The sequence below is a fragment of the Hemiscyllium ocellatum genome, chromosome 32, assembly GCF_020745735.1.
Source record: "Hemiscyllium ocellatum isolate sHemOce1 chromosome 32, sHemOce1.pat.X.cur, whole genome shotgun sequence".
Lineage (NCBI taxonomy): Eukaryota > Metazoa > Chordata > Chondrichthyes > Orectolobiformes > Hemiscylliidae > Hemiscyllium > Hemiscyllium ocellatum.
In genome coordinates this window covers 34,044,596-34,116,684 of record NC_083432.1, presented here as the reverse complement: position 1 = coordinate 34,116,684, position 72,089 = coordinate 34,044,596, and the positions used below count along the sequence as shown (strand labels likewise).

Sequence of the window (72,089 nt, the reverse complement as noted above, 5' to 3'; positions counted from 1 at the left end):
CCCTCCCCGATTTCCTTACAAAGCCACCTGACAGCAGTTTGACCTCAGACAATGTTCTCGCACCCCAGTTGGCCATCCTATAATGTGAATATGGTAATGAAAGTCTGATGCCTGGTTAAGAACACATTCCAGAAATTAGCTAGCGCCAAGCCGAACAACTTAGCTCAAATTTTATTGGCCTGACTAGTACCTGTCAATAAGCAGGCAAAACTTTTTCTAATTCTATCTTTGCCTGGGACTAGGGAAAATAGTACGACTGTACATCATTTTCCTGCTTTGGGTAAGAACCAATTTTTCTTCACATATTATTCACAATTTTAGTTATCCCAGTAAAATTGATTTTTTTTGTGAAGACCTTTAAATGTTTGTAGATATAAAAGTGAGAGAAAATAATAAAGCAGAAGCACTATTTGTGTTTTTGTTATATAATGAGGAATATTAAGTTTACATCCTGACTAACCCACGTATGTACCAATTAGACGTACCAACTCTATTTGCTTGTTCTGATAAAACAACTCTTCCCAGTTATCCTCTTCTTCTTACTTTCCAAGTAAAAACTAGTTTGATATTGATAGTTGCTTGGTAATGCAAAACTTAAGTATCACTGAAAAGGTTGTTGCAATGGAGAAAGCATCAGTCAATTGTCCAACAAATCTTTGTTTAATTCAAAAATGACAATGCCTGGACATGTTCCTTACTCCTGCAGGAGACAGATATCCATGTATCAAAATATGTAGTCTCTAGTAAGTGTAAATGAGCCCGACATTTCAAGCCCATCAGGTAATCACTTGGTTGTTAGTGTAATACCTAACACACTTTTGCTTGAACAGCAAATGTTGTCCAATTGCAAAATTGCAGCTTATTTTAGACACTATATACTAAATCTTGTAAGCACAGATTGGTTGAGTATTGTCAAACAATCAGCACCTGTTTTCTCATGTGATATAAATTGTTATTCCCCTTGGAGATTTAATATTCTTGCATCTGTCCTGGTAATGCATGATGAAAACTTTTCACACATTGTCTCTTTCTTTAGAAGTACTTAGATTTGAAATGGTTTGGCTTTTTCAATATGAAGATGCAGAAGGCTACCGGTACTGCATAGTCCCACAATATTTGGAGATGTTGGACTGTAACCTGGTGTTGTGTGATTTTTGACTTAGTCCCACAATAGTTATGTTTGATGGTTGATTGTGATGTATATACGAATGTGTATAGATGTGGACACTGAGTGCTGACAAGGAGAAAGTGAGGACTGCAGATGCTGGAGATCAGAGCTGAAAATGTGTTACTGGGAAAGCGCAGCAAGTCAGGCAGCATCCAAGGAACAAGAGATTCGACGTTTCGGGCATAAGCCCTTCCTGAAGAAGGACTTATGCCCGAAACATCGAATTTCCTGTTCCTTGGATGCTGCCTGACCTGCTGTGCTTTCCCAGCAACACATTTTCAGCACTGTGTGCAGACGACCTTCTTCTGTTCTATTTGATTCCATGGCCTGAATCTTCCTGCGTGTGTCAGGTTACAAGAATTGAGAAATCTCTGAGCTTCCTGTGTTTGCTTCAGGAGGAACATGCCTTAATGATGTCACGTTCATTCTGGAGGAGAGGAGGGTGGTATGTATGTTTGAGATGGAGTTGGACCTGCTGTCCCTGATACTATTGAAAACGCCCACCGTGATTGTCTGGGACTTTGTCCCAGTTGTTTCATTGATCCCTCTACCCCGCACCCTTTGCATTTCCTCATATTTCACCAATACCAATTTATGGCAACCCTTGCACCCACTCAACTTATATATGGTCCCTCATAGTACCATACCAACTTAATGTCAATGCATGTCATCTCTGGAACAGGTGGGACATGAACCCAGGCCTGCTGCTCAGGGGAAGGGATATTACCTAGTGCACTGAAGGAACAAACTTGTATCCATAGCCCCATTTCAGAGACAATTGCTCCTTTAATAGAAAAAAAAGCATAAAAAGCTGGAGAAACTCAATGGGTCTGACATCATTTATGGAAAGAAAGCAGAATCAATGTTTTGAGTCCAGTTCTCAGAACTGATTGTAGCCAGCAGAAGGTGGTATTTATACTGAGGACATGGGGTGGGGGTGGGGAACATTGAATAACTCTTTTAGCCACCAGTGAAACTGCGAACGTACGAGACCTTACCAGGATAATGACAGTTGTTGTAATCACTCAATTATTAATAATGATGTAATGTTGCCCTACAAGGAATATTATCGAACAGCTACTGTAACTACTAGAACATATACTTCTCATTGGCAAAATCAACCTTTTAAACTTTTAAATAGCTATGGATAATTTCATAGCTTAAGCTGTTTTACCACATATTGAAACAGCCTAGCTTTGACAAAAAATTAAATAGGTCAGGATTTAAATGACCTCACAGCTTGACACGTCTACCACCAACTCCCCCCCTTCATGAGCTTTTACGGCTACTATAAAAATTTACAGTCAGCACTAAATTTGAAAGGGCCAGCTGAGTTAGGGATTCTTGTATATGTGGATAATACCCCTCCCTTACTGGAGAAAATGAAATCTGTTAGAAATGGAGATGGAACATATGGATTCGAGTCTCACCACCATTTTGGATGATCTATGGATGATTTCTATAAAAATACAGGCTGTGTGTATATTGAATTCTCATCCTCTCCACGGTGACTAGTTAACCCATGTTTCTTATGCTGTGGAATATATAAATTATTTGAGATTAGCTTGGTGGGCTGAAGGGCATGTTTTTATGCTGTACTATGTATTGTATAAGCACCTTCTGCTTTGTCCAATGTTGTATCTCATCTGTTGCTGAGGACTTTATTATTGATAAGACGCTCTGTCTGTTTCTGTCTCTCTCATTGTCTCCTCATTTCTGAACAGAAACCAGGCAGTGTCCATCCAGTCACTGCAGACGCATGGAAACATAGAGAATTTTCTAGTCCTCCCATTGTTCACCATGTGGTGGACACATGCTCTCAAAAATAGATTCAAATAAAAGTTGCACAACATTTGGCATTTAGTGAAGAAGTATGAATTAACCACAGGAAACAAGGGGACGATCTCTCAGCAGTAGCTGTGCATGATCGTAACTGGCTGGACAGAGTAATGGGGAACCTCAATCAACTGCTCAACATATCCAGATTCTCTATATCCTTAGTTTGAGCTGTGAAGAGGCAGTTGTTTGAATACTTCTTGGACTAACACAATTAGAAGTGAACCTTTTACTTCTTCATATTATTGCCTTTGTCCAAACAATGTTGGCACATGATATCAAGTCTAGGCACATTTAGAATACTGTCACAGATTGTAAAATGGAAAAACTGATCCATTTGACAGTACTGTAATCCCCCGCCATAATAAGTAAGACCTGGTTTATCTCAAGAGAAAGAAAGAAGGGGTGTAGTTGACTCAATACGTCGTGGCTATTGCCAACCTTTCCCACATTGTTTAGTTTCCACTATCTGTTCCAAGATATGTTCCCGGGGGATTCCCAGATATCCAGCTGTTTGAACTTGGATGATGGCTTGAGCCTGGTATAAGGCCTCCCTTCACAGGCAAATTGAAACAATATGGACTTGTGTGTGACTGAGCTGCAGCAAGAGGAAACAAAGGATTACAGACACTCACAAAAAGGCACCTGCGTAGAGCACTGCAATGGATACTGCTGTGTAAACTTCTGCTCCACTATAACTCACATATACAACTTGTAAGCCGATAGTCTACCACTCACTTTTTATGCTCGGTTAGCTCCTTATAGGTAACATTAGGAAAATGCTATTGTTTTCAGAAATTTCAATTTTTGATTTCTGTTAGAATAGCACAAAGCCACCAGTTATAAATCAGTAATAATTTTGGAATCTTCTAATCCTTTATAAACGTTCCATTAACTCTTACCTTTAAAATGGAAGTGTTTGAACAGTTTTATTAACTTTCTCCTGTTCACATGCTTCTTCTTTGGCAGAAAGCAGGATGTAAAATACATGTAAATTGTGTTTAATTATAGAAATGGAGCAGATTAATTAGGGTTTTGTGTGAGTATATATTTTGTGTTCTTGTAGTGAAGAGCCAGGAGCCCTGGGTTATGTCCCACCTTCTCGAGAGGAGTGTCATAAAATCCCTGAGCAGATTGATTTGAAAATGTCTGTGTGTACATATGTAGGGCTATTGTGGTGCAGTCATAGTACCCCGGAAGGCTTGGATACAAGCCCCATTTTCCCCAGGCATGTGTGTTGTGATGTGTCTGAATGGGTTAATGAAAAGTATCTGAGTATGTGTATGGGGCTCTTGACAGTATATATGTAGTTATTTTAAACAACTTGATTAGAAGTGTTACGACACACATAGTAGGTAGGTCTTCAACAGGGATCTCCTGGCTCAGAGGTAGGGACACTACCATTCCATACAAGCTCCTGTGGGGTGGCAGTGTAGTGATTAAGTCAATGGATGAGCCAATTAACCACCAGCTCCAGAGAACATGGGTTCAAGTCCTACTCCAGCAGCATGTGAAACTTAACATGAAAAATCCAGATTCAAGTTTAACCTGCCCTGAAGGTTGTCATAAAATCTATAAATAAACAAAGGAAAGGGGTTTTTATGGTGCATTGGTAGAGTCCTTGTTTCTGAGTTCAAGTCCTACTTGCCACAGGTGTGTCATAGCTTAACAAAACAGATTGCTTTATACAATAGTGAACATCTTCTGACACAGTGGTAATGTCTCTACCTCTGAACCGGAAAGCTCAGGTTCAAGTCCTGCATCAAGATATTAGAGTCAAAGGTATGTGAGATAGCACGTTGAAACAGTTTGGATTCACGTTGAAACAGTTTGGATTCTAAAACATTTTAGTGCTACACACACACACACACACTGGAACAAGACTGAGCAAATCAGCATGTCTCATATATAAGGATGACACACAAATCTGTGAAGTTTTCCATTTTTCAGGGGGCTCTTGTGGTACAGTGCTGCTGGGCTAGACAGTTCAGGTTCAAAGTCCTTCTGCCCCAGATAACTGTCATAGAATGTTTGAATACTTTTTTTATACTGTCCCTACCTCTGGGTCAGAAGGTCTGAGTTCAAGTCTCACCCAAACAAGTTTATTTAAAACAATGTAGAGAGACAATTACTCAAACTGTGGTGTGGCTGGGATGGTTAACAAAGTGTATGAAATGTGTAGATTTGTAAAAAGGGACAACGAATGCAAAAAAAAAGTAAGTCATGTTCAATCTTTAAATCATGGTTAGGCCTCAGCTGGGGTTTGTTTCCAATTCTAGACACCACATTTTAAGATGGACTTCAAGTTCACCTAGAGAATACTTTTCATTGCAAGGAGAGATTGAGGATTGTTCAAGCAGCAAAGGTAAATCATAGAATTCCTACAGTACGGAAGCAGGGCGTTCAGTCCATCAAGTCCCACATCAATCCTCTGAACAGCATCCCACCGCCTTACCACATTCCTGCAATTCCCATGGCTAATCTATGAAGCCTGCATATCCCTGGACACTACAGGCAATCTAGCATGGCTAATACCTAACTTGCACATCTCTGGATTGTGGGAGTAAACTTGCAAAGACATGGGGAGAATGTGCAAACTCCACACAGACAGTACCCAAGGTTGGAATTGAACCTGGGACACTGGTGGTGCTGGAGGCAACAGTGCTAGCTATTATGCAACCCATAGTAAAGGATGATCTAACAGCAAACCAATTTACAATGGATTTTGATCACATCAGCAGAAAGAAACTATGTCCTGTGATGAGTGGTTCGGTGACACAAATCCTAGCTTTAAAATAATTAACAAATTAACTAGAAAGAGGATGGAGAATGTTGCAGAATGTTGCTGAGATGTGGAAGACACTATCTGAAAAAATTGGTAGAATCATATTCTTTAGGATTCTTCAAAAGGCAGTTGTACATGTACTTGAAGAAGACTAATTTATAGACTGACGGGGAAAAACTGACTAAACTAAATAGAAGGTCTCTTTCAAAAAGTGAGCACATGAAATCTAAATGGCCCTTTCTGTGCTGTAAAATTTTAGAATTAATGAGACTCCAATTTCTTGTGCAAACAAGATCAATTTTTAAAGATCTCCTGTGAGGTGTAGTATTTTACTTAACAAAAAACATTTTTCCTGTACAACTTAGATGAGGGGAGTACTTTACATTAATCACTTCATCTTTAAGATCGATTATTGGGGCAAAGCATTAGGCTTTTTTTGAACAAAATTGCATTTTTTCTCAAGACGTGGGTAATTCAAACCTGGTCACATATTTATGCCCAACTCTAGTTGCCCCCAAAAAGGTGATAATCAGTCTTGTATTTGAATTGCTTCTGATGGTGTTCTTAAGATGGTGCTGGATAGGAGAACCCTTTCAGCCTGTGGCAGTTGCTAAGGGCCGTGAAACCTACCTGGAGCACTTACTCAGCACTTACCCAGATGCTCCAAGGACACCATCTCAATGCAACTTTACTGTCCATCACCTCCGTGAGGTGAAAACAACAAATACTGGAGATCACTGTGGGTCAGACAGCATCCACAGAGTTAAAAATCACACACCAGGTTATAGTCTAACGCTATAAATTAGTCCTCTTCAAGTACATACATGCCCAACTGCCTTTTGAAGAATCCTAAGGAATATGATTCTACTAATTTTATTTGGAAGCACTAGCTTTTGGAACGTCACTCCTACTTCAGGTGGTTGTGGAATAGGACCTGAAGGAGCAGCGCTCTAAATAAACCTGTTGGACAATCACCTGATGTTGTGTGATTTTTAACTCCGCGGAGAGTACTGCAGATGCTGGAGATTAGAGTCAAGATTAGAGTGGTGCTGGAAAAACACAGCAGGTCAGGCAGCATCTGAGGAGCAGGAAAATCGACGTTTCGGGCAAAAGTTCTTCATCAGGAAGGGCTGATGAAGGGCTTTTGCCCGAAACATCAATTTCTCTGCTCCTCGGATGCTGCCTGACTTGCTGTGTTTTTCCAACACCACTCTAATCTTGATTTTTAACTTCATCCACTCCAGTCCAACACTGGCTCCTCCACATCATAGCATCCACAAAGAGAGAGCCAGCTGATTTTTTATGAATCTAGATGATTCCTCATCAGAGCTTAAGTGAAAGTGTGGAGGGGCAGCTATAGTTTGGTGGGGGTAAGAGCGGAGGCAGCCGGGCACTGGGTATAGGGTGCTGGTGGTGAAAAGATGTTGATAATTCAGATTAGATGATTGGAATGTGGGAATGACTGGACAATGGTGAATCTCCAGCCAGACGTAAAAGGACAGACAGTCCCCTGGGATGGGGGAGAGGGGAGAAAGGACATGATAACAAGCTAAAAGAAAGGGAAGAAATGGTTCACAATTTAAAGGTGTTGAACTCAATATTATGTGCCTAGTCTGAAGGTGAGATGTTCCTCCAGCTTGCGCTGTGATTCACTGGAGCACTGCAACATAGTGAGGACAGATGTGTGGGCACGCGAGAAGACAATGTGTTCAAATGTTCATTTATAGGAAGGATGGGTTCTTGCTTGCACACAGACTGGAGATATTCTGCACAACAATCACCCAGTCTGCATTTGGTTTCTTCAATGTATTGTAGACTACATTGGGTGCAGCAAATACAATACACAAGATTGGAGGAGGTGCAGGTGAAAAGGTCTTTAGGCCCTTGGATTGTGAGTGGAGGGGAGGTGACGTGGCAGGTGTTGCACCTTCTGCAGATGCATGGGAAGGTGCCATGGGAAGGAGGGATGACTAGGGTCCATTCCACAATTACCAACACTTCAGCTCTGATGAAAAGTCATCACGACTTGAAACTTTAGCTTGATTTCTCTCCATGGATGCTGGCTCATTAGCTGTGATCTCCAGCATTTGTTGTTTCCAGTATAGATTCCAGCATCTGCCGTAATTTGTCCCTACCTCTTGTGGGGTACTTGGAGGCTAATTGGAAAATCTATGGTCACTGACATCTTTAACAGGCCCCGATGGTATTTTGTGCTCCCATCTCTGGCCCCACATCCTACTGAGTCAATGACCCACAGAGGCCAGAGGATCATAGGAAATTGGTCCTCAGGGGTTTCCTTCAGGATGAATCGCCAAGAGGCATCTTGCTGAACAGTATCAGTTTCTGATGACCTGATTCCTGTGTGGTGGTCTACAAATAAAGGATGGACTGCAGCATTGAAAGAATCACAAAGGTGCACCTCTTTGGTTCCACCTAACCACAGAACTTTATTTTTTAAATTGACTTACCTTTCCAGAGGCTATTTTCACAAACTTTATTAGTCCCAATTGTTGGGAAGGATCCTTAATCGATGTTAGGCCCCTCATTCATATATATATATTGGTGGTAGCAATTATGTCAGATGGAAACTTCAATTTGAGCCAGACATTTTCATTCATTATTCATGTTGCCCTGTCCCTTTCCCTTTTTACACCCATCTTGCACTGGTGAGGTGAGATTATTAGTTGCATGTTTCAAAGAAAATTAGACCGTTGAGCATGTCGGACCAAGGAAGAAACAGAAACCAATAAGACCCACTAGAGTATGGTAAACAATAATTAGAATTTTTAAAATTCATCCCTGGGATATGTGCATTGCTGGCCTGACCAGCATTTATTGCCCATCCATAGTTCCCTTGAGAAGGTGGTGGTGAGCTGCCTTATTGAATTGTTGCAGTCTATGTGCTGTAGGTTGACCCACAGTGCTACTGGGGAGGGAGTTCCAAGATTGTGACTCAGTGACACTAAAGGAACTGCTATATATTTCCAAGCCAGGATGATGAGTGGCTTGGAGGGGAACTTGAAGTTCCCATGTATTTGCTGTCCCTTGTTCTTCTGGATGGAAGCAATTGTGTGTTTGGAAGGTTGGAGAATTTCAACAGTGCAACTTGCAAATGGTACAAACAACTGCTATCGGGTGTTGCTGATGAAGCAAGTGAATGTTTGTGGCTGTGGTAACAATCTAGTGGGCTGCTTTGACCTGGATGGTGTCAAGCTTATTGAGTGTTGTTGGAGCTGCAACCATCCGGGCAACTGGGGAGTATCCCTTCACACTCCTGACTTGTGCCTTGGTAGACAGGATTTGGGAGTCAGGAGGTGAGTCACTCGCTGCAAGATTCTCAGTTTCTGACACTTTGTAACCACTGTATTTTCTTGACGAATCCCACTCAGTTTCTGGTCAGTGGTAACCCTGGGATGTTGATAGTGGGGAATTCAGTGATGGTGATGTCATTGAATGTCAAAACGTTTGGAACTGTTTGATTAATACCAAGTCTGACTATTCACATAGGTTATTGGTTGTCAATACTCTGCATTTTCCAAGTTATACATTATAACTGCACTTTGGACTTCAGCCTACCATAAGACAATCAGCTAATTTTTATATTACATCTTTAATGAAAGTCATTTGCAGTTGTATACATATGCATGCTGTATTTATAGTTTGGATGACCAATTTTCTTTTGTATTACATTTGTAATGAAGGAGACCAATTATTACATTTTAAGTTTATAGTTTACTCCTGTAGATTGGATGACTTTCAGAAACCATTTAGGCTTTCCTTGTATAATTTATAACTGTACTAATTGGGTGGCACACTTTACATTTCATTCCAACATCTCACAATTTGGAATATAGCCTTGGAAGTAGGGCACTTAGCCCATCCAGACTATTTTGTCATTTAATAAAATCATGGCTGATCTGCAGCTTAACTCAATATATCCAACTTTGTCCCCTATTCCTATTAAGTAACAAGATACCAATCTCAGGTTTAAGATTAACAATAGACATGGCATCAATTCCTCTTTATGTTTCCAAAATAGAACTACCTATTTTGTATATTCTAATTTTGTTCGTTTAAGGTTTGGCTTTAATTTTTTGATTGTATTTTCTGTTTCCAGATTCCACTGGAAACCATCTCTCTAATCCATCTTGAAAACTTAGAGTAAATCACCCCTCAGCCTCCTCAACTCCACTGAATGACTGTGTACATCTCCCACCCTTTGTTTTAACAGATTCACAATATGACTTGCAGTATTTTATTAGTTTACTATTTTCTGAATGTGTATGGCCCCCCAGTATTTAAAAAAAACCCTACTTGTTTCCACATTAAGCACAGCCTTCACTTTATAAGGCATCAAGGGGTAGAAACTGTTATTTGTGATTCTTGAAGAATTCAAAGTGAATCAAAAAGAGAGAAAAAAAACATGTTTACTTGAACATCTTTTCCAACATAAGAATTCCCAACTGGATGTAACAGCTATTCAGTTTGAAGAGTTAACTGTTTAGTTTGTAAAGTAATATTGGAGCCAAACATTCAACTGCACAGCCAGGAAACATAAAATTTAGCAAAATCTCTGACAGCAACCATAAAAATAAACCATGAAATGAACAGAATATCGAAAGGTAGGTTATTTAATGTTGTGCTTCATGAATGTATCCTATCGACTGTGATGGGATGGGTGGAAATGGATGATTTATCTGTCCCATAGGTGTCATAAATTTTGTCCAAAGCAGACCCGGCTTTTCAGTTCAGCCTACCCTCATGCACTTAGACTGCATTTTTCTCTTCCCTGACTCTTTAAGGCAGCATACTTTTCCATTGAAATTGGTGCCGAGGGAGGATGTGTAGAAGACACCACAATCCTTAGTGCACCTACCCCTGTGAGCTTCCCAAGTTTTGTAGAGAAGGAAAGAAACAGTTCATTCATAAAAGCTGCTATCCAGGGCTGGACAGCAGGTGGCTAAAAATAACAGTAGGATGCAGATGTCAGTGAAAAGCAAGTTTTATAGGGTATTAAAGTGTTTATTTAAGAGCATTGTCTAAATCCAACTGGTTTTCACTAGATAAATGGGCTAAGACAAACGCTGCACATTTCCACCTTTTTGTTGAATGTTTCTGATAGTCTGGATGCAATTGCTGTTTCTCCACACTTAACACATTGCGTGAGTGCTGCAGATGCACCACAAAACTCTAAGTCCCAGAGATGTTATGGATACTCTACTGAGTATTAATTCTGAAAATTATGTTGGTTTATTCCACACTCCTTGGTTCCTATGAATAAAATATTCTCACCTCACCTCTTTTGACAACATCCATCATTGCTCAGACAAGCAACCTACTGCCTGTCTGCTGAACTACCTCCTAAGGTTAAATGTGGTTTGGAGTGAACCTGCTTCCCTCCACAAGGGATGTCTTTAAATGCATGCTTCCTACTGTTGCTGCAACTCAGATCGGGAACTCACTCTCAGTTGCTCCATCTTCCACTCTCTGAGTAAATTATGGAAGTGCTCTCCTGATGCATCACAAAACATCATACTGAGATTAAAGGCATGGTGATCAGTGCACCTGACTCACAGTTCAAATCATTACGTGCTGCTACGTTCTCAAATTTAGCCTGACATAATTTTTTAAAAAATAAATGTAATTATATTTTAGCAACTGTTACATGTGTAAATAGTGAAAAAATATATTACAGCTAGGCTTGAACATCTGGTTAAAAATTACTCTTTGGATCATTCTCCACTTAATGCTGAAGCCATAAATTTACATAGCCTCACACAGCTACTCTGTTGTACATTTACCCATCAGCTCATGGTGTCTGCTGTCTGTACTGACATTCATATGTTCTAAGAGTTTCGGTTTTTTAGTGACTTCTGTGATCTAAACGTGTGCGATTAGCCACCTGCTGGTTTAATGAGAAGAGTATTGTAAATAAAATAAAATATAGTTTATTGTATCACTGCAAACATTTAGGTTATAGCAATAATTACTATATTACTTCAAATACTGTAGGGAGGCTGAGAGTTTCCTACGATCTTCCCTGACATCATCATACAAGGTGTTAATTACTGCACCAACCTAATACTAACTTTTCCAGACCCACATGCAGCATCTTCCAAGCTTTTGCTGATTATTATGATTGCCATACACTTGTTTATGTAATCACATTGACCATTATCCAACATCACCCAGGTTTTTGACTTTGCAAGTTCAAACAGTCAGGCAGTTTCATGATTTTCCCCAAAGGTGTGCTTTTCAGATTTGGAAGATCGACAGCTTGTTGGATAGGTAGTAGTTATTTTGGATTGTCTCCTGACAGTTTGAAATTTGAGATTCTGTTCTGGAAAAGAGGTCTTTTAGTCCCTTGTTTTGACAGAGGATATCATCCTTGCTAGAGCTGGCACATATTTCTTTGCAATATCTAGAATTATTTGATATTGCTTGTCTCTTCTTAAGGTATCTTCAATGGAGTTATGTGCACCACATCTTCAGGTTGTATCCATGGATTTTTGTTCTTAATTCACTTGTAGATCCGTACTGCAATAGGCAGTTTTTATCTCATCTTGATGATTAATTTGGTCTTTCTTGTTGGCCCTCAATTATTGAATTATTGGTGAAGTCAACTTGTTCGCTTACACAATTGTGTTTTCTGAAGATTCCTTCTGGCTTGATATATACTATATTTGGCACAGTTAGAGAGGATTCTTCTTTGAAAGATAGAATGATCAGATAGCCTACTTGAACTTGTTTCTTCCTCATCATCTCAGCATCTAATGTGTGCTTATGATTTGTTGCTTGTTGCGTTCTAGTTCAGTTGCAGTTTGTTCATTGGCCCAAGTGGACATACTGTTCTGTTGTTAAGTCTTTGTTTTACTTTCTTCTCGATGTTTCTTGAGAATCTGAATTCTCTTCAATGTTGATAGTAATAATAAACATTTTGACCAAACTAATAAAGTCACAGCTTTCTGTTTTATTGATAACATGAAATAAATTTCTTATTCCAATGTAATTAAACTTGAAAGATTCTTCTATTTATTTAAGCTTGGCCAGAAGCTTATGAAGTCCACCAAAATCTTCTGTTATTTAGAACTTTCAAGAATAGCTTCTTATCATACCTTCAACGTTAAGTGTGATTGCTCCAGATCATGTAGTTGAACTTCTGTCAGATGTAATGTGTTTAGTCAATGTTCGCTCACTATCAGACATGTATTCCTGCATTTAAACATGAAATTTGTCAGATGCTCATTGTTATAAATGTTAGCTTACCAAAATGCTGAGCAAGGTGAGGGCCCATGATGTTCGAGGTGAGCTGCTGGGATGGATTGAGGATTGGCTGTCTAACAGAAGGCAGAGAGTTGGGATAAAAGGTTCTTTTTTGGAATGGCAGCAGGTGACAAGTGGTGTCCCTCGGGGTTCAGTGTTGGGGCCACAGCTATTCGCATTATACATTAATGATTTAGATGAGGGGACTGGGGGCATTCTAGCGAAGTTTGCAGATGATATGAAGTTAGGTGGACAGGCAGGTAGTACTGGGGAGGTTACAGAAGGATCTAGACAGTTTGGGAGAGTGGTCCAGGAAATGGCTGATGGAATTTAACGTGAGCAAGTGCGAGGTCTTGCACTTTGGCAAAAAGAATAAAAGGATAGACTACTTTCTAAACGGTGAGAAAATTCGTAAAGCCAAAGTACAAAGGGATCTGGGAGTGCTAGTCGAAGATTCTCTAAAGGTAAACATGCAGGTTGAGTCCGTGATTAAGAAAGCGAATGCAATGTTGTCTCTTATCTCAAGAGGGTTGGAATATAAAAGCAGAGATGTGCTACTGAGACTTTATAAAGCTCTGGTTAGGCCCCATTTAGAGTACTGTGTCCAGTTTTGGTCCTCACACCTCAGGAAGGACATACTGGCACTGGAACGTGTCCAGCGGAGATTCACACAGATGATCCCTGAAATGGTAGGTCTAACATATGAGGAACGGCTGAGGATCCTGGGATTGTATTCATTGGAGTTTAGAAGATTAAGGGGAGACTTAATAGAGACGTACAAGATAATACATGGCTTGGAAAGGGTGGACGCTAGGAAATTGTTTCCATTAGGCGAGGAGACTAGGACCCGTGGACACAGCCTTAGAATTAGAGGGGGTCAATTCAGAACAGAAATGCGGAGACATTTCTTCAGCCAGAGAGTGGTGGGCCTGTGGAATTCATTGCCACGGAGTGCAGTGGAGGCCGGGACGCTAAATGTCTTCAAGGCAGAGATTGATAGATTCTTGTTGTCCCGAGGAATTAAGGGCTACGGGGAGAACGCTGGTAAGTGGAGTTGAAATGCCCATCAGCAATGATTGAATGGCGGAGTGGACTCGATGGGCCGAATGGCCTTACTTCCACTCCTATGTCTTATGGTCTTATGGTCTAATGTTTGGTTTGTGTCATCAAGTTCGAGTAAAGCAACAATTGTTTTGTCTTCTGAAAACTGTTCCATCTCATTATTTGTTATTTACCTCCTTGTGTGGGTAGTTCTTTGGTTTTTCAGTTTTCTGTGGCTGTATCCTGCTTCAGCATATTTTCTGAGATTGATCTATTGTTTTATTCAAAAAGCAATTGGTCTTCATGGTTGCATGCTGTTCATGCTTGTGAGGCTGTTTTGTTCCACAGCAATGACAAGGAATTTCTATGTCTGTCCTGTCTACTACCTGACCTTATCATGCATATCTTTTATGGCCTGATGCCTTAAGAACTGAACAGATTCCAAAGATCTCTTTTTTGCCAAATGTGATCCTCTGCCTGCAGGATAGATATGTGTTGCTTCTAGACTTCTGCTTAATTTACCAACTGATTGGCTTTCTCTAGAATTAGATGTCCTTTTGAACTGAATTTGACAAAACCTTATCAGGATTGCCAACAACAATTTTGTCTCTAATTAATTCTGACTCCAAGTCACCAGATTTGCATCTCTCCATTCGTCTGTGGAGATCATTAATTAAATCATTTAGAGATCCATCAATTATTCTATTCTTTTATTAAATCGTGTTTTCAAGAATTACATTAGTTCCCAGGTTGAAGTAATTGTCAAAGACTTTCAGTACCTCTTTGATTTATCATTTCTTTTGCCCCTCAGAGAATTATTACATTAACTGCTTCACTTTCTATTGTGTGGAATATTTATTTGTTCAGCTTCTGATCTAACATAGAAATTAAACTATTTTTAAGAGTTGTTTTGATTGGAATGTCTAATATTTCTATTCCATTTGGCCCATCTCTGTAATTATATCTTCCTGGCAATGCTATTTCTGAAACTATGGATTTTTAAACATGGTTAGGCATTTTATCTTCTTGAATGGTTTTTATTTTGCAAAAATAGCAGTCCTCCTGTCTTCTTGTTATGAAGAAGCCTCACCTTAACCCTAACCACTATTTACAACTGTCATGGAGGTTTTGCCACCATTCACAGATGGAACAGAGTCTCCCAAATAAATGTCCGTGTTAGACCAGGATTGTTCACTTCTTGAGCCTCAGTTTATAGTTTATTGCATAATTGCAGCAAATATATATAAGTTATAACAAATAATTACTTGACTATACAGAACTGAAACATTGATGAGGAGTGACCAGAAGTCAAAACTTTTCATCTTACAAGCATTATGACTAAGGTGCAAGAAACAGACTTGTAAAGAGGGGCACCAATTTATATGCCACGAGAAGAGAGAGCAAACTGTATGCATGGGTGATTGTATGCATAGAGATGTTTTAATAACACTTAACTGTCAGTCTTACAGTTTAGACCTGGCAGGGGTTTCTGATTGGTCAGAGCACTGCCACTTTGTACCAACGTCCAGCTACCTGGTCTGAGAATTTAAATTAACATATAACTGTTTTTGCTATTCCATACCAATAAAAGCCCAACCAATGAATACCCACTTCTCATAATGCATAAATTAATGTCCTTTATCTCAAGTTTCTTTTGTCTAAGTCTTACTGAATGAAAGACAAATAAACTTGATATTTTTCCTCCTTTTAGTAATATTTCAGCTACAGTAATAAGTAAATCTTGGTAAAAATGTCTATGACGAAGACTCAAATGACAGGTCTTACTCCTTGGACAGCCAAAGCTGTGCTTCCGCCTGCAAATCCATATTTTTTTTAAAAGGTCACTCCAAGGACATGGGTGCTGGTGCCTGGCTGTTTGCCTTTGAGAAGATAATGGCTGGAAGCTGCCTTCTTAAACCATTGCACTCCATGTGTTCTCGCGAGATGCACAATGCTCTTATTCCAGTATCATCATATTGGGCTATGCTTAATGTTCTCCTCATTATTAATCCTTTCAGACCCTTGCACAACATTTCCATGAAATCCTATTTTACTTTCTCACCAAATCCTCTTGCTTTCATTATAGTGCTGACTGCACTTACTCAAGTATTGACCCTTTAATACCACGTGCAACAGTGTCAATTCTGCAAGATCACCGCTTTGGAACTTGCAATTGCTAAAAAAAACACGTTATTGTGTTGATAATGGAAGGTGTGTCATTCTGCATGCAAATGTTTTATTATGTAATGCACAATATTACTTTGTTGCTATGATAGACCTTTGCCCTTCTAAGGCAACATGGTCTAATTGCTAATAGAGATATCCAAGAATTGTTTCAAGCTTAATTGTTCATAGGCACATTCAGAAGCCAGTTAGAGAGTGATTAGTTCCACACAGATCGGAAAACTGGGTAGAAGTATCTGTCTACCCCAAAAGGGACAAAGTAATTATTGGAGTCTATGTGTGAAGTGTGGTAGGGGTGCACCCTACAAACCACCCATCTTTGAACCAGGAAGCCTGCGTTCAAGTCCACCTGCTCCAGCAATGTGTAATAGCATCTCTGAATAGATTGATTAGAAAAAGTCTATAAAGTGTGATGGACACTTTTTTTTTATTTTCACATGCAAATACTTCTAATTTTTAAAGAAGAAAAGAATTAAATGTAGATTTTCACAATGTTTATACCTTTTGCAGAATGCTTTGTAGCCATCAACAGCATTTAGTTAATTGTGCCTTAATGTTTCGGATGGTCCATTTATGTAGCCATCTAGTTAGTATTTGTCTTTCTTTCTGAGCTCACCGATCGGGGCTGGAAGCCTTATTTCTAGTTTCCTTTTTTGAATTACTTCTCCTTTTCACATTTTCCAATTTTTCTGATCTCTTGACAATTCTGGTCAACTTACCAATTATCTAGAAAACAAATTCAGTTGTTTGTTTCCAAATGAATATTCCCCATGTGTTCTTAATACCAAACCTAAAACATTATTTAGGAAACTAGCACAATTTTTTATTTTAAAAATTGGAAGCTGCACCAAAGAATAAAAACCTTATTGTTCTTTTGCTCTTTCCCTTTAAGACCATCATCATATATGAAGTTTCCCTTCACACCCACTCCAGATGGGCAAGACTGCACAACATGATCCTGGCCGAAACAACAGGAAATTGCACAATGGGTCATTTCTATTTAATAATGAGGCTTTATTGCCTTCCAAAAGGCAGAATGATTTTGCACTCTCATGGTTGTTGTACTCCAATGTGGCCATTACCACTGGCCAGAAACTCACCTGTTACATGTGAATAATGAAATGTTTCTGACAGATCAGCTTCAGGACTTTCTCATTCTTTTGAGATTTCATTTTCAGCCACCTGTTAGGCTTAACCTTTCAATTAGAAAAAAATAAAGTCCCTGGATTTGAACTAGCATAACTATATGGACTGCATTTGATTTGTGTTAATTTTTAAGCGTTATTTTAAGTATTGACTTGTTCTTTATGGAAATGTAGATTTGATTACGTTGATTTTTAAAACGACACAGAGTTCATTGAATCCAAATCCAAGTTTAATATTTGAAATTATTTCTGACAGTGTGTGGCTCATGTTTAGCAGTATCTATTACTGTATTTACTGATGATGTGCAGAGATTACACCTGAATTCTATATTGAGCTGTATGAAACAAAAGAAAAGTATCTGATTAGTGCTTTATATACTGTTCCTAAATGCTAGGCCCCACTGGCACAAGAAAGAGGCATAAGAATCCAAGCAATGCCTTCAACTACCCAAAGTAAATTAAAAATATTTGTAACATTTAATGTTGCGTTAGAAATGGATCATAACGTTTTGATATTACAATGGCTTGATACCTGTTAAATTTAATCAGTTGCATCCACAAACTTAAGAATTATAAATGATTGTAGTGCAGAAATTTGACAACATTTCTCATTGGAGGATTTCATTGAAATTGGGTAGGGCCTGTGCAACAGTCAATGACTAAAGAAGAAAAGAATGGGAGATGGCCATTATAATAAGGCTGAATTTCTGAAAAGATAATTGCAAATTTTAAATGGACCAAATAAGGGCCAGCATGTATTATCACAGCTGTAAATAATTGGAGCATAATACTTTTAAATAGGGCCAGAAAAAAAATTTGAATGACATCACCCGGAAGAGTCTGTGTGGCAGTAATCACATCTGCATCTCTTTTCATGAAGCTACCTCCTTTTTTTGGTGCTGCCTATTGCTTTTAAACTGGTTGAATCAAGCTCAGTCCTCACAATGGAATAGCCTGTCAGAATAAACTGTGACATCAATCATATTGATACTCTGTCAATGTGAAACAAAGATTTTTGATTTTAAGCTTTGACTATCTTCATGATGCAAAAAGCGCCCTGTTGACTGAGACCGATTTGATTTATGTATCTGACAGTCAAAAATGTCATACAGTGTTGACAAGATACTGCCACTCCAGTGAATATATTCTGTAATTCTGACACCTTGCACCAATGTAATTGGATCACTACGACATTGAGCTCACTCAATTCCATGTAAATATTCACCTTCTCTGCATTGACATATTTGATGTCATCTCTTTTTCTGTTTATTCATTCATGAGATGAGGGCATCATTGGCTAGGCCAGCATTTACTGCCAATCCAAGAGAGCTGTTGAGAGTCAACTACACTCAATTGATTCTGAATTAAAAGTCAAAGCAGATGGAGCAACTAAACATGCGCAACAGGCTGACTCAGATTGAATCAATGTGTGTTACTATGTCCACATTGTTGGAGTTACTCTGAGTTGAACTTAAATTAATTTGGGTCAAACCATGTAAACATTTAAGTTATATTTATTCAGAAGTTCTCTATGCAAATCATTGGAATGTGCATGGATAGCTTGGGAATTGGTGTGGAGCAAGTTCATCTGGAAATAGCTGACCTGAACCTTTTTTGTGCAGCTTAGTGTTTGAGCTGCATTTATAGCTCATCCTTCTTTTCTTGCTGAACATTATCAAAACTGCATTATATCCTTTCTGGTTTAAAGTGTATATGCAAGTTGTGAATTTTACTTGTGGTTGTGGGCCTTTAAAATGGATGGCAGTCATCAGGGGCAATAAGTTGACAATGAGTGCAACCTCTAATTTTTATAATTTGTTATTGAACTAATCATCCAACACTGCCTCAATTGGCCACTCAGAAATTTTTGTATGAAAGGAGCCATTTCCATTCCTCACGGTACAAAATCAACTTATTAACAGTGAATAGAGATCTGCAAACCATTTGTGGCGAAACAAGTACCTTAATTGCAACAGCCCCCCTTTAAGTCACCAAGCCCATACCATTCTACCTTTCCTAGGCCATGCTTGTCATGTCATACCCTTCATATCAACCCCATCCCATAGCCCCATCCCCAACAGCACGGTGGCACGGTGGTTAGCACTGCTGCCTCACAGCGCCAGAGACCTGGGTTCAATTCCTGACTCAGGTGACTGACTGTGTGGAGTTTGCACATTCTCCCCGTGTCTGCGTGGGTTTCCTCCAGGTACTCCGGTTTCCTCCCACAGTCCAAAGATGTGCAGGTCAGGTGAATTGGCCATGCTAAATTGCCCATAGTGTTAGATAAGGGGTAAATGTAGGGGATGGGTGGGTTGAGCGTCAGTGTGGACTGGTTGGGCCGAAGGGCCTGTTTCCACACTGTAAGTAATCTAATCTAAACACTTCTGTCTGTGTCAACCCATTCCGCACTTTATCTCCTAACCTTTCCCCATGCATTCCCCCCTACCATTCTGTCTCCCCATTTTTCAAATCAACAAACTACAGACAAAAACAGTGTATTTTTATTATGTATTGCTCTGTAAGGTCAACTCTCTTTCCAGGATTTTGATTTGCTCAATGGTCATTTAGTTTTCAAGTTGCAGTATCTTTTATGATTGAAAATCAAGCTGTGAATGTTTGAATCAGTCTTGTTTCCATTCACATCAAACCAACAAGATGGGACATGAGAATCCATGGGAGCAATCTGCCAGCATAAGGGATGAGGTTTGCCAGTTGGATGTTTCCACTTCAGATCCTGCTGAAGAATCCATGCCAGAAAGAAATTGACTTGCTTCCATGTGAACACAGTTCAGTATGTCAGTATTCTTTTGTTTATTTGCTGAAAGATTCTGAAATCCATGAAATGTAATTCTGTCTTACTCAATATAATGTGAAAATGCTTCGATGATGTTTTTTGATTCTGATCCGAGACTCAGCTTTTGACTACATTTCAATAAAAGATTTTCACTCCCACACACAAAGCATAGACAAAATTTTGAACTCTCCTTGTACAGGCTCTTGACATTAGGGCAATTGACACTTTCAGGATGGAAATAGATAGCTTTTTGATGGAAGGGTATCAAGGGACATGGAGCAAAAGCAGGAAAATGGACTTGAGGTGAAGATCAGCCATGATCTAACTGAATGGTTGAGCAGGCCTGAGGGATTGTATGCCCTACCCCTTACTAATAAATTACGATGTAACTATTGGATTCAGGTTCCAACTCAATTCAGATTCTGAAAGTTCTATTGAAATCCAGTCAAAAGCTAAGAAGGACTCAGGGCAATGAATTGGAATATCTATGAAAATTTTCCACACAGTGATAAGATACAAATCTAATTCGTCATAACAGCAAAGTTTGCTTATAACAAATTGACCTTGAAAATATGCCCTTACCCGAAGCTGAATGGAACTTCTTTTGTTCAACAGTTTTCCGTCTTTAATCATTTTAAAGTTGGGATTAGACATCTATGAGGTAAAAACAATGACATTTCAAACATAAAGTTTGTACAGATGCAGACTTGCCCAATGATCCTTCTAATCACTTAATCAGAGTGGATAGCACAGGCCAGCCAGCTGTAATTACTGAACTAGGTTTCCTAATGATTCTTTTAACATTCCATCATCCCAAGCTTCCCCTCTAAGGAAGAAAAAGAAACAAGTTAGAAATTTAAAAGACAATTTAATTGGCATCTCCTTTTAAGTTTCAGTTTTACCACCAATTTTGCTTCAGTCCCATTCTTTGACGACTTCAGCTTGTTACTAAGAATGAATCTAACAAAAGTAGATGATGTTATGATGAAATCCAGAGATGTGAATAAATTTCTATCTTTTCACTCCTGAGGTTAGTCATAATAGAATCTGAATTTTTAAAAAGATGAAGTTTCTCAATTCAATATGTGTAAAGCTACATGAGGAAATAGGGCAGGCTGATTTCTTGAGTCAATAAAATTAAGAACTTAGTTTAATCCTTAGTCATTCAAGTAAATTTGTAAAAAGATAAAGGCCTATTCCAAATTCCACAATATACGCACTCATACGAGCATGCGAACTAAAACAAGAATGATGGAGGTAGAGTCGAAAAAATTGAGGTCCATATGAGAGAATAATTATGTTTCCCAGTTCCTTTGGCGATCTTGAATTTTTACTATGGTTGCAACCAATGATCTACTTTAAAAGTCTCTTTCAAACTACAATCCTCCCTTTTCCAGAGTGGTTGTTGTGATACTTCAAGTTCCTTTTATTGTTAAATTCTTTACCTCCATAATTTATTCTAACTTGTAAGGTTAAAGTTTGAAAAACAAAACCTTTTGGATACAGCTACTGGTGTTCCATCCTGTTAGCCTTCTTGATGCTACAGTAACCAGTGATAAGCTTCTAATCATAGCTTTTCACAAGGTGGAGGGGGCATGATTAAGTCATGTGAAAGTTGACTATTGGCACACATGGAGACAATTCATGTTTATTTTCCATTGTCAACGCAACCAAAGTACCATTGAAATAGACAGTGCTGTCTCCAGGATTATTTTCATTTAGTGTTTCAGCTGATTTTATTTGTTTCTACCAGTCCCTACAGATGAAGCAGCTGTTACTTATTGGCTGCAGCTTTGTTCAAATTGTTCAAAAAATTACATGTGTAAAGCTAGGTAGGCCAGCTATCCAGACATGTATACTATTAATTCATTTCAGAAGTTCTTAGAAACTCGGTCTCTCTTATGGGTCAGGCAACCTCAGCAGCCATTTTAAAATAGTGTCCTGGCTCATTTAAAGGAGTTTCCTTTCAAATGTAAATTCTAAGCTGACTGAGGAGAGCTTGCTCAAGTCTAGGGAGGCATCAAAACCTAATTCTGGTGGAAGCTGTTAGGTAGAGAGATACATCATCACTCTATTAATTAACTGCCTTAGTGCCAGTGAAATAACTCCACAGAGGCCAGTATCCCACCACCAAATCACCTTTGATTTACATATGGAGAGTCCTTGACACTGAGTCATCTCCCTTAGCACTAGCTCTCAGAGTGAACAGGATGTTTGATACCCCTGTTTTTATGTCAGCCATAACTCCCTGATTGGGCCAGATGTACAGCCCCAATCAGGGAGCTCATTTTCTATGAGGTCCACCTGGCTGAACTTGTTACAATCACTATATCCCTCCTCCTCTGGTTCCGAGGAAATAGGCTGGTTCTTTCTTTTTATTGCTCTTTCTGGGTTGTTTGAGTATTGGGCCAGGTTCTGCCAACCCTGTCTCTGATATGGGTGATGTGTAAAACACAATAGCTCATCTGTTGCGCCTAGAGCATCTCAGAAGAAAGTTACTCTCATCTTCAGGTGGAAAGGATAAGAGGCATGGTCGACGGTCCTGAACAAGCACCTACTTTATACATCACTGGACCTGATCTCGCATCGACCATGCCTCTTATCCATGCAACCCATGCCTGGGGTTCTGACACCAAATTTTTTCCCCTGAAGTAAACTGTGTCTCTTGTTTAGCGGATTCTTGTGTCTGGCATTGATGTTCCGAATGCCATTTCACCCCCACCATTCCAGGTCTGGGAAGAACAGGTTTAACCTGATGCTGAGTCTTCTCCCCATTGGCTACTCTGCTGGAGCTATCCCTGTTGTTGCATAAGAGTGGTCCTACAATCAAATAGGGACTGGGATAGGTCGGTATCTAATGAAGCTGTAGGCAGTTTCTTTAAGCCTGACTTCAAAGTTAGTTGTTTTGAGAAAGACCACTTGACCAAAATGCTAACTTTAATTTCTCTCTACAGATGCTGGTCGATTTGCTGAACTTTTCCAGCGATCTCTGTTTTTGTTTCAAAGTTTGGACTGCTCTTTCTGCCAGACATATTGGATGACAGATGGTATGGAGCTGTCCTTATCTGTCAAATACCATTCAACTTTAGGAAATATTTTAGGAAATTTCCTGTTGGTAAATGATAGCCCATTATCTGTGGCCACTGCTTCCGGGAGTTTGTGTATTGCAAAAGATGCGGGCAGTTTTTCTATCCTCGCCCCAGTGTTTGACTAACGAACTCTGTGCATGTCTAGCCACTTTGAGTGGGCATCCACAATGAGTAAGAACTTTGACCCCATGAAATGACCTGCATAGTTTACATGTAACTGAGTCCTGGGTTTATCTGGTCATTTCCATGAATGTGGGGGAGCTTCTTGGCAGTAATGTTTGTCTTTGTTGACACTCTGGACACTGTCCCACCAACGCAACTATATCTGCCTCCTATCCTGCCGACCAGACATAATTTCTCGCCAACATCCTCATTTTGGAAACTCCTGGATAACCTTGGTGGAGTGCAGCCAGTATCTGGGACCTTTGCTTGGGATTATCATTCTTACTCCACATAATAATATGTCACCCTCTACTGTGACCTAGTCTCTCCAAGTGCAGAAAGGTTTCAATTCTGGTTGTGATGGCCCTTTGATTTCCCCATCACCGCCAGCTCTTTCAGTTTTGCCAGGACAGGATTTTTCTGCGTCCAAAGTTTGATATTGTCAACTGTGGCTGGAAGTGTATCCAGAAAATTTAAAACTATCATGGATTCTTCCAGAGACCAGCAGGAGGCATCCGCATTTACTATTTGGTCACCCAGACAGTTTTTCAACTTGTAATTATATGCACTTAGTATGAGAGCCCATTGCTGAATTGGGCCTGAAACCATAGGTGACACTGCCTTGTCTTCTTTAAATAACTATCAGGAGTTTGTGGCCTGTTATTATTACAAATTTACATCTGTAAAGGTATCGGTGGAACTTTCCGATTCCACATGTGACTATCAAACCTTCCTTCTCCATCTGGGTATATTTACCCTCTGCGTTAGCCAAAATCCTGGATGCATACACTATTGGGCATTCCTCTCCATTAGGCCACCTATGAGCTAATACTACCCTGATACCATACAGGGAGGTATCTTATGTCAATAACAGATCTCGCTAGGGATCACAGTGTGCTAACACCTTAAGTGCCAGGTCTTGCACTTTGGAAAAAAGAATAAAAGGATAGACTACTTTCTAAACAGTGAGAAAATTCATAAAGCCAAAGTACAAAGGGATCTGGGAGTGCTAGTCGAGGATTCTCTAAAGGTAAACATGCAGGTTGAGTCCGTGATTAAGAAAGCAAATGCAATGTTGTCTCTTATCTCAAGAGGGTTGGAATATAAAAGCAGAGATGTGCTACTGAGACTTTATAAAGCTCTGGTTAGGCCCCATTTGGAGTACAGTGTCCAGTTTTGGTCCTCACACCTCAGGAAGGACATACTGGCACTGGAACGTGTCCAGCGGAGATTCACACGGGTGATCCCTTGAATGGGTGGTCTAACATACGAGGAACAGCTGAGGGTCCTGGGATTGTATTCATTGGAGTTTAGAAGATTAAGGGGAGACTTAATAGAAACTTACAAGATAATACATGGCTTGGAAAGGGTGGACGCAAGGAAATTGTTTCCGTTAGGCTAGGAGACTAGGACCCGTGAACACAGCCTTAAAATTAGAGTGGGTCAATTCAGAACAGAAATGCAGAGACATTTCTTCAGCCAGAGAGTGGTGGGCTTGTGGAATTCATTGCCGCAGAGTGCAGTGGAGGCCGGGACACTAAATGTCTTCAAGGCAGAGATTGATAGATTCTTGATGTCTCGAGGAATTAGGGCTACAGGGAGAATGCGGGTAAGTGGAGTTGAAATGCCCATCAGCCATGATTGAATGGTGGAGTGGACTCGATGGGACGAATGGCCTTACTTCCACTCCTATGTCTTTTGTTCTTATGGTCTTAAAGGATAATAACTGTATCGTCGCTTCCCTGAAGACTATGGCATGGCTCAGGGACCATTTCCAAAGCTGACTGTATTTGAAGAGTTGGTGCAAAAGTGGCAGGATGGAGGTCAGGTTATGTATGAACTTTCCATAATAATTCATGAGCCCAAGCAAAAACCTGAGCTCCGATACAAAAGTGAGAACCAGGGCACGTTTGATCGCCCTCACTTTATCTTCCAATAGTTGTTACACGGTTTTGTCTACTATATAGTCCAAGTAGGTCACTTGAGGTGCCTGGAACACACATTTTCCCCTTCTAACGTGTATACTTGCCTTGGAAAACATCTAAGAGCTACATCCAAATTCTTTAAGTGCTCCTTATTTGTCTTCCCTGTTATTAGCGCTTCATTGACATAAATGGTGAAATGTTCTCCATTGTCTGCTGAAAAATTGTACGGGCTGATGATACCCCAAATGGCAAACCCTTATGGGTATTAGTTGCAGCTCCTTATCTAATTGCAATTGCAGGTACGCGTAGCTCACGTCCAGCTTCGTAAAGAACAGCCCCCCGCCAGTTTCATGCATAAATCTTATGTGAGGGATTAGGTATTTATCCAGGTGTGAAAAATGGTTTACCTTTTGTTTAAAATCCACAGAAAAGGAAACCTCACTATTGGGCTTCACAATGGGTATGACTGGTGCTACCCATTCCACTGTCTGGACTGGTTTGATCATTTCTTCGCTATCCAGCCTCCTGATTTCTGCCTCTACTTTTGCCCGTAAGGTAAATGGCACTGGGTGGGCCTTGCAGAATCATGGAATTGCTTCCTGATCAACATGTAAGGTGGCCGTGGCTCCTTTGATAGTCCTTAGAACTTCCTAAAAAACTTCCAGGTATTTAAATAGGACCTCACTCAGGCAACTATTTACTAAATCAGAAATGTTGAGTCAATCTAGGTGAATCTTTCTCAACCAATTTTACCCTATCAAGCTTGGGCCCGAGCCTTTTACTACAATCAATGGTAACTGAACCAGTTGCTTCTCATAGGAGAGACCAGAACCGAAGTTATACCCTTAATCTGTAAAGTGTGCCTGGTATCGGTTCTCAGTCTAGCTGAGACCTTATGCAAACTTAAGAGTTGGACACTAGAACGAATCTTGTTAGACCTGCTTCTGTGGTTACTGACATGGCCATGCCAATATCCACCTCCATTAGACCCGGGTGACCATTTAACCAGACGTTTATTTTGATTGATTCTGCTTTGAATGTTGCTGAGCAATTTAACTGTTCCAACACAGATGTAGGTTGACTTTCCAGGGTGTGCACTCACCTGGATACTGGCCTATGAGTTATCTTACTCAATACATGTCCAGTGGGACTCTTCTGCTGTCTCGAGTCCAAATACCGGTAGCAAGTACAATGACTTGCCGGCCTGGATCTTGAAGAAAATTTTAACTGTTTGGTGTTTGCTGTGGGCTGACCTAGAGCCCCTCTGTTCAGGATATGTCCTGATTGAGGTTATGCAATTGCCTTCACTCAAAGTGATATTCCCAAGCTCAGTCGAACTGGCAAGAGTGTTCACTTCCATCAGAATGCACAGCAGCTCATATGCTCCACTTGTCATATTTTCCAATGACAAAGCCAGTTGTAGTGCCTGTTTGAAGGCACTTTTGCATGGTTACATTGTTAATCCCACATACCAAATGGTCTCTCAGCATCTCATTAAGGATTGAACCGAAGTCACATGCCTCTGCCAGTCACCTTAGTGAAGTCAAAAATTCTAAAATGGATTCCCTGGTCTTGAATTACCGAGTAAAACCGACAGTGTTTCAGAATTAAAGGAGGCTTGGGGTCTAAATCCATCATCTCTTGAAAGATTTTATTAAATGGTGCCTCAGGAAAGGTTAGGCTCCTACTAACTGAAAAAGCTGTGAATCTACAAGCTTCCAGGATAATTACCCATTGTTTTTCATCTGCATTAATATCATTTGCCCAAAAAAATGTAATGCAATTCTTTCCACATACTGGGCTCGCTCAGTCTTTGACAATAAGATTGAATGAGTCAAGTTTCCCAATTAATGGCATGATGCTAGAAATGCTTACCCCAACACAAAGATGACTGTTGCAAATGAATTTCTTCAAGGGCGTGCTTTTCTCTCGTCGTCACTGAAGTAACTCCACAGAGGCCAGTATTCTGTCACCAAGTCACCCTTAATTTACACGTGGAGAATCCTTGACACTGATCCAGCTCCCACAGAGCCAGCTCTCGGAGTGAACAAGATATCTAACACTCCTGTTTATATCTGTCAGCCAGGGCTCCCTGACTGGACCAGATTAACAGCCCCCAATCAGGGAACTCATATTCTATGAGATCCACCTGGCTGACCTCATTATAATTATGACACCTCCAAGCACATCATGTCTGGGAGCAGGACTCTGCCTGTTCACTCTATTACTTTCTCCAGATGCTACTCAAACCTGGTGAATATTTTCAGAGTTTCCTTTAGTTCAGATGTCCAACATCTGCAGTATTTTGTTTTTGCATTAATTTTTCAAATCAATGTTGATTCTTCAGGAATGTCCACCTTGAAGAAGTTCTGCTCTTCATTCTGACGGGTTTGTATTTGTACCTTTTACCTTGTATCAACTTCATTGCTTTCTGTTTCCCTTCTTCCAGATATCTACAAAACCCACTTCCACAGCCACATCTACTTCCTTAGCAACAGTTTCCAGCTCAAGTTATTCCATGCAGATTCAAACTGGAACTTCATCCTTCATGTTTTGGATGCATCCAGGATTACAGATATCTCCAAGACCTTTAAAATTCATCGATCCTTGGTTTCATCATATCTGCTTTCAACCCATGTACCACCACATGTGTACTCTTGACCTCCCTCTTACTCAATGTTGAGTCACACCATCTCAAAGTTGCCCTGATCCACAGTTTCATTTCATCCTTCAACTCATTCAGCACTTCAACTAAAACATTTTATCTTCCTTTCAGCTTTGAGGGATCACAAACTCAGCTTGGGGGACCAACACCCCTTCCTCCCTTCCTGACCCATCAGATCTTTGAAATTCAAACGTTGCTATGTATTCAGAATAATATTTGACCTTTCTGTCTCTAATCCAAAAAGGGGTCATCAATCTGAAATGTTAACTTTGTTTCTATCACCAGGCCCTAGCCTGCTGAACATTTCCAGCACTTTCTGGTTTCATTCATCTTGACACTACGTTCATTGTAATTCTTCCATAGTGCCCTCATCTAACATTCTATATATTGTCACACTCACTAGGATAGCAACGAAAATCAACCCCCCCATTCTTGGAGTTATCACACAAGCTATCGATTTTAGAAGTACCAGAACTTTTCAATTTACCTATCTTTAAGTCCCAGGTAGACAAAACGTATGACTCAGGTGTTTGTATTAACAAAATTTACTTTTATTACAAACAATTAGAGATAAACAATTATGAACCATCTGCATATGACTCTCTTAATGAAAACTATATTTCCTTATAAACTCCTTCTTATATGCACACACATAGAAAGATAGGGAAAAGAATGGGTGTTATGGATGTAGAGAAAGATTGGGAAGGCAGTTCAGGGGTTCCTGCTCACAAGGATTACTGAAATGATATTTATTGTTCTTATGCTGATCATACTTCCCCAGATGCTTCCACTGGTGTGCAAGAGACACAGAGTAGCTGGTCAATTATAAAATGTCTGTGACTTATCATTTAAATGTCACAGTTTACAGCAATTGCTGACGGAAAGACAAAATGTTTTTTCTTCAGGTTTAATTATGCTTTTATTGCAGAAAGTAGAGAATATCTCCTGACTCCCCAAAAACTGTCCACCATCTACAAGGCACCAGTCAGGAGTGTGATTGAATACTCCCCACTTGCCTGGATCATTACAGCCCCCACAACACTCAAGAAGCTTAACAATATCAAGGTTAAAGCAGCTTGCTTGATTGGCACTACATCCACAAAACATCCACTCCTCCACCACTGATGTTCAGTTGCAACAGTGTGTATTATCTACAAGATAATTCACCAAAGATCCTCAGACAGCACCTTCCAAACACATGACCCATTCCATCTAGAAGGACAAGGGCAGCAGACACCTGGGAACATGACCACTTTCAGGTTCCCTCCAAGACACTCACCAGCCAGACTTGGAATTATATGATTGTTCCTTCACTGTCCACTGGATCAAAATCCTGGAATTCTCTCCCTAACGGCACTGTGGATCAACCCACAGCACATGGACTGCAGTGGTTCAAGAGGGCAGCTCACCACCACTTTCTCAAGGGCAACTGGGAAAAGGAAATAAATGCTGGTGAGCCAGTGATGCTCATGTCCTACAAATGATTAAGAGGAAAGAGGGATTATTAATTGTTGGAGACCTGAAAGGTTCTCCATTTCTTGTTCATGGACCCAAGCTGTGCAGTTACCTGAAACCAATCAAATCATTGCTGGCAAACAGAACGCCTGTGTTATTGATAACTGTTCACTAGTCCACAAACCAATTTGCTACTTCTACGAACCAAGGCTTTGTCTGTACAAAACCCTCAGTTCCAGTTCATCTACAACCACAGTCTAACCACTGCTCAAACAGGTAGCTATGCAAACAGTGTTCACAACATGTGTCATGTTGTCTTGTTATTTGTTTTCAAAACATGCAGTCTTCCATGTTTTTTTGAAACAATTTTTATTTCATTTTAGTCCGCAGTTAGAAGTACAGGAAAAAATAGGGTTTTTAAGAGTTTTTAAAAGTCGTGATCTTTACAACATTATGATGATTGAGCCAGCTGTGTCCACAGTCCCCAAATGCATTTTTTTAAAAAATGGAACACAAGACTTGGAATGTAACGGCAGTGACATTTCAGATGGGATAACTGGATAAAGATGCCTTGGAAAATCCTAGTTGGATAAATTAAATTCAGGCAATGTCCACTTATTATCAGTCAAAGAATTCAGTTCAATCAGCCTTTACTGCTCTCTTGCTCATCACAATTAATTGCTTCTCAGCTACATCCTTTATGTCATAAAGGTTTCCACTATCTAATATTTTTCTTCTTGGAGGGTGGTCAATCTTTGGAATTCTCTACACTGAAAATCTGAAGGGCTCTGTCTTTCAGTACATTCATGACAAAGAATGAAAGATTGCTAGATTTTAAAAGGATATGGAGGTATTGCAGGAAAACCACATTGAAGTAGATGATCAGCAGTAATGAGTTGAGTGGCAGAGCAGGCTCGAGGGGCCAAGTGGCCTACTCCTGCTCCTGTTTCCTATTTTGCTGTACGCAAGTACTCCCCATGGAAGTGTAATGTAATAGACACATCCTGAGGTCAATTACAGGCTAATTGCTGTCAAATGTTTCTCTAGATGGGCAGTGAGTTGGTTCCTCCCCTTGGGGAAGGGGCCAGTTTATCTAAAAGTCAGGAAAAAAAGCCAGAAATTACTGACTCTTTTCCTCTTTTTCTACATTTTTAAATGTTGTTGTTTGGAATTCTTTAGAATAAATGTGACACATGGATTGGAATATACAAAGGGCCATGAAGTCTGGACCTGACGTAGGTCGGCTTTGAAAGTTGTTGTCTGGGCATTGTCATGCCTCTGGGACAATTTCAGCTTTTTGTTGGGAAGGAGTGGATGCAAACATCACCAGTTACTGGCCCCTTAGATGCATTAGGAACATTTTAAGGGGTCTGTCTGTTTTAGTTTGGAATTTATCATAATTTTCTTGGTGAGCCCAAACAATCATGCGTATATACATTAGTTCACAGCTGTTGAGTGCACCATGGGGACCAGGCAATTTTCTCTGCAGTTACTTTGAGTTGGAATATTGAGAGACCAACTTGTACTGACTGGGAATCCGGCCTCTCATTGTCCATGGCTGCTTCTCATTTCTTTGCTCCTTAAAAACTAACTGCTCCAATCAACAAGACAGCAACGGCCCCCAACAAAGCTGCTGATAATCTTGGCCACTGCCACCAGACAAACAATGCTTGCTTCTTGGGCGTGCCTGGCACCTCTAAAATGCCTCCTGGTTAAGTAGCCATTTAACTTTAAAAGTAGCATGATATTCATCCAAGGGCATGGTTCCCCATCGAACATTGACTTCCTGACACATAATGTCTGAATAATGACATTTTCATTTTGATTACAATTTTCACAAGATATGTTCTTCTTTCACAGCATTACAGCTACTGTCTCTGGAATCATTTTCTGAAAATGTCTTCTTTGGAACCCTTTCAATGCTATGAAAATATTGTCGGTTCCTTTTTCATTGTTGTAAGTTGATTGAGTTCCTTCTTTGGCAACAGCCTCTGCTATGATCCGATTGTTTCCAAAAGTAAATGACCTATTATGTAAAAGACAACATCAATCACTACTGTTCTTAATGTTGTCACTGTTGTATACTTTCATAATAATTATGAACACCTTCTGCTTAGTTTCTGCCCACTCCCTTTATCTGAGACAATATTGTTGCACATTATTTAATTAAAAAACAAATGTGCAGAAGGCTTATATTTTTGACTTACTTCTCCAGGATCTAAAAACCTTCATTGAAGATGTTCCCATGACAGGTCTTGTTGAAAACTATAAAATATGTAAAGGTTTTTGAATTGATTTGGTTTTTAATTCCAATCATTCCCATTCTAAGCACCTAAGACCATTAGACATAGGAGTGGGAGTAAGGCTATTCGGCCCATCGAGTCCACTCCGCCATTTAAGCATGGCTGATGGGCATTTCAACTCCACTTACCTGCACTCTTCCTGTAGCCCTTAATTTCTTGCGAGATCAAGAATTTTTCAATCTCTGCCTTGAAGACATTTAACGTCCCATCCTCCACTGTGCTCCATGGTAAAAAATTCCACAGGTCCACCACTCTCTGGCTGCAGAAATGTCTTCTCATTTCCGTTCTAAATTGACCCCCTCTAATTCTAAGGTTGTGCCCAAGACTCCTAGTCTCCCCACCTAATGGAAACAACTTCCCAGCGTCCACCCTTTCTAAGCCATGCATTGTCTTGTAAATTTCTATTAGATCTCCCCATAACCTTCTAAACTCTAATGAATACAATCCCAGGATCCTCAGCTGTTCCTCATATGTTAGGCCGACCATTCCAGGGATCATTCATGTGAATCACTGCTGGGCACGCTGAAGTGCCAGTACGTCCTTCCTGAGGTGTGGGGCCCAAAATTTGACACAGTATTCTAAATGGGGCCCAACTAGAGCTTTATAAAGTCTCAGAAGCATGTCACTGCTTTTATAGTCCAGCCCTCTTGAGATAAATGACAACATTACATTTCTTAATCAAGACTTAACCTGCAAGTTAACCTTTAGAGAATCCTGAAGTAGCACTGCCAGATCCCTTTGTACTTTGGCTTTATGAATGATGAATGAGCAGCTCTCTGAAAGCTAGTGCTTCCAAATAAACCTGTTGGACTATAACCTAGTGTTCTAGATCAGTGATGCTGGAAGAGCACAGCAGTTCAGGCAGCATCCAACGAGCAGCAAAATCGACGTTTCGGGCAAAAGCCCTTCATCAGGAATAAAGGCAGTGAGCCGGAAGCATGGAGAGATAAGCTAGAGGAGGGTGGGGTGGGGAGAGAGTAGCATAGAGTACAATGGGTGAGTGGGGGAGGAGATGAAGGTGATAGGTCAGGGAGGAGAGGGTGGAGTGGATAGGTGGAAAAGGAGATAGGCAGGTCGGACAAGTCCGGACAAGTCATGGGGACAGTGCTGAGCTGGAAGTTTGAAACTAGAATGAGGTGGGGGAAGGGGAAATGAGGAAGCTGTTGAAGTCTACATTGATGCCCTGGGGTTGTGTTCCGAGGCGGAAGATGAGACGTTCTTCCTCCAGGCGTCTGGTGGTGAGGGAGCGGCGGTGAAGGAGCCCAGGACCTCCATGTCCTCGGCAGAGTGGGAGGGGGAGTTGAAATGTTGGGCCACAGGGTGGTGTGGTTAATTGGTGCAAGTGTCCCGGAGATGTTCCCTAAAGTGCTCTGTTAGGAGGCGCCCAGTCTCCCCAATGTAGAGGAGACCGCATCGGGAACAACGGATACAATAAATGATATTAGTGGATGTGCAGGTAAAACTTTGATGGATGTGGAAGGCTCCTTTAGGGCCTTGGATAGAGGTGAGGGAGGAGGTGTGGGCACAGGTTTTACAGTTCCTGCGGTGGCAGGGGAAAGTGCCAGGATGGGAGGGTGGGTTGTAGGTGGGCATGGACCTGACCAGGCAGTCATGGAGGGAACGGTCTTTGCGGAAGGTGGAAAGGGGTGGGGAGGTAAATATGTCCCTGGTGGTGGGATCTTTCTGGAGGTGGTGGAAATGTCAGTGGATGATTTGGTTTATGCGAAGGTTTGTAGGGTGGAAGGTGAGCACCAGGGGTGTTCTGTCCTTGTTACGGTTGGAGGGGTGTGGTCTGAGGGCGGAGGTGCGGGATGTGGACAAGATGCGTTGGAGGGCATCTTTAACCACGTGGGAAGGGAAATTGCGGTCTCTAAAGAAGGAGGTCATCTGGTGTGTTCTATGGTGGAACTGGTCCTCCTGGGAGCAGATACGGCAGAGGCGGAGGAATTGGGAATACGAGATGGCATTTTTGCAAGAGATAGGGTGGGAAGAGATGTAATCCAGGTAGCTGTGGGAGTCGGTGGGTTTGTAAAAAATGTCAGTGTCAAGTCAGTCGTCATTAATGGAGATGGAGAGGTCCAGGAAGGGGAGGGAGGTGTCAGAGATGGTCCAGGTAAATTTAAGGTCAGGGTGGAAATAACATAGTGTTGTATGATTTTTAACCATAGTGTTGGATTGTCAGATCAATTTGTCTTCTTGAAGTAAATATGGTTTTGTCACAGAGACTTGTTTTTTACCTTTTGATGTTTTGATTTTGTGATCACTATCTGGTATAACCTTACACAGATCTATGAAGATCATAACCCTGTACGAAGAAAGAGTTTATCTGGAACTTCATATTTGTTTGATATTTTCACTCTAATGTCTTCATCAAAATAGTTAGAACACGTTTATCTCCTTCAGACGTGACATTGCCAACTTGCTCAAAGATGTGGATTCAATCACTCAAACTTTGGCCCGATGCCTCTTTAGTACACTTGATGTGCCAGAATTATCTTCTGACAAATCTGTAGTGAGCATCTATACAAACTTATTTGATTTCTTCTTAGCTAACCACTTGCATACAAAATACTATTTACAGTCATTGCCCACACCAGGTGTCCTTTCTTTTGTTTTATGTGATGACCTCTTCAATATTTGCAACTTGTCTTTCAGCCTTGATCTTTCTGCTGTCCCTTGTGAGGTTATTTGCTTCTCTCCACACCATTGTACTTGCATGGTCTCAGTTGCATAGAGTGCACAGGTATTTCTCTACATTGTGGATAAGCCTGTTTGTACTGCCATGTATGTGCTGAAACTGCTGACTTACAAATTCAGAACTGCAAGTGTTCATGACTACAAGAATCAGATTCCTTTATCTTAGCAATTGTCATAGTGGGTTCTCTGATACTCAAGATCATTTTACCTTTGATAAGATCGTCTTTCAGATGTGTCAATTGATATGGTTCGGGGATCCATGGTAATGCTGTTACTGATCTATCAATATGCTCTTTTCACTTTGATGTCTAATATTGAGATCTCATTGTATTTTACATTCCATTTTGATTCATTGGACTAATAATCCAAAATCTCAGACTTTGGGGAAATGGCTTTCAAACCTTCTATGGCAGATGGTAAAATCTGAATTCAATAAAAATTTGAAATAAGAGAAATACTACTGTTGATTGTCATAAAAATACACCTGATTCATGAACATTCTTTAGCAAAGTAAATCTGCCATCCTTATCTGGTCTGGCCTCATGTCACTCCAGGCCCACAACAAGTTGACTCTTGATTGTCGTCTGAGCAGTTAGAGATGGACCACAAATGTTGGTCGAGCATCCTGTGAACATCCCTTGCATGAATAATTTTTAATATATCAGTTGGTTCTTCTGAGAGGTTTAGGGTTGAATACACACTTTCTAACTGACAAATGTAAAGCTGCTCTGGTCTGTTAATTAAATCTGTTGCAATCTCAGTGTTATGCCATTGCAAGAGGGGAAAGAAATCTGGCATTCTGCTTCAAATTAACGTTTAATTCAACCACAGACAAGACAGAAAAATTTACATTAATTGTGTGACTCACCTAGTGATTCATCTGTAGCCTGTTTCTTTGTATTCTGTTACTTTTCATTGGCTTTTAGCAGCTTTCGGCAGCTGTAATCATTGCTGTGTTCCCCTTCCATATAGTTCTCCAAAACTCAATATCTGTGCACTATGTTATGTATTCAATGGGTGCGATGTTGCCTGTACTCTGGTTTTATTGGAACTGACTACAGGAATTGACTTCAGGAAACAAGGGGAGGGCTTGTCCCTCTCTACACTAATGGTGCTGAGGTGAGAGATGGTCAAGAGTGTCAAGTTCCTAGGAGTGATGATCACCAACAAGCTGTCGTGGCCCAGCCGCATTGATGTGACTGCCAAGAAAGCAAAACGGTGCCTGTACTTTCCCAGGAGGCTCAGAAAACTCAGCATGACCGTAAAGACTCTTACCAATTTTTATAGATGCACCATCTATTTGGGGCGGCACGGTGGCTCAATGGTTAGCACTGCTACATCACAGCGCCAGGGACCCAGGTTCGATTTCAGCCTTGGGTAACTGTTTGTGTGGAGTTTGTACGTTCTCCCCGTGTCTGCGTGGGTTTCCTCTGGTGCTCCGGTTTCCTCCCACAGTCCAAAGATGTACAGGTCAGGTGAATTTGCCATTCTAATTTGCCCATAGTGTTCGGTGCTTTAGTCAGAGGGAAATGGATCTGGGTGGGTATCTCTTCAGAGGGTCGGTGTGGACTTGTTGGGCCGAAGGACCTGTTTCCACACTGTAGGGAATCTAAATAATCACCATAGAAAGCATGCTGTCTAGATGTATTACAGTTTGTTAAGGCATCTGCTTTGACCAGGACCGTAAGAAACTACAGAGAGTTGTTAACACTACCCAGTCCACCACGCAAGCCAACCTTCCATCCATTGACTCCATCTACACTTCTCGCTGCCTCAGGAAGGCAGCCAACATCATTAAAGACCCCTCGCACCCCAGTTATAATCTTTTCCAACCTCTTCTATCGGTCAGAAGATACAAAAGCTTAAACACATGAACCAACAGATTCAAGAATGACTTTCTCCCCACTCTTATTAGACTTTTCAATGGACATCTCAAGTCTTACATTTAATGTTAATCTTGGTGTTTGTGCACGTTCTCTGCAGCCGTAACATTATATTCCTCGCTCAGTTCTATCACGCTTTTGCATTTCGTAAGGTATAATCTGCCTGTGCTGCATGCAAAACAAAACTCTTCACTGTATGTAGGTACGTGTGACAATAATAAACCAAACTTAAAAGTAAAAAAAGACTGTTTGAAAGATAGCTTTCTGCTGTGATTGTGCCTTATAGCACAAGCCACATGATTACAGCAAGCCTGCAAGGACATTAATACAAATGTACATTTCCATCCAAACAATATCAATGAGGTTTCAACTTCATTAGAAACAAGAAATTTAAACCAAAATAACATTTTAATAAATTACAAAAGAAGAACGGGGAGACATTTATTGCGCATTAAATAACTCAATCATATGCAATCCAGGAAATCTGCAAAAGTATAAAGTTCACAATTAGACCTATGAACTCAAAGTTCAAGCTGTTTAAGAAAGACAAGTCTCAAGCAGCTGGAATAATAGTTCCAAATATCCAAATATCAGGACCAAATAGACATTTGAAATCATGCCTCTCCACAGGAATAAACTAATAAAAAAGTAGAGCTGAGGAAATTATACAGAAGCTTTCAAAGAAAGTTGATAATTTCGGTGCTTTGAAGCCACTTACATTCAACTATAGGAATGAAGCTCCACAATGGGAAACTTCCAGGAGTCCCTCCTGGATTGAACACTTGAACTGTACTGAACTGATGAAGATCCAAGATAGGAAGTGTAGACAGTGCCCTTGCTGTGAACCAGATTTCAGATCATGCGGAGCATGGATACCTGGAAGTAGGAAGTGGCCGGGCAACATCCTTGGTGGAAATATTAAACAGAAGCTCTGTCAACTTGTCCTGATGAATAGTAAAAGTCCCATGGCACTAATCATGAACTAGGAAGGACTGGGTATCTTCAATAGTCCAAAAATAACTATACTATTAGTTTGCTTGAAGATCTCAATCCAACTGTAATGTCCAAACATATATAGTTCACCCATAATTCTAATTCAAAGTAATTATTGGAAGTTTCATGAATGCTACTTTGTATAATTTATGCTTGATAATTTGTCATAAGGTAATAAGATAAAACAAGAGTGATTGAAGCTCATGACTGTTGCCAGTTGTTAGTTTCTTTGTTTTATATTGCTTGCTAGTTTGATTTTCACATTTTGTTTATAACATGTATGTTAAATGTCTAACAAAGAAAAAGTTCCTTTTGCTTTTAAGGTATCAGCATATCATTAGTATATTACTTCTCCCTGTTTGGTTCCATATTCTGATAGATGTCTGATAAAAAAAACACTTTGATAAATTGCATGACCTTTTATCCTTACTTGTTACAGATAAGTTACAGACATTCATGATACAGTATGGACAGACCATATGTTTCAGTACAGAGGTTTTATTGCCTGGTTTCCCACATACAGCTGTAATGACCTCTTTTTCACAGTTACCACAGCATTTGCAAGTTCAGAGGTCACCCTGCTTTGATGTCAAGCACGAAATGTTTCTTCACAAAACAATAACATACAACTTCAGCCCGGACAGATGGTCCAAACAGCCCATGTTGGGACACGCTTTAATTTAAACAGACATTGCTCAGCCTGGATTTAATCTGTGGCTTGTTAAATGGGTCCATTTATCAAACACTAGTACTGATGTGCAAAACCAGGACAAGCAGCTGTTGATATGGCAATTCCAATTCTTTAACCTATAAGAGAACCTTTTGACACATTGGTAGTATTTCCATAGAAACATCTCTTGACACCCTCACTATAGTAGCCTCTTCCCTAAACAATTGATGCTGTGGCCTTTGACATCATTCAAATTGGGATGCTGCTATTCATTGACTGCACCCATTGCAAATTCTTTCACTCTGTAACAATCAATAATGTAATCACTGTAGTACCAACCTTACAATTCCTCTCATCACCCAGTCCAGCATGGCTTACTGTACCACAGAGATTTATAATAGAGAACAAAAGCTTTTCAAGAGATGGAGTCAAGCAGTGTTAACTAGATATATCATATGTTTAGTATTTGAGAGTTTATAACAGGGCTGGAGACATGAGATGCACAGCGAATGATTTTGAGGAACGCAGAACCACTTGAGAGTCTCAGGATAGGGGGTAGACTTAGGATAAGGAAACTTTTTTTTCACTCCAAGAGTAGTGAACCTGTGGAAGTCTCCAACAGAGAAGGCTGTGGAGGCCAAGTCACTGAATATAATCAAGAAAGAGATTTGATAAACCTTTAGATATTAAAGGCATCAGAAGTGATGGAGGGAACTTGGGAATGTAGCATTGAAACAGAGAATCAGTCATGATTACATTCAAATTAACTATTCTTGCTGATAGTTTCGATGTTTTCATAATGCTTCTGGAGGTATTTTAAATAATTTTGTACATGCCGACCATATTGAATTACTTCAAGGCATTCTCGTGTTAGAGACAGAAGATCTTGGGTTAAATCTTCATTCCAGAGGTCTGAACGCAACATGTAGCATTTTTCAAGTGACTGTGTTTCTTGTCCCAGTTGAGAAAGTCAGTGGAGCATTCATTGACTGGTGATGGAACGTTAAAACCCCCACCTCTGAGGAGGAGCTCTTGTCTCAGAGACCATTCTGGACAATTTGATTGACCAATCAAATCCATTGTGCCAGGGGCCACTGCTGGGACCAAATCAGACCCATCAAAAAAGAACCAGATCCACTTTGGATGTTGAGTTCTGGGACTCTTTGGTTACAACCAGAGTAGGAAATCTAGGAGGGGAGGGTGGAGGAAGAAGCAATGGGGCTGTGTTGGGTGGGTTTCACCAGAGTGTGATGGTGGTAGAGGAGCCTGGGGACTGGGGAGGGGTCCCCCTCTTTCTGAGATGAGGCCTATGAGGTAGGCAATTCCCCGTATTTCCACTATTCATGCCCAAGTCCTCAGCTTTTCCTTTTGGCTCCATCCCTGCCATCCTTCTGATAGCCATGAAATTGCAGCCAGGTAGAAGCCAGCCCTTAGGTGGCCAGGTAAGGGGTGAGTGGGAAGGAAATCTGCAGATTATTACAATGTGCCCCATCTGCAAAACTGCCAGCTGAGGAAAGTTAAACATGGCCCAAAATCTAGGCTGACACTCCAGTGCAGTATCGAGGGAGTGTTGCACTGTTGGACAGTGTTGTCTTTTGGGTGAGATGTTAAACCGAGAGCCAGCCAGCCATTTCCAAGCAGTTGTTAAAGATCGCATGACCCTGTTTTGAAGAAGACCAGTGAGATCTCCATTGTATCCTGATCAATATTTATGACTCCATGAACAGTTGATCTCACTGACAATACAAAGTCACTGCTTTAAAATGGGTTGCTCTTTTCCTTACATTAGAATGCACTTGAAACAAACACTGAAGTGGATGGAATTGCTTTGGGCCAGCTTGAGTTCTTTGAGAGGCACTATATAAATGCAAAACTACCTTTTCAACGCTTTAGGAGATGATTGGTGACATTGCAGAAAATACATGCAAGGAAAAGTTATTACAATTAGTCAGAAAGCAGAAAATGTCGCCAAAGGCTCCAGTCCTGCTCCCACTCTCCTCAATAAAGCAGCAAAGTGCTTATTTTACTGGATTTGTAATGAAGAGAATATAAATTCAGTTCCACCACAGGGGCTTGAGAATTTGTACTGCAGACTTATATACAAGGAAAAAAGAAAGCTGATCTGTTGCAACATTTTTGAGGCAGTCTTTAGAAAGAAGCCCAATGAAATATATATTTTATATAAGCAAGGCATGAGATCCAACTGTGCCTGAAGTTGGACTTCTAGTGATCAATAGTTCCAATTTGGAGAATAAAGTGGGGTCCTAGCTGAGTATTCCCCATGCCAAAGATATTTGCATCCATTCAGCAGTGCCCAAACAGCAGGGGATGTGATCCGCAACCTGAATAAAATCCTCAGTTCAGATCTCACTGTGGAATGTGAGCGGCGACAACTGCTTTCTGAACAAAGGCAAAACACTGTGGATGCTGGAAATCTGAAACAAACACAGAAAATGCAATAGAGACTCAACAGGTCTGTCAACATCTGTGGAAAGAGAAACAGTGTTAATGTTTCGAGTTCAGTGTATCCAAAGAAGAAAACTCACCTGAAGAAGAAATGTTAACTCAATTGAAGTTACTATGCAAATATAATTGAATATAGCATGCAATCTGTGTGACAACAGACTAAGAAAAAAAAATCAAGAACATTGTTTATAGCTTCCCGACTAATAGGCAACACATGTAAAACATATTTTTCATAACACAATCCTCAATATATTATGCTTTTATTACTCCCAAACAGAGAGAGGGTATTCCCTTGGATACAGCCTTTGACCTTGTGGCAATAATACAGTTTAGTAAGATTTCACCTCTGGACACATTGCTTTCTTGAATTTACTATTGAACGAAACATTAGTTGATTCAGTCAATATAATGATATAGCCATTAATATCTGAATATTGCTATTAAAAAATCCCAGGGTGGAAGTGTTCTCTCCCATGTTGTATGCATTAGATATATACACAATGTAACTAATCTCAAGAGATAATCTGAGATAGCTGATAAATGCTCCCTTTTTTTTAGTAGTTGTATGAAGTCTTTTTTTTAATATTGGCAAATGAAATGAACGCACTTCCTGAACAAAAGATCCACACCTAATGATTTAAGAATCGTAAATTACAGCTTTATTTCACTGGATATACTAGTGACCTGGGTGTATCATGCAGAAGGCTTATCTAAAGGTAATTGTTGTTTGTGAGGAAAAGGTTCAGAGATCTTAGTAAGAGCTAGCAGACACAAGGGACTGGGTGGCTTAGTAGGTTAGATCACTGTGTGGTCACGTCTGGGCCCTTCCTTTGCATTCAGCACTGGGAGTGTCTTTAGTTAAAGATTGTGTATGTACTCTGAGTCATATTAATTAGGACTGTTCTAGACTCCATCCTGGTAGGAATTAATCCACAGCTAGAAACAGCTATGCTTTTCCATTGATTAACTATGTTGGCAGTCTCAGTAACAGTAACTGATGTGTAAAGAAGTATGTCTATCAATATTGTTAAGACCTGGAGTAAGAATTTCTGCTCTGGGTGAATTTGGTAATCAAGACACAACTGTGCTCAAAGTTGTGTTAATTTTCAGAAGCAAACTTTTGTTCAGGTTTTGTCTCAAATATTTTGTCACACATTTTCACACCACTAAGAATAAAATCTGCCTTGAACTGGTGCAATTGGGCATTTTCAATTGTTCAGCTAAAATTTGATTTCAGGAATATTAAAAGGGATAGATTAGCATTTATGGCTGGAAATGGTTTTCTCGTTAAAAAAAACTAAACGTTTTTAATGAGAGTGTCTAATCCAGCACCCTCCAATAAGTAGCCCAATTTCAAATCATTGAAAACAAATGTAAAATTCTAAACAATTTAATAATCTCATTCATGTACGCTAGCCAGTTTTTTTAACAAGTTAATAAATCATTGTTTGTAATCCTCCATGGCAAAACTGCTACCAATCAGAGTTTAGTTGCCAAGCAGTCAGCACTTTCCTCTCATACAGTATATTGATGTTTTCCTCCTGAAACTGGTATTCTTGTGAATTGATCTGATTAGTGCAAGATAAATAGCTTTGACAAAATCTGTCCTTTTTGCTGCAATGCTTAAGCTCTGTTCTTTGAATGTAAATAATTGGCTCAAAATGAAGCAGCCAAATTACAATGGTTTCCCAAGTAAAAGAAAGAAGAGTATTATCTACTATCCTAAGAAAATAATGAAATCATGACGTCAAATAAACACAGAACTCATATGAAAATCATATTAAATAAAGGCGCTGGTGGTATTGGTATGTTTGCAGACAGGATGGTGAAAGCACTTGTGGTTTCAAATTCTTAAAGACCCTGAGTTGTTCAATTTCAAACCTGAGACCTGAGCTCAACTTTAAACTTGACAAAAGTGAGGACTGCAGATACTGCAAACCAGAGTTTAGATCAGAGTGGTGCTGGAAAAGCACAGGAGGTCAGGCAGCATCCGAGGAGCAGGAAAATTGACGTTTCAGGCAAAAGCCCTTCATCATGAATGGAACCTTAATTTTAAACTTGTATTGTGCAGCAGCGACAAACTTTGTAGATCTTGCATTCTCAGTGAACAATTGTTGTTCAAAGTTGCTTTTTCACTGGAAACTGACCTTGTAGTTCAAAGATAGAGAGAAGAAGAGAATGTCATCCAGTTTATTCTTACAAATCCGTTTTTCCTTCTTTCTCCTCTGCTGCTTAAAAATATAGTTCAGTCTATTTCCAGGAGTCTAATTCCATTGTCTTTTTTTCAAGTTATGTGATCTGCAGATGTCTTTCATCCCAGTGTGTAACATTCAGAACAGTTTGAAGCTCAGTAGCTTTTACAACAATGTTAATTTTGACTCAGACTGACCCTTGTTAATCGATGGGTTCATGAACATTGTTAAAGCTGGTTAGGTGATTATGGCAGTCATTTTAGGTCAATGTTTATCCCTTCTAAAATCAATTTCAGCATTGGAAATGTCTCCAGTATATAAATCAAATGATTGAAGTTGAATATTGATAGTCCATGATTTCCATTACTGTAACAAAGTATACATTTTTATTTTAAGTGAACCATGTCCTACTACTGAATATTTAAGACCACATCTCCAGAAGCAAGTGTTTAAACATTTCAATCAGGAAAATAGAGTTACTTACCCTGATTACACTTACCTTTAGGTGACTTGTGCATTGGAGATCCCTGCTCAAGGACCTCCTACTACAACCTATCCAGGAATCCACAAAATAGTAATCGAGAAGACCTTCATGAAGTCTATTATCACTTTTATAGCACTTTGTAAAATATTCTGCAGTTTAAACTTCCAGCAGCTACTGTGAAAGGATAAGCATGCTAGGTAAACAAAGGGGTTCAGGTGCTGGGTGAAGAGAGGTAGGATGCCAGGTGGGTGACATAAGTAGGATGCCAGGCAAGTGGATGACTGCCTGAGGAAGGTTGGGAGGTCAGGTGTTTAGTGTCATGTGAGGGAATTAGGTTAAGGAGAGAGGTCAAGTGTGCTGAGATCTGCATTGGGTAAAGCTGGGTTGGAGCTTCATTGGGCTGGTGGTGGTCTTGAGTTATCTCTAGTGGTGTGAGGCTGGGTCAATGGTGGGAGATCGCAGATATAGGGGTCTGAGTTCCTGGTGAAGGGCTTTTGCCCCAAATGGTGAATCTCCTGCTCCTTGGATGCTGCCTGACCTGCTGGGGTTTTCCAGCAACACTCTCTTGACTCTAATCTCCAGCATCAGCAGTCCTCAGTTTTGCCTACATCTAGGAGTCTGTCAACTGTCAGATCTGGCAGATAGATGTTGTCAGGATATAGGGGCAGATATGGTTGGGTGGGAGTCAGTGCTAAGTTGAGGGCTCATTTGAAGAATTACCCAGAAGATTACAGTATGTTGTAATCTTCCAGTGTTTCCTGAGTAGCAAGTAAGCTTAAATGAGTTGAAATCTTCCATGTTTTCTGACTTTACAGGACTTTTCAAAGGATTCCAGAGGCGTGAAGGTTGCCCATCAGAAAATGTAATGTCTCGTGCAATTCCCAGAAAGTCAGCAGCATTGGGATTAATGCATAGTTCTGATGTGCAGCTATTGTCTACACCAGTAAAAGTGAGATGCCAGCGGGTGGCTAATGTGGTGTCATTATTTATGAAAGGTGCAAAGGAAAGCCAGGGAACTATAGACTGGTGCTCAGTGGTGGGTAAGTTGTTAGAGGGGCTTCTGAAGGGTAGGATTTACATGCATTTGGAAAGGCAAGAATTGATTAAGGATAGTCAACATAGCTTTGTGTGTGGGAAGTTGTGTTTCCTGAACATGATTGAGTTTTTGAAGAGGTGACAAAGAAGATTGATGAAGGCAGAGGGGTAGACATTGTGTATAGACTTCAGCAAAGCATTCAACAAGGTTCCGTATGGTAGACTGGTTAGCAAGGTTATGGAATCCAGGCGGAGCTAGCCAATTGGATACAAAAATTGGCTTGAAGGTAGGAGACTGAGGGTTGAGATAGAGGGTTGCTTTTCGGACTGGAGGCTTGTGACCAGCGGCGTGTTGTCAGGATCGGAGTCGGGTCCACTGCTTCTTATCATTTTTAAAAATAATTTGGAGAATATAGAAGGTATAGTTAGTAAGTTTGCAGATGACTCCAAAATAGGTGGTGTAGTGGACAGTGAAGAAGATTATCTCAGAGTACAATGGGACCTGGATCAGATGAACCAATGGGTGGAGGCGTTTAATTTATGTAATTGTTAGGTGTTGCATTTTAATAAGGCAAAACAGGGCAGGACTTATGCAGTTAATAACAGGGCCCTGGGGAGTGTTGCCGAACAAAGGCACCTCGAGTGCAGGTGTATAGTTCTTTGAAAGTGGAGTCGTAAGTAGACAGGGTGGTGAAGAAGGCCCTTGACACACTTGCCTTCATTGGTTAGAACATGGAGTAAAGGAGTTGGAATGTCATGGTGTGGCTGTACATGATATTCGTTAGGCCACTTTCAGAATACTGTGTTCAATTCTGGTCTCCCCACTACAGGGAAGATGTTGTTAAATTTGAAAGCATTCAGAAAAGATTTACATGGACCTTATTTTGGAGGGTTTGAGCAACAGGGAGAGGCTGAATAAGCTGGGGCATTATTGCCTGGAGTGTTGGAGGCTCTGAGGTGATCTTATAGTGTTTTATAAAACCATAAGGGGCATGGATAAGGTGAATAGCCAAGGTCTTTTTCTTAGGATAGAGGAGTCCAAAATTAGAGGACATGGGTTTATTGTGGGAGGGGAAAGATTTAAAAGGGACCTGAGGGGTAACCTGATGTGTGTATAGAACGAGCTGACAAAGGAGATAGTGGAGGCTGGTAAAAATACAACATTGTGACCAGTGATATGGTGCAAGGATCAGGCATCTGGAAGTGCAAGTCTCGGAAGGGTTTAGAGTAATAAAGGGCAAATGGGACTAGATTAATTTAGGGTATCTGGTGGCCGCAGACAATTTGGACCGAAGGATCTGTTTCCGTGCTCGACAACTCTATGACTCTATGATCAGTGGTTTCCAATCTTTTCAGTGATGTGGCACACTTCAATGAGACAAACGATTCGATGGCACATCCACTATAGTCACCGGAATTGATTGCTCAGAAATGTCACATTTACTTGCACTTACTATAGTTATGGTCTTACTGGATAGGTTTGCAAAATAGTGCACACAAGCTGAAGGAGAATCAAATGCAACCAGCCTCTATTTTACATTTCATAACGATGGATCAGAACAGAACATAAAAGTAGAGTAAATTGCAATTGTACTGATTTAGCGGAAACTTGGGGTCTGCTGGTGTGCACTGAGCCTTTTGATGCAAGGAGTAATTGACAAGGGGATCCCCCGCAAAACTTGCTCCACGGATGTACGCTTCCTTCAGGCATTAGCTTGCTTCGTCTTGTTTCAAAAAAAAGCACAAACGGTTTTGATTGGTCACTAATTTTAATTACCCTGAGCTCTCGATTTTGACCTTTGACCCCTTGCATTTAGAATGTTCGTGCAGTTTGGAATTGAAAGACTGATGCCTCCCTTTTAATTTGACAATTAATTTTTACAAGTGTAGTTTAATTTTGATGTAATGTTTTTAAGATGAAACATTGGTTTTCTTTGCTTTTGTATAAAATTTCATGGTATATTTGAATAGTTCTCACAGCAAGCACACAAGTTGGAAAACACTGCTCTACGCTGCCCCAACAACCATCTTGCCATCAGAATATCTGAGCCAAATATAACTCAAGATTGATTCTTGTCCAGGTCACTAAATAATTCTTTCTTCTCTGGGTTGAAATTAAATCATGGCTGATACAAGAAAAGTCCATTTTATAATCTTTAGGGAAACGTATCCTGCGACTGGTAAGTTTGGCATTAACTTGTCAGTCTAACTCATGCCACAAAGATGGTAAGGGTGGGAAACGTTGCATTGGTGAGGTAGGGAATGTTTTTCTGAATATACACTCACAAGGAGAAGACTTCTCTTGTGCCCTTCCTGAAACAATATCCTTATAGGCCCATAAATTCCTCTAGCTTTTCCTGTTAGCCATAGTTACTTCAGCAGGTTTATTTAAAACACAATTGTACAAGTTTAAAGAATCTTGATTAGTTCATATCTGTGGTTAGCCGAATAGAAACATGAGGAAAGCATTTCTTTAACTTGCTAATTATTTAATTATGCTAAATGTCTTGCTAATCTGCATCAACAATATAATGATAGACATATACAAGCCTTTTTATTGAAACACTTATGTTCTAAGAGTATCTGCAAAAATTCACTGCCACAATGTCCTGAGTATTGATATATTGGTATGGGTGAGTTTTCAGAACCAGGGTGAAGAGTTTTGGACAGCATGGGGAAATACAGACGATCAAGTTTTAACTCCATTGCACACAGCTTTTCATTTTGGCAGGATTCCACTCATAAGTAACTCTGATTGACAGGCTCACAGTCAGGCTAAAGCACTACAGAGGGGACCAGAGCTGCAGGATCAGGAAAGGAACCTGTTGCCATATTCGTGGTAATAAGCAAGAGTCTGGGGAGCAGTCTGTTGATTGTCTGATTTGTCATCCCTGCGGAGGTCCAATCCCCAGCTTGAGAGGGGAGAATGGTGGGGCAGGTAAGTCTTTGCATCAATATACCTTGCCCCATCCAAAGGGTGGGGTGGGGCTACAATCAAGAAAGAAGAAAGAGGGAAATTGGGGAGAAGTGCTCCTTCTCCTTGCTCACAATCTGCACTGCAAATGCACTTACCTTTCCTGCACCTCTATTCATACCTTCATTGAGCTGTTAAGTTTTCCAAGACCTGGGAAATGGGACTTTAAAACACAGGTTAAATGCAAGTTTCCAGTCTCATTGTAATCTTTATACGGATTATCCATCTCTGGTGAGCAAGTGTGCAGTTCACTCTTTGCCACAGCAAGTTGATGAATTGGATATGCATTGGGTTTCAGACTTAAAAATGTTTTACATCTAACTTGAAACCACCTGGGAGCTAAGATAACTGGAAATGGGAGCATACATTGCAATGTGGACTGTGGTTCAGGAGGGCAATTTTCTCTCTTTAGTCATATTTATCATTAGAGCAGAATCTAAATCTGCTACACATACCTGATTAAGAGAAATGTAAAATCTGCCTGATCTGCATCTCTAGGGAGTCCATTAGTGCATGACTAATGAAGTCCCTGATCACATATCTGATACATCAGTTAAAAAGCAAAGTACCTGCTTTGGGATAATTCAGAGACAAATTAATGATTTGAAATTATGATGTGAGATGTTAGCTATGAACTCTCATCAAGTTTATCCTTCTCTGTTATTTTAGTGTGAGTGATATGTTGAAATGGATTGATAACACATTAAGATAAAGGAGTTCCATTGAAATTGCTGGGTACATGCACATTAACATGTGATACATAATTTTGGAATCTAATATTTGACTTTAAGATGTTTAAATGTGTTCCAGTGATTTAGGATATTGGTCCTGTAATTAAGTGGAAACCAGAGATCTAAGAGTCTATTTATACATCACTGCCTGAGATCATGTCCCATGTCTTGCTTACACTGTTTAACTCTTGCCTTGCTGTGTTGTTTTAGATGGAGTTTGGCATTGATACTTGGTTGTGCAGGTTAGAGTGAAAGTTTAGGGGATAGGTAGTTTATCTGCCTTCTACTCAGTACATCTACAGATTGAAAGGCTTACCCAAAATGATCTGAGAAATCCAAAAAAAATCCCTGGGCACATTGCAAGCTCAGTTTGATGCCAGTCTAGGCTTTCACTCTGTGGTATGAGTCTATGGTCATTAGGGAGTCTGATTGTGTTTAACTTTGGTTAATTGAGTCCTGACTCTGAATTTATATAGCCAATTTTGCATCAGTTCTGCGGTGAAAGAGCTCCAGAGCAATATTAAATGCACCTAAGAAAGCACTGGGTCTATTGCGATGTTCACAGCTTTGAAGCCAACCAGAAACTCACACTGCAATTTTCTAATTACACTGATGATGGGTTTCATCATTTCTCAGTTAAGGAACAAATGATGCTCTGTCTGTTTCATTTGTGGAAGTAGAACACTGGCTCATTATACTCTACTCATGATACCTTCAAAGAGTATTCAAACTAAACAGGAATGATAAAACACTAATTTCCTCTTATTTTGTTTCTTGATGAATTCACTAATCAAAGTAATAGATAGAACTGCATGGGTCAATTATATTGCAGAATGTAGACTGAGCTGACACCACACATTCTAAAGGAGTGGTGTGGTATTTCCATTACCCTCACATTTTTATCCATGTGGTCAAAATTTGCTAATTTAAAACCAATTATTTCTGAAATCTGGGTCACTGTAGTGTTCAGAATGCCTGTCTAATGTGAATTAGACTGAAGCTGCCAAAACTCATTTAACCTGTGGACCATAACACCCTTAGAAAGAACAGCCTTTCAAAAACTTTTGGCTGGATTATAACAGAAATGAAGTAACAGAACTGTTTTTAACATGTCCGCCAGCTCATACCCCTCCCACTATGTGCTACCCTATTAACCAAATTAATTAGCCCAACAAAAAATTAGCTTTCTTCCACATCGCGAAGTACTGGTGTGCTACCACCACTTATTATTCAGTGTATTTTACTCCAGCTGAGAAAGAATATGGTACAACATTACGAAAGAGTTTAACAGTAAGGTCAGTTGCAAGACAGATCCAGCAAATCTAACACTGGGGAATCAATGCTCACAGAGACGGGTTATAGCACTGGTGAAAACATTTGGTTCTATTCCCAATGAAAGTCAGCTTTGGAATTTTAGTTTTGCCTTCTGTGCGCATCTGTTGAAGTGTTCTGTTGTTGGTGTTGGTTACTGTCATCTTAACTTAGGGGGGTTGGACTTGAAAAACCACCGAGTGCTGAGCGCAAATGTTTACTTAAATGGGAATTTTTACAAGAATAGTGTCTTTATTCAGCATTTGAATTCCTCACAACCTTCTCCAAAAATATTCATTGGCTTGTCATTGATCTTTATCTAATTACAGTTTCATGGCGTATTTTTTTGAGGTAAGGCTACTATATACAGGGTAGTGTAGTACAAACTGGTCTTGGATCTGCTGTTTTTGGAAAGGGTTTGAGGTCAGCCATAAAGGATTGCTGGGTGTCCAGGCAAGTTGCTTATAAGGCTCTTTATTCTGGTATTTCTTCCTGGTTGTTGGAAAATGAGTAAAAAAGAGAAACAATCTTTGGCCCCATACATTGCCCATGTCCCATTATGGCAGAAGTCGGTACTGCAGATGTTGGAGATCACAATCAAGATTAGAGTGGTGCTGGAAAAGCACAACAAGTCAGGCTGCAGCCGAGGAGCAGGAAAATCGATGTTTTGGGCAAAAGCCTGATGAAGGGCTTTTGCCTGAAACGTCGAATTCCCTGCTCCTCAGATTCTGCCTGACCTGCTGTGCTTTTTCAGCACCACTCTAAGCTTGATTCATGCCCCATCATGTCAACTCATACACTCCATCAAACCTCTTGTATGCTTCTTGCCAATCAATGCAATTTTATACACCCCTTGGACCTCCTATACGCTCAACAATAATCCAAGCCCATTAATACACCAGCTACTATAGCAACTTAATACTGACTCAGACCAACACACAAGCCACCACATATCTCCCATAGTCATTTAATGCCCCTTTACCAGCCTATGGGAACTCATGCCAAACTATGACCCCATATCCCCAGCCTTTTGTCCTAACACCCTCCATGCCAATTCAAGGTGGTAAGGACAAGCCAGGGAATGTCAGACTGGTTAGCCTGTTATCGGTGGTGGGCAAGTTGTTGGAGGGATTCCTGGAGGACAGGATTTACACGTATTTGGAAAGGCAAGGACCGATTAGGGATAGTCAACATGGCTTTGTGCATGGGAAATTAAGTCTTACAAAGAGGATTGATGAGGGCAGAACTGTGGACGTGATCTATATGGAATTCAGTAAGGTGTTTGACTAGGTTTCCCATGGGAGACTGGTTAGCAAGGTTAGAACTCATGGAATACAGGGAGAACTAGCCACTTGGGCACAGAACGGGCTCAAAGATAGAAGACGGAGGGTGGTGGTGGAGAACTGTTTTTCACACTGGAGGCTTGTGACTAGTGGATTCCCACAAGGATCGGTGCTGGGTCCACTACTTTTCGTCATTTATATAAATGATTTGGATGTGAAAATAGGAGGTATCTTAGTAAGTTTGCAGATGTCACCAAAGTTAGAGGTGTACTGAACAGTGAAGAGGGTTACCTCAGATTACAACAGGATCTGGACCAGATGGGTCAATGGGCTGAGACGTGGCAGATGGAGTTTAATTCAGATAAATGCAAGGGGCTGCTTTTTGGGAAAGCATATCTTAGCAGGACTTATACACTTAATAGTAAGGATCTAGGGAGTGTTACTGAACAAAGAGACCTTGGAGTGCAGGTTCATAGCTCCTTGAAAGTGGAGTCGCAGTTAGGTAGGATAGTGAAGAAAGCATTTGGTATGCTTTCCTTTATTGGTCAGAATATTGAGTACAGGAGTTGGGAGGTCATGTTGCGGCTGTAAAGGACATTGGTTCAGCCACTGTTGGAATATTGCGTGCAATTCTGGTCTCTTTCCTATTGGAATGGAATGTTGTGAAACTTGAAAGGGTTCAGAAAAGATTTACAAGGATGTTGCCAGAGTTGGTGGATTTGGGCTATGGGGAGAGGCTGAATAGGCTGGAGCTGTTTTCCCTGGAGCATTGATGGCTGAGGGGGTGACCTTATTGAGGTTTACAAAGTCATGAGGGACATGAATAGGGTAAATAGACAAAGATATTCCCTGGATTTGGGGAGTCCAGAACTAGAGGGCATAGGTTTAGGGTGAGAGGGGAAAGATACAAAAGAGCCCTAAGGGGCAACGTTTTCACGCAGAGGGTGATGTGTGTATGGAATGAGCTGCCAGAGGAAGTGGTGGAGGCTGGTACAATTGCAACATTGAAAAGGCATCTGGATGGTTTTATGAATAGGAAGGGTTTAGAGGGATATGGGCCAAGTGCTGGCAAATGGGACTAGACTAGGTTGGGATATCTGGTCGGTTGGACAGTAGGGTCTGTTTCCATGTTGTACATCTCTATGACTCTATGAGTATGACACACAGCACCCACCGTGAGCAGATCTCAGGAGACTTGCTGACATGAAAACAAACATTTAAATATCTATTATAGACAAACTGAAAATGGTGGGTATTAAGTGGGGACTTCACAAATCCGTGCAGCTATATTTTGGCTAAGGAATGAAGCCCTTCAGAATGGACAAAAATTGAGGCCAATGGGCTGAATGTCCTTCTGTGCTGGTGATTCTCTGGTAATGTCTCCTTTTTAATAATTGTGAAATGCCTTGAACAATATCAGCTTCACCAACTTTGGCCCACTTCCCTTCTTGACTAAAGTTGTCAGTTTCTCTGAGATAGGTCATGAGGTGGGAAATGAACATATGACATTTTGTGGGTTTGTTTGCAAATTTGAATTTAGGTAGACAGTTGAGAATTTGTTTTACCTTAAATCCAATCCAGACTGCAGTGACTTAGAAGTGTTAAATGATGGTTTCCATGATGACAAATGATTAAACATTTGAAGCTGAGGAAGATATTGGGCCATGGGAAGAATGCGGTGGTATTAGATGTTGATTGCCCTAGTAAGGAGTTGATATGGACATAATCATCAATGCTGTAATAGTCTATAGTTCTGAATTAATTTTGAAATGTTAAATTCTTCTCCCCAATATATTAACAATAAACTTTAAAACTTATCCTAATTTCTTTCTTTGCAAAAATAGGAATTTCATGCAAAAATAAATTGTAGAATATGATTTGATATATCACAGCCCCCTAAAGACCACCAAAAATGAACTCCTTGAAAGCATCCTATAAATCATTAACAAAGATTTAATGATATAAAATAAACATTTAACATATTGCATTTTACTGAATTAGTTTATTTTACATATACCTAATATATGTTGGAAAAATTGCTACTACAGAGGATCTGTCAACTTCCAATCATTGTTTTATCTTCATAAATCTATATGCTGTTACTTAATTTATTGTGGTATGAATTGAAGTTTTCGCATTATTTATACAACAAACCTGCAAGCTACTTTTTCTTTAAGAATAAAAAATAAACAACATTTTGTTGAAATGAGAATTGCAACAACAGATTTCCAGTTCCGATTCTGATCCCGCTTTCTTATAATAAAGTATAATACTCAAGGCAACAAACACTGAATTTTTGGTTTAGAAACTTTGGGTCCAAGGTGATGTTCAAATGTTCATTGAAGATTGAAAATATTGCCATTTGACATTAAACACATGACGTTCCCCCAACTTAAGGCACATTAAAGTCTGAGCATGACCAATGGATTTATCTGATACTGTCCTGTATTGTTTCTTTATTGTCCACTAAGCCCACCATGTGGCTCTTTCCATCTGCATTCCTGATATCGGAGTCAGGGGTCACGCAATCTATATCATCTGGTTCTTGACTCTGTGGTGAAATGGGTTGTCCACCTTTCACACGTTTCCATTTCATCCTTCGGTTCTGGAACCAAACCTTTACCTACAGAATAAAGAGTCAGAAATTACAGCTCACATGTTCCTCCTGGCTTTGCTCTCCCTGCCTACAAGTGACAACTCATCAATTCCACATCAAGTTCCCCAGATCAAAAGACTGGCCAACCAATGAGGTAGTTACTCCATTACAAGCTGCTCAAGTTTGTAGAGGCAATTTGGTATAATAAAACATAATGTAAGAAAGTAGAGATTGAGCGAGCGTTCATGATCCCAGATTTTCTTTTTCAATTGTTTTCAAGTTCATTTCCTTAAACTTCCTCTTTTGAGGTTTTTGAGTTTTCACGGGGCTACAGAATTGCAGGTGCTGATCATGCTGTGTTAGGTGCTCTGCTGTGAGAGACTCGGTAGTGAGTGTCAATCTTCTGTTCAACTAAAAGAGGCATCACAACCAAACCTGATCAATCAATTAAAATATACACATACTCACTGCCAGTGGGTGTGTGAATAGACAATGATCAAACATTGAGACACTGGATGATTTCTCTCCATCTACAATCCAGGAGTTCAATTAACAAGTGAGACCCTTAACTTGAGATGGCTCCTGGCATTTGCTATTCTCCTGAGCCTCGTCACGGTCATCACCTATAGACAAGGAACACTGATGTGGGTGCTGCAGAACTGCTTTTCAACACCCTTTCTTCTGTGGTCTTGTATGTGTCCAGGAGGGTCTGGAGGAGATGTTAGCCTCTGTTGTAGAGGGCTTCTGTCACCAGTGTGTGATACAAGGGATGGAGTACTGAGGAGACACCAATAGTTTATCTTGGGTTTCTTTTCATGCCTTAGTCCTTCACTTGCCTTATCGCTCTGTAACTGGAGGGTGGTATGCATTTGCTTGGCAAAACTAGTCCAACTGTACTTGGAAATATTCTTAATGAATATCTTTCTGTGCCATTCTAAATATTTTCAGACCACTTGCTTGTAAAAACAGCAAGGCAAGGGGTTGCTATGCTTGTAAGCATTACATCATGCTCAGGATTGTGGCAACAAGAATACACACCATATTCCAATTTAATGGCAGATCAACAGGATATTTCATATGTTACTTCATAGTTTCAAGACTAACACATTGTATTCCTCCATTCCCGAATATAGACTCTCTGGTGTGTCAACCTTCTTTACCTATCTGCACCAAACAGATAAACCCCATCAAACTACACCTTCAAATCAATTAGGAATTTAAAGGTTAAATCTTACCTAAGTTAATTAAATAAGGACTAAATACCATTGGAACAACAAATGCCACAACCAACAGCTTCAGGGGCCGTACACAGTGATTAATCTGTAAATTGCACAGTACCACATTTATAGAACTAAATTCCTAGTCCATGAATAATCGGTTTTCCACAAAACTGTACTCATTTACCAGAAGCACAAGAAAATCTTATGGAAGCGTTGCCATTGAAACTTCCAATGGTTAGCCTGCTGAGGGGAATGTTAGAGCAATGAGGAGATAAATTAATTCTTTTAAAAGTTCGTCATACTTGCAAACAATAATGCCAGCAGCCAAGTACATATGATTCTGCAAACCCACAGCAAATCAAGAGGGGGGAAAAATAGGCTCAAATAACAGGAACTCGCACCTACAGGAATAAATAGAGCCAGTGTAAACAGGAAATTGTTCTAACTTTCCAGTTTTAATTCACTCACTAGAACTATGGATTTCAGAACAAATGCATTTGAATATTTTTGCCAACAGATCTAACTGCTGCTAAATTGGAGACTGTAACTTAGGTTTACATTTCCAGTTTCTTCAAGGAAGTTTCCTGTCTTCAGTTTAATTTCTCTGTTTCTCCAAAGAAGGATTCTTGTCCAACTGACCAGAAACCTTCTTCTTCTGTAATGTTCCCAATGGTTGCCATTGACTTACAACCTCCGCAGGAGAACACTTTACATAAATGATCTGATTTACGAAGGATATTTGAATGTCACTTTCGAATGGATTCTGAGTGAATGCTGCCATTAAAGGGACAGAAATCCTGATTTCCCTGACAGTCGTATGTGATGTGACAAAAACATTGTCTGGTAGAAAAATATTCTTTCCCTGTGATTTTGCTACTAAATGGCTAATTTCTTAATTTCCCTTCATCAAAATAGTTGCAGTACCCCTTTAAGTCTACCTTGCAATCAGAACAGCATCTGCCTCCACAACAGAAACACTTGAACCTCAAAATCCGGGTCTTCTTCCTTCTTTAATTCTGTAACTCAGCAACAGAGAGCTGTTCCCATTCAACAGATTTAATAGCATTTAAAATAAAAGAGCAATTGCTCTTAAAATGGGCAGAAGGTTATGGCCTGTTTTAGGGGGAATCAATTGTAACCAGATGCCAAGCAAATGAGGCACGGCAGGTTCTGTGTGTTGTTTTAGAACTTTTGCTGCTCTGTGTTGTTGGGGTGGCTGAACGTTTGGATGCAAATGTTCCTCACAAACGGCATTACTCAATAAAAAAAAAACAAGTGTCTTAGTCATTTCAGTTTCTCAAACCAAAATAGTCTTGCATTTACTTTGGCATTGTGTGTGCATTTTTTTTGGTATTGCTGGTGTTCTGGAAAGTACTTTTTTGTATTTTCATAGACGCACGTCTCTTGCTGCCCAGCACTGGTTTCTGATGGGATCCTTTTTTAATGCCTCTGTCTGAGTTATAATCACTCACTCAGCAGTGTGTTGGAGCAGCAAAGATTAACTTCGAACTTTCACGTTTATACCGTCTGCTGACTCTCCACAGAGAAAGAATGGGCAGCTGGGTGAAGGACAGCACTTAGGGAGGGATGATGGAGATCAGGGTAGTTTGGTGGAGGGGTGGTGTATAACAGGTGCCTATAGTACTGTAAGCTAGCAACAGTAAAGAACTCCTGGAGGACAGATGGAGAGAAGAGTGCAAAAGGCAAAATTACACTCTTTCATATATGCCTCATCATAAATTTTCTGGTGAGGGGAGGGATTTCTTCCAGCATGACAAACATACTTACATTCCCTCTCCTGACCAATTCCTTGCTTTTGTACAAATGGAGGACATCCTATTTTAACTCTGAATTTTCTTGACCAAGCAGTTGCCTTCAGTCTACTCCCAATTTCTGCACTTCTCAGGTTATACGGAGGAAAACCCTGGTGCTGTTCCAAGGAATGCGATTTTGCACTTTAAAAATTTCCATTGCAAGTCCTCAATATGAAGGCCAAAAATAATAGCACTTGGCAAACCGCACAATTACTGGGTCAGACTCCCACATTGCTTGTGGTTCCCATACCCATCATGTCTTTACGATAGTGCTGCGGGTAATTCAGTCTGCTGAACATTACCCTTTCAGCTTTAGGATTGGCAGTGAAATGAAAAACCAATCTCCCTTTGCTCTTGACTGCAAGAATCTTGTAAGAAATGAATCCAGGCAGTCTCCATCAAAAGACTAAAGTAATTGGTGTGCAGAATGGGATGCATAATTCAGCGCTAATTGGCAGTCTTACTCAGACAGGCTCCTCCAGGGTGGCTAGTGTGAAGTAAGTCACATGGGCACAGTGTTTCTGAACGTCCGAGCCCTGACACGAGCCCTGACATTGCTCATCTTTACCAGCACACACCATTCCAGTTATTATGTGAACAATGTCCCAGTCCATGACATATACAGATTTCAATGCCAGGCAATATCAGCATCAGGGAATGTCAGATGCCAGCTTGTGCTCCTCATTCTACAGCTGACAAAGTGCTGATTGCCAGGGCCATCTGAGAGAAATGGAAACTTGAGGCTCACTGCTTCCTCAGAAGGCCAAGAAAGTGGTGCCTGAATCTCAAGTGCATTACAGAAACAGAAGTGCAGTGATTTCAGCACCAATGTGCAGAATAAGATACGGGGTGGGAGAGTCTGAAAAGGTGGTGAAAGATGCAATTAGAACAAAGTAAAACACAAAAATGACATGAGGGGCAAATTTTTTACACGGGTTGGTTCATGTGTGGAGTGAACTTCCTGAAGAAATTGTGGATCTGGTCAAAATTATAATGTTTAAAAGACATTTGGGTAAGCACATGAATAGGAAAGGTTTGGAGGGATATGGGCCAGGAGCAGGCAGGCGGGACTATTTACTTTGGGAATATGTTTGGCATAGATTGGTTGGACTGAAGGGTCTGTTTCCATGCTGCATAACATTATGACATGAAAATGAAACAGATGCAAGCAAATTGGAAGCAATAAAACATTTACCTGTCTTTCTGTGAGGTCCAGATTAACTGCTATCTCATATCGCCTCAGTCTGGTCAAGTAATTGTGATGGGCAAATTCGGCCTCTAGTTCACGAATCTGTTCCTTAGTGAAGGCTGTCCTTTCTTTTCTGGCCTTGTTGTTAGACTCTGACTTGTAATTTGAATCTTGAGTTTCTGTAAGAGTTTACAACATCATTTCATTATGAATAGTATCCATCTGGCAGCATCCACACGGCATGCAGAGAATAATCGGTATTTGCTTGGCTCAGGAGTTTGTGAATATTGGTTTCACATCAACACTTCAGGTCTTAGCATACTCCATTATAACACCAGTAGTGTGACTCAGTACCTAAGGATTCCTTGACACAATTCAAAGTAAGGCAGGGAATTCTCATGGTACCTTGGCCAATCTTCCTCTCTCATGTCCAATACTGATGGCCAGTTCTTGTGTTATTGTGTAATGATGTCCATACTGAGGCTGTATAAGTGTGTTGATCAATAGTCACTCACTGGATCAGTTCATTACAAAGTGGAACAGGTGTTTGAATTATTGAACTATTAAGTTTTGACTTGCTTTGATTAAAAAGACAGCTTAGAAAAGATAGTCTGAATGGCCACTGGCCTTCTCACACAACGGTAGTGTCCTTACCTCTGATCCAGAAGGCCCAGGGTTCAAGACACATCAGTCCAGAAGATGCATCACGGCATGTCTGAACAGGTTGATTAAAATAACTAAATCAAATGAGCACCTCCTCTGTGGTCCTGGTGATTTTACTCAATTTCAGCTATTTACAGTTCACGTGCAGATAGTAACAAAATGACAGTGGTGGAAAGTTCTGACCTGCAAACCGAGTCAGCATTGCAATTCAAAACAAAAATAGCCTGCATTTATAACTGTAGGATATCCCCAAACAAATCTCGGGTAACTTGCTACTGCTTTGAAATGTTTCATTCGAAACTTATCTGAGGAAAATTCCAAGTTGTTTTCTTACAAAAACTTTGAACAATTTTACTTTCTCTACCAGCTTCAAAATCGAAACCTGATTTACTAATTCCAGAGGAGTTCATTTAAAAAAAAATCATTTGTCGGATATGGAGAATTCTGGCAAAATCAGCATTCCGCGTCCATCCCTGATTACCATTGGGAAGGGACTTGGGAATATCATTTTTTATCCATTCACAGCTATTTCAGAGGATAGCTATATTAGAAGGCAACTATATTTTTGTCAGTTTGGAGCCTGGAGGGCAAAGGTGACAGATATCCATCCTAAAAAAAAGTTATAGATTTTTACATTAATTCAGGATAGCCAATGCTCCTAATTTTTCATTTTTGATTTAATTAATTGAATTTAAAATTTCCAGCAGCTGTCATGTGATTTGAACTTATGATACAGGCATTGGGATGATGAATTCAGGAATACAATTACTAACCCAGTCATATCCTCAGTTCCTGCAGCTACAAGGATGCCACTGGTCTTGACTTCTAATTTTTACTAATTTTCTCCATTCTGAATTCAGGTCAGATACAGACCCATGGGCATGGGTCCTTATTTGAGGAATTCACTTTGATGGTTGTTTAATTGTTTACTGTTGTCCTCATCTCAGGTCTACATGTATTCATCTTCCAGCAAGTTCACCAAAAGATGTTCATAAATAGGAATGATTGATTTTTCCTTTCCTCGTTCAAGCCTGTTAATGTCAATTCATTGCATCTTGCCACCCCCTGCCTCACATTAGATCAAGCTCCGTAAGGGAATCGAACTGAAGAGTCGAAAGTGTGGCGTTGGAAAAGCACAGCAGGCCAGGCAGCATCTGAGGAGCATGAGAATTCGTGATGAAGGGCTTATGCCCATAGTGTCGACTCTCCTGCTCCTCAGATGCTGCCTGGCCTGCTGTGCTTTTTCAGTGCTACACTCTCGATTCTGATCTCCAGCACCTGCAGTCCTCACTTTGTCCTAATCAAACTGTAGAGTCAAACTGGGGATTGGAGAGTGATTGGGCTTTAGCCTTGGCAGAAAGGTAGTACTCCCAATACTGATCCAGAGGTTTTTTTGTTTCAACTGCAACACTAGAGCATGAATTCAACATGAGCACAAACTCACACTCCAGTCCTGAGGGAGTGTTACACTGCTGCTGTTAAAGTGAAATATCTAAACAAGCCCGGCCTTTTCAGATGGGCATTCAGGATAACATCATCTGAAGAATAACAGGAGTGTTAACCCTAGTATCCTGGCTAATGCTTGTTTTTCAAAGAGTACCACAGACATAGATTATTGCATTGCAGTCTAAGGGGCATTGCCCTGAACAAATTAGCTGCTGCATTTCCAACAATTGGCACACTTCAAATTTATCCAGTTAATTGTGAAACACTTTGGGATGCTTCTTTAACTTGGAGAGATAATTTATAATACACAGTTCAAGTTTTTCTTCCTAGGTAAAATTTTTCCATGGAACATCGACAGAAATCTTGTCATTTTGAAATAAGTAAGATTGGTTCTCAATATCTAAACCTCTGGAGCTGTGCATCTTGTAAGGTATAACTTTGGTGGAGCAAATATGAGCCAAACAATGACGAAAACAAAATGTACTACAATGCTGTGGTTTTTGTGGATGAATCGCAATGATTAGGAAAGCTACATGTGGCCAGAAGGTGTCAAAACCTAGAGACGCAATGTCAAATGTAGTGAGGAAATAATCTGAGTTCATTGTGATAACCTCAACTGTGACAACATTCCAAATGCCATCTACTTTTTACAAGGATCATGCCACTTCCTCCAACAATCTTCATTGGAATCCACAGAGACAGCTGCAATTCCCAGCACAAATTCAATTTGAACTAAAAGATGTTGGATGGTTTCATTACACCAAACCACTAATTGGCCAAGTTGCTGACACGCTGAAGGGGAAATGCACCTTAAAATGTTGCATGAGATTTCACTGCAGGTCTCTCTACAAAATCTCTCAGCGTGTCAGAGAAGCCTTGATTACAACAGAACTATTTTGCTAAATGCAGCGCTGAGAAAGCCAGGCTTGAAATGGAAATGGAATATGGAAACTGCACAGAGTCATCTTTTTGCTGTTGTGCACTTCAAAGGTGCACTGCTCAAAACATTACTGGCCGAAGGGAGGGAAGTAGGCCAGACGCCTGTCCTCTAAGCTACAGATGGTTCGCGGATCAGGAATACTGATAGAACCAGGAAATAGCCTCGGGGGAAGAAAACATTTATTAATAAACTAACTCAAATTTTAAAAAGGATTCTGACAACTTAAATTTCCTTATAAAACAGCATTGCTACAGAAAGCTATAAAAGTTTATCTTGGTAGGGACACAGATTTTAAAGCAGGGAAATGTTCGTTATTACGTCAGTGCTATCATATTCAGAATATTGTTTTTATTTTCTCCTAGGCTGAACTTTTCAATTCAACCTTCACTTTATGAAGTATACACAGGACTCTCTCATTAGCTTAACTTCCCCCTTTATATTGTTTAAGTTGTTATATAGGTAGTTGGGATGATTTAAATATGTTTAGTATTTAAATACAACGAAAATATAAGTTATGCTTGAAAACAGATACCAAGTAAGAAAAGACTGTATGGACTACCAGATCTGTTCCTACCACATACTAAATAAAAAGGATTCTGTGCCACTAGTTATGTTTTGCTTGTCTGGAAATTAGTTATTGCATAAACATGTCAAATTCTTTGTTATGGTTTTAATTTTTATCAGCAAAGTTAGAAATATCACCACTTTCAACACGGATCTTTTTCCATTAAACTTCAGTGCTAATCATTTCCCAATGAGACAAAGCATGACTAGAAACCATTGTGAGAGCACCTCCAGGACAGGAATTGCAGCAAGTTTATAATCTTCACAGAATACTCAGAGATAGCCATAAGTGCTACTTTGTTTTCGTTGCTCATGTCCCAAATCAAGTGAGTATACAGTACCACTACTTTACCCCAACTTTATTCAACTAGGCAAAAGTGAGGACTGCAGATGCTGGAAATCAGATTCTAGATTAGAGTGGTGCTGGAAAAGCACAGCAGGTCAGGCAGCATCCGAGGAGCAGGAAAATCAACGTTTCGGGCTTTTGCCCAAAATGTCAATTTTCCTGCTCCCCAGATGCTGCCTGACCTGCTGTGCTTTTCCAGCACCACTCTAATATAGACGCAACTTTATTCAAGGCTAACAATCTACCTCAACTCCCATGCTAACCTGAAATGAGCATCCTCTTGTGCCAATGTTATAAACATTTCCACACTAGACAACCTGCTGTCTCTCTGAATGGCATTTCCAATTATTAGGCATGGTATTTGATATTTATAAGCAACTGGCTTGAGTCTACCAAAATCCATCTCAATGTAGACATATTCTGCAAGATGCAGATGCTTCTTTCATACTATTAGGATCAGAACCCATGTCCTAAGGGGAACACTCAAGTGAATGATCCACTGTGTTATTCGATTTTCTTTCTGTTGTTCCATATAAAACATGGCTCCTAAATGCGCTAATGCTTCTTCTAACATAGCCAAGAGTTGAAAGTTGTCTTATATTTGCTCAATCATAACAAAGGACACAGTGATTTATAAGAGTGGAAGGAGAGGTGCTTTCTCTCATCTGCATTACCGCTTCAACTTGTTTTCAGATCTCAGTCAGACACTCACACAGTATGTTTCTGAAAACACAATGTTTTCCCAATTGGCATCAATTAATTGTGACATGAAAAATAAGCAAGTGTGCAGTAAAACATTGTAATGTAGCAGATGTACATCTGTCCTGATGACTAACATGGAATTTTCAAAGCAGGAAATTCTTGGCTACTCCAGGCTTGTCAATAAACTCCTCAACATATCAGCACAGGCTCAGCAATAATGTCACTTTGTGACATTTTTACCTATGATGTGATTACAAGTTAATGCATTAAAGGTAGCCCAGTCCTGCCAAATACTACTCACTGGAAATGATTGTCATTTGTTTTGATTGAAACGTGCATTTTAGAGAGATACAAATGCTGTTTCTGGTATAAATATTTAAATAGCTTGCAATTTGCCTTGCATCTGTTGATAAAAAAATTTATTACATAAATTTTGTTCCACTTTACTTAAATTTCCTAATAGCTTATTTTCTTACTGCAGTACCAACATTGAATATTTATAATCTAGAAGGAGATCATTTGGGCCTTCATGTTATTGCTAGCTGAAAAAGATCATAGAGCTGAATCTCGCTTCCCAACTCTGCCTGCAACAACCCGCCAAGGCTTCCTTGGCAGCACCTTCAAATCTCTTGACCTCTATCACGTAAATGAACAAGGGCAGTAATGGCACCAGCACTTATAGGTTTTCCTCCAATCCATTATAGTATGTTGAAAATATATCACAATTCCTGCACTGCCTCTGGATCAAAATCCTGGAACTGCCTGCCTGATATCGTTGTGGCTGCACTTAGACCACATGGACTCCAACTATTGAAGAAGGTGTCTCATCACAACCTTCTCAAGAGCAATTGATGATTGGCAATAAATACTGACCTTGCCAACAATGACCAGACCCCCAGGAACAAATAAAAAACAAAGTTTTTTACTTAATTACAACTCAGCGCTTGGGATAACTTTTAACAACGCAAATCTTCTAACCGTTAGGTTTGTTATTCGAATTTTAAGAACATTTTGTTAACAGCGTTAAAAATAACTTCCCAGCAAAAACTGTAAAAATGAAATGTCACTGCCTCGAGATTGGGTGTAGGAGTTGTTCAGTACAAAGTGTTTTCATCACTGGAACAGAGGTTGGAATTTAGCCGATACCTGAAACGATGGAAGACCCTTGGAGCAGCCTGGATGATTACTTGCATTCAAATGATTTGAACAGGTGGACTCCCAAAGGTATAACTACAGTCTTCAGTACTAATTAACATGAAACTATCATTACTGCCAGGAGGTTATACAATAGATGACTCATTTTGGAACTGGAGAAATTTACACTGATACAGTTGGGATTTCTCTCTCGTATAGAAATTACAGAAACAGGCTGTTTGGCGCAAAATGTTGATGTTTAATCTGCATACAGCTTATTCTGTGACCATATTCCTTCATTTCGTCAACCATCTTCTTAGCCTACTTAACCGTCTATGTAATCTTTTCGACCGGTAACCTAACCTATGTTTAAGTGTTAACGTGGACTTCAATCATTATCTCAGGGAGTGCATCCCAGTCTTCCAACTTTCCTTGTGAAGGATATTCTGTTTTAATCTTAAGTGTAAGCTTACACTTTAATATACACTCCTCAAGAACTGGAAACAATCTGTTTAATCCCTTCATATTAAACATCTCTACCAAATCACCTTAATTGACCCTTCTGTTCAAAATGTGTTCCTGGAAAAGCGCAGCAGGTCAGGCAACATCCAAGGAGCAGGACAGTCGACGTTTCAGGCATGAGCCCTTCTTCAGGCTCATGCCCGAAACATCCTCTCTCCTGTTCCTTGGATGCTGCCTGACCTGCTGCGCTTTTCCAGCAACACATTTTCAGCTCTGATCTCCAGCATCTGCAGTCTTCACTTTCTCCTTCTGTTCAAAACAAAAGCTATCCCAAATTTTAAGACTTTCGCTGCCTTTGTCTGTCCATTTATGAATCTGTGCTCTGTTCTTTTGAACACCTCAATGGGTGGAATCCTATGAAGGTGATGGGGTTCGCAGCCTCTTCTTGGGAAGGTCCTCCCATTTGGGCACTTGACAGACTTACCCCTGGGATCAAGAAGCCTGGGGGTGGGGTTACGGGGAAGGGGACGGTCTCACTTTGGAGAACCACCAGCCCCAGTGGCTAGCCGCGATCATAGGCCAGTAGCTCTAATGAACGCCAGTGGCATCACTGAGGCAATGGCTACTACTAACACTGCATCATCTAATTCCCAGGATCACTGCCTGGGTTCTAGTCCTGAAGTGAGTGATACTAGACTGACGGTCGCCGGGTGGGGACAAGGGTGAAGGGGTGGCTGCCAGCAGACCAGCCCTACCTGATGCCGGGTCTTTTGAAATACTACAAAATGGAGTCCTTGCAAGGAAGTCCCACACAACCTAACAAGCATTTTCTTTTTGTTCTCCCTGCATGCTGTGCCCTATGCCTGTCACTGGATTAATATCAATAATAGCAGGAAGAGGCCCCGAAGTGGAGGTTAATGCCTCATAGAAGGGATACAATTCACAGAGGCAGGAGGTTGTCCACAGGTATTGCTGCCACGGACTTTATCAGAATGCTGACAATTGGGAGATGGGGGTCCCTATCCACAACCCTGTCTGTCTGATTAAAAGCCCCCCTACCCTTGCTCCAACCACTAAACCCACTACAATGGAGGTAAAAAAGATCTGGTTAACATCTTCCTTATACTGCAGAACCCAGAACTGCACTCAGTATTACAAAGATGTTCCTACGAAGTGTTAAGAAACATTGGTTTCATTTAGCAAATGTTAGCAAAAGGAACAACACAAATGTGAAGTAGAAAGAAAGACATCTAATACTTGGCCCAGTTGCGAACTGAGGAAAAAAAAAATCTCAAAATTGGACCAAAGCAGCTTGACTCAATGCAATGGCTTTATTGAATTGGTTATTTGTATGGGCCCTAATTATTGCTTGGCTTTATTAGTAAATGTCAGTCTGCTTGTATAATTCTATTTGATTTGGGAGTACTCAGTGTGGCTCAAGAAGGTAGCTCACTGCTACTTTCTCAAGGGCAACTATGGCTGGGCAATAAATGCTGGCACAGCCAACGATAGCAACATTCCATGAATGACAGCAAGTGCAGATGGAAAGTGGGGAAACGTTCCAATTCCCAGCCCTGAAGTTTCTCACCTTAATGAAAAAAAATCATGTTTTTTTCAAAAAAAAAAATTAAGGAAACAGGGAAAACAAAGTGTTGATGTATTGAAGGACCTGCAGTAACAATAGCACTTCCCCTGTTCAATCAGCAACATCTCCATTGATTTTGGCACAAAGGCTTTTTGAGCTGTGTTCAGACAGGAAAGACTCGAATGAATTGATCCATAAATAAAATGTGATTGTGATTTATTATAACCTTCCCTGTTGGATCATCGTGTTATTATCATAACAAATGCAATAAAAAGGACATCATTAAAATTTTATACTGTTATCCTCCTGGAATAAATGAAAAATGTTACATTCAGTGATAGCTTCACACATTAGTCATTTTCCCAGTAAATTTAGTACTAATGGCAAGTTTAAAAATAAGACTGCCTGTAAAGTACAGGCTTGATGTTAATTAGCAGGGATGCCAAGGTGTAACATAAAGGTATAAAGGTTTTATTCTGAAGTGAAATTATGATTTTAAATTAACTTGTAATTAAGAATGTTCAAATGCTGGGTCGCTTGATCCTTGTGAAATGTGGAATGTGCAAAATTTCAGCATGTGTCTAGTCAGGATTATTGACTGTGAAGCTATATGGACTACAAATATTTTACCTTGCAAAAACTGTACATTTAAACTCAGGCACTTCATTTTAGTCCCATCATAATGGAAATGCAATATGACACTCACGGAGTTTACCTTTAATTTTGTAAAAATATAGTTTGCCGGTTTTTGTCTTCACAATTGTGCCGTTTACATAATTATATGATTTAATTAGTTATTTATATAATTATGCCAATTACATTGATACAGAGATCATCCTTCACTTTTGATAATTTCGATTAAAATTGTGTACCAAAGGCAGACTACAAATACTTCTGTAGAAACCTGAACAGCGCAGCAATCGGAAAAAAATATAAGCTGTGTAACATTTCACTTTGACAGCACAGTGCATAACACATGGAAGGATGATTAACTTTGAAATATATAAAACAAGGGCATTACAAGTTTTCGAAACCACCTCCGTAACCCAAAATTCAGAAAAAAAAAATCTGGTATAAAGTTCAATCTATTTTGTTCAGATATTTAAAAATAATACAACCCCTTTATTAATAAGCAGATCACACTGCCAAGATTCACGAGATGCATGTTATCCAGTCAGTAGGTATAATTAATGTCGTAAACTTTGAATCCAGTTCAAAACATTTATAGCAAAACACTAAAATTAGAGTACACTTTGTTGGCATAATATACTCTTTATAATGTAACTTGTTTCATTATTTTTTAGTTCTTACTTCTAATGACACTGGTTACTATTGTGTATAACCACAATAGGTTTTAAAGTCCAGTAAACTATCTTATGATGTATAAATGCAAAATACATAAATAGTAATTAGGAACAACCAAATTTAGGAGTGACCCACTAGTAGAATAAAAAAAATCAAAGCATCAATGGGATAATGTAATGTTAATTAATAAGCACCCAATTTGTTCGAAGGGCCATTTATTCAAAGGGATCTCTCTCTCAGGCGATGCGCACTCTAAAATTCTTCATTTAACGACATAGGTAAAGCTCCTTCCTGTGACTGAGCAATTACAACAGTAAAATCCATTTCTGCTTTTCATTTTTATGTTACTTTCTTTATGCTGGTCACATATGATGGAGAAAACTGTCAGAGCAAAAATCTTGGTAAGGATGGTAAGTGTTCACTAACTTGTAAATGTGTTTGTGAAGTTTTCATTTAATCTCAAGTGAAAAGGGACAGCAGTTCTTTTTAAACAAGATTATGATCTTTTGATGGAACTATTAGTAAGGTGAAATGATATTGCATTAAATCACTTTTTGTTAATTAGCATAAAGTATCACAATGAAAAGAAGCACAATTTTATTTATGATGAAAGATATAATCAGTTTATCAATGATAAGATCTGATAGCATGGATTTACACTGGAGTAATTGTAATAGATGATTCAGTAGCTTTAGTAATAATTACAGTCAGTCAAACAAAAAAATCTGAAAAGAGAAAATAAAGCAAAATGAAATCAATAAAAGCAGCAAACAAATGACAAGAATGGTTGAATAAAATCAGGGAAGGAATAAGACAGCCAGGGAGAAAAATAGAGCCAAATTTAAAATAAAGTCAAAAAACTAAGAGGACAGGTGGCAAAATTAACATTCATAGAATCACAAACAAACCACTTCTTAGATCAACCAAGTTTTTCTAAAGTATCCCAACTTGAAAAGAAATCAATCTGAGTGATACATACAAAAATGAATATGTATTCTACACACTGAAGGCTTGCAGCGCTACTCAACCACCAAAACCGAATTGACTACTTTGTTCAAGCATAGTTCCTACCTACAATTGAAATAGAATATATCAACTAAAACAACTGTACCACCTGTAGGGATATCTAGGGCACTTGCATCATCTTCACTACTCAAAACAAAACTTGCAAACTTTTAGAAAATTACCCTAAAATTCAAAATAGTTAAGCTTGGGTATTATTAATTTTGCAAAACAAAATTACAAAAATGTTAAACTCAGTAATCAAAAGCATTGACACCAAGTTGTCAAAAAGTGAACACAAATCAAATTATAATAAGAAATTATTTTCGTATGTTGCTTAAATCATTCACATTTTCTGAAATTAAAATGATTTTGAACTATTTAGATTTTGGAAAAGCTTCCCTCCTTCAAATCAGAAAATTCCCTGAGTCTTTTTTAATGTCAGCATTTTAAGTGATATTTATTTAGATTTTCCTCACATGATGTTTATATTGCAAGATTCATAGACACTGCATTTGCAATATCTTGCAGCTCTACGGTGTCACCAACCTTTTAGTACTTAGCATTTAAGCCATAATTATACCACTACCTAATGTAGCCCACCAAATCTCACAATGTAATTTCATGGCATTTAACAGTCACAAGTGGTCGACTCAGATACATTTTGTACGTATGGTTCTTCATTAAATAAGCATCTCCCTGATTTACTATTTAATATATGTAAAGTGTTTTATTTTGAAAGTAACATCAAAATTGTAGAAACCATTACTTCAACAGTTGCCTTTCTGTACTTTCAAATTACATTGGATTTACTTTCTTCAAAAAAAGTTATTTTGTGTGTACTTGTTATATCACACACCTGCTTACATAAAGGTGAAGGTTAATACTGTCTTTCAAGCATGTTCAAAATTAGAATATTCACTGGGATGCACGAGTGCCCTACCATGTTCATTCTGTTCTCAATTTTAGGCTATAACACATTAGCACCAGGTACTCTTTAAAACACAGATTAAGCTTTGATAATGCAAAACATATGCAGATTGCATGAAAGAAATTTTGGAATATTCTTTGTACTAACGTGGGTTATGTTCTTAAAACTGCACAAATATTGTTATAAGTAACTTAATTTAGATTGAGGATAACTCTAAACCTATCAAGTGGCGAAACATAGGAGTCGGTTACATGGTTGAAGCGTAATCATTGGATTTGAGTGTCAAAAAATGAGCAACAAAGTTTCAATGGTTTAACCGAACTGAACTGATATTGGAATTGAATAGTTGTTTTCTCCATAGTTATTCATTTCAATATATTTTATAGACGTTTGCCGTTTGGGAGAAGATTTTAAGGTGCTTCATAAGTATCCGAAACAGGTTCTGAGAATGCTGCAGAACTAAATTTTCTCCACCTTACGGATAGGAAAGGTGAGGTGCCACTCTCATCCTTTACACAGAACTGGTCTTAAAATCAAATACTTTTAATGAATGGGATTTGACAGTACACGGCACGTATATTCAGCTTTGATGTAAGGATACTGGCAACCTCCTTATCCTCTGTTTTTTCACCATTCCCTGTTGTGTCCGTCATAGTGGGTCCCCTTGTATCCCCTTCTCAGCAATATGCTTGTCTTTGTTATTGAGAACTCTGAATGCAACAGTGATCCGTTACATTCATACGAACTCGAATAGATTAAGTGGTCCAGTCAGGTCAATGTACCTGCAGTGGACCGAGTACTAGTTATTTACGGCTCCAGCTGGGGATTTGGGGAATAGCTTTTCAATACTAATTCTACTGGTGAACGAAATGGTAATTTAGAATGAGTAGTAGAAATTGCACTGAAATTAATTTTCATAATATTTCTATAAACAGTTAAAAATAAAACAAACAAAGCTAAAACTTTTTTTCTCTTCATCTTGTTATAGATGTAACTTTTTTGCAGCAAAATAATTTTTTTTTGGCAGGTGCGGAAGACCAACAAGTCAAGTTTATCATTCCTAAGCTGACAATGTGACTATTCAGTCTCGAAACTTTCAATGGTTTTGGGGAAAGAATTCGATTTGAGATTTACCATTTCGTTTCAATTTTGGGGGGGGGTAAAGTGGATTCGAGATTTGTCATTTTATTTTTGGCTTGTTGCGGGCTTGAGAAGTCTTTAAATTAATGAGAATTTGATGCATGCGATGTTTTGTTAAATAAAAAAGAGACAAACTTTTGCAGAGTCCCCTTGTAGGTTGCAACACATTGTATTTATTTTGGAAAGTATGTTGCTGGAGTTTTTCTCTTTATGACAGAGTCGATATTTAATTTCATGTTTTATTGTAAATAACAATGTGTCTCTCACCTAAGACGTCGCGTTTCCTTTTGGTTATTTTCTTGTCGATGTCGGATGCCGCGATGCCCCGCGGGCTACTGTAATCCCCAGCGCTGAGGCAGCCGGCCGCCTGCGAGCCCCCACCGGTTTCGAAATTGGCGGAGCTGGCGGACAGGCAGGAGGTTTGTCTCTCCCTGGCCGCCGTCGGGGTAGGAGGGGGCGGGGCCGGCGGCGGCGGGAGGTGCCACTCGGAGCGGGGGAACCGGGGCGGGTGGTGGTCCACGTAAACCCGGTCGTCGGCGGGGAAGCCGTGCGCCGCCGACACCAGGCACGGCGACGTGAATTCCGAGTAGGCGGTGAAATCGGCGGCGTCCGACTTCTTGTAGAAGGAGAAAGGCGACGGGTAATGGTGCAGGCCGGGCACGCCGGCCCCGGAATGTGGATTTCTCATACAGCCCCAGACGGCGGCCCCGGAATGCGAATTGCGCATGCAGCTGCCTGTGCTCTGATCCATGTAGAAGCTGGAAGATGCTCTGTGCACCAGAAAGTGCTTTAAACCCTACAGTTCTGCAAAAGAGAAAAAAAATGCAACGACCTTAGCCACTTCAAGTCTTCAATTGGAAATTTGCAATGATCACACGCTTTTTAAAAAAAATATATACTTTTTTATGGGCCAAAAGAAAAGTTGCTCACATGCCTGCACTCTATGAGGCTGACTCCCTCTGAGTGCTTTGGTGGGAAAAGTGACAAGTTTATAGTGTGTAATGTGAGAGGGGCGGGGTTGAGCACCACATGTTGAATTACTCCAACCAAGGAAAACATTGCTGCGATTAATCACGAGCATTACTGTATGCGCAGAAATTTTATATGCACAAGTTAATGGGTTTTTCAGACCAAGGACATCACAGACGTTTGAAAGCCAGACAGCATTGTCCCTCCCCAGGTTGCTTTTTTGTGGGGGAAAAAAGAAACACGTTTAACACGATTTATAAAATATCTCAGGTAAAGCCTTTGCTTATCAAACAGTCCAGGGTAATCACAACGTTGAACCATTATTTTTTGTACTCACGTATCGCCACAGAATGGGCTGAAACTGAAAGCAAAGTGGGGGTAACAATCGTGATGTTAAACTACTCAACAATACTTCTTTGGACTAAAGTGGGCCGAATGAACAACTCCTGCTCCGAAGTTTAATGGTCTAAAGGTTCAGATGATGCCACTGACTGTATTGGGACATATTTGTTCTGTGGGTTTACAAGCTGGAGACATTTACAGTGCAGTAAATGAACAAACATATTTTTTGTGTGTTCTGGCTTGCACCATTTTAATTAAAATAATGTCAAGATCAACAAGATACATTTATATAGTGTCCTTAACAGAGAATAACTTTACAATGTGCTTCACAGGGACATAATCACACAGCAGTTGATGCTGAGACAGAGAAGGACCATGAAGACTGATCACCGAAGTCTTGATGGAAAGGGCTTCAGAGGAAGAACGAGAGGAATCCCAGAGCCTAGATGGCTTCAAGCATAGAGAAGTGGCATTACATTCAGAGAAGTGAGAAGGGGATACACAATGAGCCAGAATTAAAGGAATGCACCATTTTAAGATGGTTGGGTGAGGTTGTTGCTCATCGCTAACTGCCGTTGAACTGAGTTGGTCACTCAGCCATTTCAGAGGGCAGTTAAGAGTCAACCATGTTATTGTAGGTCTTGGGTCATTTCTGGCCAGACTGGGTCCAAACTAGAGGGCAGAGGTTTAAATTGAGAGGGTAAAGATATAAAAAGGATCTGAAGAGTTACATTTTCATCGAGAGGGTGATGTGTGTATGGTATGAGCTACTGGAGGAAGTAGTAGAGGTGGGTACGATTACAACATTTGAAAGGCATCCGACTGGGGGCATGAATAGGAAGGGTATAGAGGGAAATGGGCCAATTGCTGGCAAAATAGGACTAGGTCAGACTGGGATGTCTCGTCGGTGTGGGTGAGTTGGACCGAAGGGTCTGTATAACTCTGTGACAGCAGTTTCCTTCCTTAATGAGCATTAAGTGAACCAGATGGCAGTTTCCATCAATACTTAATGGTCGGCATGGTAGCACAATGGTTAGCACTGCTGCCTCACAATGTCAGAGCCCCGGGTTCAATTCTAGCCTCAGGTGACTGACTGTGCACATTCTCCCCGTGTCTGCGTGGGTGTGCTCTGGTTTCCTCCCAGAGTCCAAAAATGTGCAGGTTAGGTGAATTGGCCATGCTAAATTGCCTGTAGTGTTAGATGT

The 72,089-nt window shown here is 40.0% G+C and overlaps 1 protein-coding gene and 1 pseudogene across 2 annotated transcripts; one reads left to right on the top strand and one right to left on the bottom strand.

Moving 5' to 3' along the window:
• Positions 1–4,854: 4,854 nt before the first annotated feature.
• Positions 4,855–4,953, top strand: LOC132831065 (U6 spliceosomal RNA; annotated as a pseudogene).
• Positions 4,954–52,579: 47,626 nt separating this feature from the next.
• Positions 52,580–70,544, bottom strand: meox1 (mesenchyme homeobox 1). 2 transcript variants are annotated; one of them, XM_060848695.1, is made up of 4 exons: positions 70,473–70,544; positions 69,841–70,377; positions 57,360–57,532; positions 52,580–53,157 (listed from the first exon to the last, which is right to left on the bottom strand). In XM_060848695.1, exons 2-4 carry the CDS (start codon positions 70,322–70,324, stop codon positions 52,963–52,965), a joined length of 852 nt encoding a protein of 283 aa, XP_060704678.1. In that variant the 5' UTR covers positions 70,325–70,377; positions 70,473–70,544; the 3' UTR covers positions 52,580–52,962. The 2 variants fall into 2 exon arrangements, with proteins under 2 accessions (XP_060704678.1, XP_060704679.1); XM_060848696.1 differs by having other exon boundaries at positions 70,504–70,525.
• Positions 70,545–72,089: the final 1,545 nt, after the last annotated feature.

Coding starts and splice junctions, on each gene's coding strand:
- meox1 (XM_060848695.1), bottom strand. CDS start 70,324: ATGGATCAGAGCACAGGCAGCTGCATGCGCAATTCGCATTCCGGGGCC. Junction 57,533..69,840: donor AAGGAAACGCGACGTCTTAG/GTGAGAGACACA, acceptor AAACTCTTACAG/AAACTCAAGATTCAAATTAC. Junction 53,158..57,359: donor TGGACCTCACAGAAAGACAG/GTAAATGTTTTA, acceptor TTTATTCTGTAG/GTAAAGGTTTGGTTCCAGAA.